The sequence below is a fragment of the Cervus elaphus genome, chromosome X (genome assembly GCF_910594005.1).
Source record: "Cervus elaphus chromosome X, mCerEla1.1, whole genome shotgun sequence".
In the NCBI taxonomy this organism is placed as follows: domain Eukaryota; kingdom Metazoa; phylum Chordata; class Mammalia; order Artiodactyla; family Cervidae; genus Cervus; species Cervus elaphus.
This window is the reverse complement of record NC_057848.1, coordinates 25286941-25352787: the sequence shown is the minus strand read 5'-3', so window position 1 is coordinate 25352787 and position 65847 is coordinate 25286941. Positions and strand designations below refer to the sequence as shown.

The window sequence follows — 65847 nt, the reverse complement described above, 5'->3', positions numbered from 1 at the left end:
CTGGATATGTCAAGGTTGAGGAATTTGTGGATGTGTTTAGTAGGCAAGTTGGTTGTACTGGTATAATGCACACAAGAGTGGACTGGAATCCTTCAGTTGGGAGTCATCAATACAAAGGCAGTAACTAAAATCATAAAAGATTGGGCCTCCAACAGAACTAAGAACATCAACTTACTGAGAGGCTTGGTGTCAGCAGAAATCACTTCACCAGCACTATACTGGCAAATGTTGTGCATGCCTTCCTGCTCCCTGAAATTCTAGGAATATCTTTTCAGACTTGTCTTTTTGAATCCACTGCTGCATGGGGATACTATTGTTTACTCCTTCCTGTGAAACTGTGCTCTCAAGGTTTCCCATTCTCTCCTATGTTCCATTACTTTGCCAACAATGTCTGTCTAGTCAAGGCTATGGTTTTTCCAGTAGTCATGTATGGATGTGAGAGTTGGACTATAAAGAAAGCTGAGCAACGAAGAATTGATGCTTTTGAACTGTGGTGTTGGAGAAGACTCTTGAGAGTCCCTGGGACTGCAAGGAGATCCACCCAATCCATCCTAAAGGAGATCAGTCCTGGGTGTCCATTGGAAGGACTGATGTTGAAGCTGAAACTCCAATACTTTGGCCACCTGATGTGAAGGGCTGACTCATTGGAAAAGACCCTGATGCTGGGAAAGATTGAAGGCCAGAGGAGAAGGGGACGACAGAGGATGAGATGTTTGGACTGTATCACTGACTCAATTGACATGGGTTTGGGTGGACTCCGTGAGTAGGTGGTGGACAGGGAGGCCTGGGGTGCTGCAGTCCATGGGGTCACAAAGAGTTGGACACAACTGAGTGACTGAACTAAACTGAAGTTCCCTTTCCCTAAACCTTGTTGTTTCCCAGGGCAGACTAAGGAGTTAGACTACGTTGCACTGTCAGGAACAACTTCTCAAGCCACATCTTCTCTAGAATCAGGAAGCTGCTTGCAGATTTCAGCAGCTGTTGGTTTCAGAACTTGATGGAGGTCAGGGAGAAATCCATGCAGACATCTCAAGGTAGAGAATCCAAGATTGAGTGAAGGGCAAGTACAAACACCCTGAGGTGTGAATCTACCAGGGGTGTTTGATGAACAAGGCCACACAGGTGATGCAAAGCGGTTGAACTTCATTTTTAAAAGTTTTTCTGAAGGCCACTGGAAATATTTTGGGTTTTCAGCTGACTAAAATGGATAACCACTGGGGCATTATGAGCAGCTGATTGCTGATAATAAATGTTTTATCGGGCTCCCTCTGGCTGCTGTGTGGAGAATAGACTCTGGAAGCAGGGAGATCAGCGATCACAACTTTGGCAACAAATGACAGTGTGACATGTTACACTTCTGACCCTAATAGACATTCAAATGGAGACGTTGGCTACACAGTTGGTTCTAAATGTGTAAACTTCATGGGAGAAAGAGATGAGCTGGAGATAGAAATTCAGGACTCATTGGCTGACAGATGATATTTACAGTCATGTAACTGAATGATATTGCATTTTTGGTCTTTCCCTCCCTCCTTTCTCCCTGCCCTCCCTACCTCCCTCATTCACTCATGATTATAAAAGTGATAAAGCTTATGCCCAGACTCTGAATCAAACATTTTCCCTTTTTTCACATGTGTGTTCAGTTGCTCATTTGTATACTACTCTTTGTGACGCCATGGACTGTAGCCTGCCAGGCTCCTCTGTCCATGGGATTCTCCAAGCAAGAACACTGGAGTGGGTTGCCATTCCCTTCTCCAGGGTATCTTCCCAACCCAGAGATAGAACCTGTGTCTCCTGCATTGTAGGTGGCGTCTTTACTGCTGAGCTATTGGGAAGGGCTTCCCTTTTTTTTTTTCACTCTGCCACCAAATATGTGCTATAAACCCTAGGCAGTGTATGGAACTCTTGTGGTGTGACCTGGGCTCCATACTGCAAGTGATCCTGACACAAACTGCACACCTTAGTAGTACTTGAAAAGACGAAAGCAATGTAGCCTTGAGAAAAGAAGACTTTCTAAGGAAAACAATTGTAATAGGCTACATGGCATCTATCTGAAGCAAATAAAACCTCTAATTTCAAAAGATACACGCACCCCAGTGTTCACAGCAGCACTATGTACAATACCCAAACCATGGAAGCAAGATGTGAGATATATATATATATATATATATGATATGTTATATATATATTTATGATATATGATATGATATTTATATATAGTGGAATATTACACAGCCATAAAAAGGAACAAAATTGTGCCATTTGCAGAAACATGGATGGATCTAGAGATTATCATATTAAAGTGAAGTAAGTCAGACAGAGAAAGACAAATATATCACCTGCATGTGGAATCTAAAAAATACAATAAACTGCTGAATATAACAAAACAGAAGCAGACTCATGGATATAGAAAACAAATCAGTAGTTCCTAGCAGGGAGAAAGAAGAGGCATGATGGGGTAGAGGATTAAGAGGGACAAACTACTATGTATAAAATAAATAAGCTACACTATTGTACAGCACAGGGGATATAGCCAATATTTTGTAATAACTTTAAATGGAGTATAGTTTATAAAAATACTGAATCACTATTATATACATCTGAAATGAGTATAATATTGTGAATCAACTATACTTTAATTAAAAAACAACCTCCCAATTTTTAGGAGCTATTTAATAAAAATAGTTAAAATTTAAACAAAAAACCCTTGACTAAAAATTGCAATGATTCATATTTAGGCTTCACAGAACAAATGTTTGCAAAGGTCATATGGCATTTCCAGGCATTAGTGAGGTCTCTGTGACTTTCAAGCTGATTATCCTGTAACTTTCTGGCTTTAAGATATTGGTGAATACTGTTGTGCATATGTCCCACCTACCTGATGTTCTTGGTAGCAGTTGCTACACTGTAGGGACAGACTCCTCTGGAAATAGCTACAACACACACTTGGAATCTCACAGTCACATAATCAACCATTTTACTAAATACAAGCATATTTTCATTCACATACAGCTAAAGTTTTTCACATTTCATTACAGTGCACAACAAAGTGAGGAAAAGTACACAGTACATTTTATTCTGGAATATGAGGCAATCTAATCCAACATGCAGTTGTGGTCTTTGTTACAAGTTAGTTTATCTTGTCTTCACCTATGTAGTAAAATAGCTTCTAGAGCTTTACCCTTAATATTGTACTAACACCGGACTTTTTCACACATTTTCCAAAACCCACTTATTGCAGTGACAACAGCACTGAATTCTACTAAAATGAGTTTTAAAGTTCTAGAGCTTGTTTAAGCAGTTAAGCCCAGCCACTTCTGCTGAATCTATGATGAGTATTTTTAAACCTGCCTAAAAATGCAAAGAATGAGAAAAATATACATATGATGTATTTAAGTCAAGAAAACGATAGAGAGTTTTGTTTCTATCCTTTTTTTCTTGAACTGACAGAATCCAGTCAACTCTCATCTATCCACTGGATAATCTTGCTTTCAGAATCTTCTAAACATAATTAAGTATAGTAGTTGATGAAATTTTGTGTTAGCCCAATTTACTATCTTTTATTTGTCTTCTACAACCACAAATCTGGCAACTTAGTTACTCCACCCAAGCTAGGTCATGCTAAACCAAGGAAGAGATGATGATTGGGTCACTTGTAGTAGATGCTGCAGGTAGGTCCAAGGTGGTTTGTTTCCATAATTTTCATGATTTTGCTGCTTTATTCTGGCTGAAGTAAATCCTTCAAATTTCAGATTCAGTTACATCCATTCTGAAATTCAACACCATATTTCAAAGCAATTTACCATCCTCAGGCGTTCCTATCACAATGGAAATGAGAAACCTGACTCTAATCAGAATTATTATTATTTTTTTTTTACTACTAAAAGTATGGCTTTTGCCTAGCTGAACTGGCTACAATCAAAAAATCATTTAAAGCATCACCTCTCTTCAAGAAGATAATGGAACCACAAGGCAACCATTTCAAGTTTCTGATGCAACTAGTTAGCTGTCTGTTCACCTGAGAATTAAGAGTTAACTTTGTAGGGTAGATAGAAACCCAGTGTAGGCATATGGCAAACAAGGAGCCAAGGTCATTGTGAAGTGAGTATTTACCCCCATCCCACTCCTCGTTGCTGTATTTAGTTCCTTTCAATAATATATCCACTGCATTTCAGTGATAAGAACACTTATAACCCAAACAGTTCTAATGTGTGTTCACTGTGCAATTATTCACTTGTGTAAAATCCTCTTTTCGATAATACCTGAATGGGCTTTACCTTTGACTTATGCCCAGGTTTCCTCAGGGTTAGAGCTGAGTTATAATCAATAAGGAAACATATCCTAACATGTAGAGAATATTTATTTGCAGTCATATCTTTTCCAAAGTAAACAGTAACAGTTTATTCATTGGACAGCAGGATGATGCAGTGAAGTAAGAACCAGGAGTCAGAAGACCTTCACTTTGGCCTAGTGACTCTCCTCTGCCTCTCAGGTAATTTTTTTGTAAACTGGGGAAGAAAACCTCATGGCCTCTTACAATGATCAAACAGGTCATTCAGTGAACCATAATGTGTCTGTAAGTGTGACAGCCCCTCCTAAGCAGGTGTTTACGTTCAGATCATTGTCGCCAAAGCAGTGAAACCCCAGGTGTGGTCAGAGGTGAAAGGGGGATGGCATTGGCGTTAACAGTATTTCTCTCTTCTAATTCCATGATAATTTGCATGGGAAAATTTCTTAAACACGCTGGTTATTCTTGCACAGGACTGTACATTTTTTTGAATGTGATAATAACAGTGTATAAATTGACTCCCTCTTGACATTCACACCATTTTTTTTTACCAGAACACCAGGCCTTGAATGGGTCTTATGAAAAGACTGGCCCATACCCCTCATTTTACAGATGAGCTGTAGAGAGCTAATTGGTACCTTTTAACCAAACCCCACACATACATTTAGTGCAGGATATTCTCATTGGTTGGGTCGATATCACTCATTTTTGTAGGCTTGATCATTGTTCCCGATGTGATACTTTACTCCTTTTGACATATTTTATTATGATCATGACCTATGCAACACCAAGAAATAGTTGTCCTAACTGTGGGTGTACTTTCCTTGGGGGCCTGGTTCCCTGGACCTCAGCTTCTTGACATACGGTCTACAAAGGGCATACAGAGCAGCCAGTGTGCAGCTTGGGCCACAAAACAGGGCCAGTTCCAGCCCCCAGGTTCCACCACCCACCCACTCATCACCTGTCCGAGGGCCCCTTGGGGAGGAGGCTCACTTGGTATCCAATATAGAGGTTTAAGTTCTCTTGAGTCACACGATGATTCTATCATTTTGATCAGCTGGAAGTCCAGGTGGGACAGCAGGTTTTGGAGACACAAGGGCTGACTAGCACAAACATCTTCTCTCTGATTTGACTACCTCTTCTGAAGAGTGAACCACGTTGGGGACAAATCCACTCTTCACCCCTTCCCAGCCCTCCTGGATAGTAATATCCCCCCTTTTCACCAGCTCATATATGTCTCTCGTCAGGTCTGTGAAGGCCTTCTCCACGTTAATGGCGTCTCGGGCTGACGTTTCAATGTACTTCATGCCATATGCAGCAGCCAGTTTCTCAGCCTCGTGGCGAGTCACTTGCCTCTGTGTATCCAGGTCACACTTGTGACCCACAAGAACGAATACAATTTGGTAGGGCTGGACGTGTACTTTGGTCTCTTCTAACCACTCGTGGACATTCTGGAAAGACCTGCGGTTGGTAATGTCAAATAAGAGAAGACCACCTACTGAGTTCCTGTAGTAGGCACGAGTGATGGATCTAGAACACAAGAGAGAAGTCAAGATTGAATGCCAAGCCCAAACTGCTGTACTTCAGTGAACTCAAACAGTGGTCTCTAGTTAGCGACAGAGTCCTTCGGTGAAAATGCTTTTCTCTTTGTAACAAAGAAATACAAACGCCATTCCATCATAATAACGATACATGAATTTGCAACTGAGCTAAACTTTTCAATTGAGCTAAACTTTGAGATGGTATCTTCTAGAAATGAAAGCTTGTGGGCATATAGGCACTTTCCCTCAACTTAGGTCGAACCACAGTTAACCTGTCCATTCTCGCCACTGAAGAGCTGAATGAGACTTCCTCTTCTGCTAAGTGGGATATCTAAGTAAAAACTTATCATGAGGCAAATGAAATAATGGATTAAGTATTCTGTCACCTGGAGAGCTCATTACAAATGATCGTAGTTGGCATAGGATTTTCTAAAAAAGAAAAATGAATTTATGATAGTTGACAGGAAAAACAAGTATATATCACAAAAGTGCTCTATTTATCATTACCATATTTCTCTGTTACCTTTTTATTTTCATCAAACAGAGGTCTTCAATCTCTTCTGTGAGGAGGAACACGATTTTGTTTTTTTTTTTTACTTTTCAGGCCATGTGGGAATAGGAAAAAGAGGGATTGTCTGCAAAGACCTTGAGCCAAGTGTCTGTCTGCCCCACTTCAGAGAGGCTGACTCAGGAGCCACCAGGTGGGAAAAACTACCTAAATAGACAAAGATTCCCCTTAAAATGATATGATTTATTTAAAGCATTGTAATCAGAATGTTTCTAAAACCTATTATACATTTTCTTTACTTTTGAAACAGAAGAAACCACATATATTTTTGCTTCTTGATTTGAGGAGCTTCATTTTCAATGTGCATTATGGTACTTTCCTCAGGGTGTCTTAGACATTATAGAACTATTTGCTTATCCAGTCACTTCCCTTAGACTACCATGCTTTTTGACCTATGTCTATTTTTAGTTTTTCTTTCTCCTTGGATGAAGAACATAAACAATGAGGGACTCAATAGCTTAAGCCTTAGGACAAATGGCCCAGTAATAACAGAACAAACATTGTCCAGGGAATGAAGTCCTAGCTAGATGATGGTAAGAACAAAACAGCAAAAAATATTCTTAATGTAAACAAAGTTAAAAGACAAATGAAAAACTGGAAAAACACTTTACAACATCCATGACAGAAAGGGATTAATATTCTTAATATATAAAGAACCCTTAGAAGTCACTATCATCCAATAAATAATAATCTGTGGATATGAAAAGGCTGTTCACACAGAAAGAAATTGAGACAAACACAAAATATACCTTTTTTCGCTTATAATATGAAACATGAAATCACAAGTTCAAAGTGAACCTGGACAAGGATATTTGTTTGCAGAAGTGGGGAAGTGGAAACAAGTCTAAATTTTCTCTTCTCCCCACCCCTCTTCAACCAGCTAACAAATATCTTCTATGCTTGATTCATGTTCACTAGATAAATAATGATTATTGAGGCATCTTGATTGAGTTTCAGCTGCTCTGCATGACTGTAGCTCAAAGTTTTCTGTATGCTGCTCTGACTTTTGTCATTATATATGCAGTTTCCTCACACTCATCAGGTGTCATTGTCTCCAGTAAGCCTTCCCTCATCTGTGTCCATACATGTAATTACGAGTGATACATACTACAAGTGAAGCAAAGGGTTGGAAGAGAAAATTCCACCTGTTTATTGATCACTCAGTAAGTGCTAAGTGTTATCGTAGGCAGTGAGCCTACAAATATGAACAAGGCACTCTTTTGTGTAATTACTGACCTAGGCCCCCCTCCACTATGCTAGCAGAGACATGGTAGGAGGGCAATGCCTGTGTCTATTTTGTTTACATGGCATCCCCTTGCAGGAGTTTCCTCCAGCTGTTTCCCCAGCCATATGTGCAGTGTCTGGCAGAGTGAATGATCATTGCATGCGTGCTAGTTGCAAAAAAGATCCAATCATCACATACATCTCTATTTCTATCTAGTATTTATATTCCTGCCTATATCTTTATCTCTGCATCACCTATCTAGATCTGTCATCCTACATTAGGATGACCTGGGAACATTTTTTGAAATGTAGCATAGGGACTGAAATTGATGAATGACAGTGATCAACTCCAGCGAGTTGATTAACCACCAAGGGGGCAAGTTGGTGGAGTTGTGGTACGAGCAATATGTATTATTGACTGCCAGGATGCATCTTTCCCTGTACTGAATTCCCAGCTAGTTGAAGGTGGGCTTAAGCAGAAACTCTCAGAGCCTCGCTACCTTCGCTAAGGGCGGCGACCGGGACCAGGAAGTCCTCTTCCCCCGGGGATAGGGAAAACCCAGAAGACCCTCCCACTGCTCACGGGCCGAGTCTGCGCTCCCACCTGAACCTCTCTTGACCCGCGGTATCCCAGATCTGGAGCTTGATGCGTTTTCCGGGTTCGATCTCCACCAGACGGGAGAAGAAATCCACCCCCACCGTCGGGTCCGAAACCTGGGCAAAGCGGCCCTCGGTGAAGCGGCGGATCAGACACGACTTGCCCACCGTGGAATCCCCGATGACAATCAGCCGGAACTGATACAGCCAGATGGCCTCCATGGCCGAGGCTCGGCAGGTCTCCTTGGCCCGGGCCGCGGGCGGCGAGATGGGGGGGGCCAGGCCAGGGCCTCAGAGAGCTCGGCTTGGTCCTGATCTAGATCGGCCACGACGGCATCGTTGGCCTGGGAGCCTGAGGCCAGGTAGGCCCAGGCGCGGGGAGGACCGAGGGATGGATGCTGCGCTCGCGGAGGTGATGAAATGGCAGCAGCATCAGCACCACGCACTCTGACTCATCACTGACAACAGGCTTACTGTAATCCTCCAGGTAGAGGCGACGCCCAGCACCGCATTGTCTGTAAGAGCAGCGCACACGGAAATGGCCGGGGGTCGGGGGTGGGGGAAGCTAGTTCCCTGGCTTTCTGGCTTAAAAGTCAGCATTCAAAAATCTAAGAGCACGGCATCCGGTCTCATCACTTCCTGGCAAACGGATGGGGGGAAAATGGAAACAGTGACAGACTCTTTTCTTGGGCTCTAAAATCAAAGGCAATGGTGACTGCAGCCAGGAAATTATAAGACGCTTGGTCCTTGGAAGAAGACACTGTTACTCACTCAGTCGTGTCAGACTTTTTGCGACCCCATGGGTGGTAATCCCCCAGGCTCCTCTGTCCATGGAATTCTCCAGGCAAGAATACTGGAGTGGATTGCCATTCCTTTCTCCAGGGGGTCTTCCCGAACCATGGTTCTCCTGCATTGGCAGGCGGATTCTTTACCGTCTGAGCCACTAGGGAAGCCTTAGAAGAAAAGCTATGACAAATCTAGACAGCCTGTTAAAAAGCAGAGACATCACTTTGCGAACAAAGGTACCTATAGTCAAAGCTATGGTTTTTCCAGTAGTCACCTATGAATGTGAGAGTTGTACCCTAAAGAAGGCTGAGCACCGAAGAATTGACGCTTTTGAACTGTGGTGTTGGAGAAGACTCTTGAGAGTCCCTTGGACTGGAAATAGATCAAACCAGTCAATCCTAAAGGAAATCAACCCTGAATATACATTGGAAGGACTAATGCAGAGGTTGAAGCTCCAATACTTTGGCCACCTGATGCGAAGAACCGACTTATTGGAAAAGACCCTGACGCTGGGAAAGATTGAAGGCAGGAGGAGAAGGGGATGGCAGAGGATGAGATGGTTGGATGGCATCACCGACTCAACGGTTTGAGCAAACTCCAGGAAATAGTGAAGGACAATGAAGCCTGGTGTGCTGCAGCCCATGGGGTCACAAAGAGTTGAACACGATTTAGCCACTGAACAACAGCTTCCTTTCTTCCACCCACCTCCTTTTCTTAATTAAAATTTTTCTCTGTCTTTCAGATAGTGAAAGTAACACCTCTTCATTAAAACTAATGAAACAATACAAAAATACAGAAAAGAAATATGAAGTTTGCTATATATTCTTCCACACGAATTTCTATAAAATATATCCATATACACATTTATTACTGTTTGATTTTACACAAATTTGATCAAACTGGACCATTACTCTGACATTTGCTTTTTTCAATTAATAAAGAATCATAGACATCTCTTTATTTCCAACTCAGTTTCCTTTCGCCATAACAATGCTGCAAAACAACCCAAATGTCCATCAACAGATAAATGAATAAACAACATATACGCTATTTCTATGAAATAGGGTTTTAAAAAGAAGGACCTGAAAGTCAAAGAGTATGAATATTTTAAATGTTATAGATATAGGCATTATACTTTGCAAACATACTTAGCAATTTAACTTCTAGTTGGCAAAGTTTGAAAAGATCATTTCGTTTTTCTTTCTTTTTTTTAGGAAAACTCTCAGAATTTACTTTAATAAAAATAAATCCTGCCGCAGTGGGATGGGTACAGTGGGGTGTCTGGCTCTCCCAAGACTATAAATTGCAGAGTGAACATCTTGTAGTCTTTGAATATGATGTACTAAAATCATTAACTTTACTCCTGACAAAACCAGTACAAAGTTTGAAACTGTGTTCAGGCCTCTATGGCCTTGTCTTTTGAAGTAAAATGCTGATTTGAGTCAATGATTGGAAAACGTGAAGCTTTAGAAACAAAGAATAGCTGTTGGGCTAAGGAACTGGACTATAATTCTGCCACATAACGGAGTCAACCAAACTCCCAGTTCCCTGAAGGATATAAATAAAGGCCTGATACATATTCCTAAGTTGTTCTTAGAGGAAGCAGACACCCCCCTCCCCCCACCGCATCAGTTGAAAACTGCTGACCACAAGAACACAGACCCTAGGCTGGCTGAAACCAGAAGGTTGATAATGCTTGAAATGTCACCTTGATGCCAACCAATCCAAGAACTGTCCACAAGCTGATCATACCCTGCTCCTTGAACACTATAGAACTCCTTACTACCCCCTCCAGGCTGGTCACAGGGTCTTCAGGGCATTAGCCCATTGTGGCACCCTTTGCCTGGCAAGGCAATAAAAAAACTATTCTTTTCTACTTCACCCAAAACTCTGTCTCCCTGTTCCTATTTGGTACTGGTGAACAGAGGCCAAGTTTCAGCGACAAGTTTATAGCAGTTAAAAGCCCTAACAGTGAGGCTTGAAAAGACCATTTCTTTGGCATTACTTCAAGCATCATATGTGATATTCTTTATGAATTCTTTCCAATCTGATGTAATTACAAATAAATGGAATCATACAATATATGGACTTCTGTAACTGACTTCTTTCACTTATAATGTTTTTGAGTTCATCCACATTGTAACATGTATCAAGACTTTGTTCCTTTTTATAACTGAATAATATTCCATTGTATAACATACCATATTTTGTTGTTTGTCCATTCATCTGTTGATGGAAATTTGGGTTGTTTCCTCCTTTTGACTATTATGGATAATGCTGCTATGAACACTCATGTACAAGTTTTTGTTAAAACACATGCTTTGAACTCTTTTGGATTTAAACCTAGAAGCAGAATTCCTGTGATCTGTAGTAACTCTATGCTAAATCCTCTGAAGAAATGCTAGAATGCTTTCCACAGCAGCTGCACCATTTTACATTCCTACCAGCAATGCATGAGGATTCTGATTTCTCTATATCTTCCAATACTTTATTTTCCAACTTTTTGATTCTAGACATCCTAGTGAGTATGAAGTGGTATTTCATTGTGGCTTTCATTTACATTTCCCTGATAACTGATGACGATGTGCATATTTTCACATTCTTATTGGCCATGTGCATATCTGGCTTGGAGAAATGTAGACTCAGATCCTTTGCCTTTTCTTTCTTTTTCTTTTCTTTTCTTTGGCCATGCCAAGTGGCGAGCGAGTAGCTTGTGGTGTCTTATTTCCCCACCAGGGATTGAACCTGGGACCATGGCAGTGAGAGTGTGTTGTCCTAACCACTGGACTGCCAGGGAATTCCATTTACCCATTTTAAAACTGAATTATTTGTCTTTTTATTATTGAGTTATAAGAGCTCTTTACATATTGTAGGTACAAGTCCCTTATCAGATATGTGATTTGTAAATATCTTCTCCCATTTTGTGTGTCCTTTTTTGAATTTTCTTAAGGGTGCCCTTTGAAGTGCAGTTTTAAATTTTGATGAAGATCGTCTATTTTTCTTTTGTTGCTTGTGCTTCTGATGTCATGTCCAAGAATGCTTTGCCAAATTCAAGGACATGAAGATTTACTCCTATGCATTCTTCGAAGAGTTTTGTAGTTTTAGCTCATACATTTAGGTCTATGTTTCATTTTATGCTAATTTTTATATATGCTATAAGGTAAGGGTCCAGCTGCATTGTATGTGGATATCTAGTTGTTCAAGCACCATTTGTTGGAGAGACTATTCTTTCCCCACTGAATGATTTTGACACCCTTGTTGAAAGTCAATTGACCATAGACTGGTTTCTTTCTGGACTCTCAATTTTATTCCATGGCTCTATGTCTAGTGTCTAGTCTTCTGCCAGTACTGCATTGTCTTGATTGTTGTAGCTTTCTAGTCAGTTCAGAAATTGGGAAGCAAAAGCCTCCTACTGTGTTCCTTTTTTCCCAAGATTGTTTTTGGCTATTTTGGGGCCCCTTTCAATTTCATATGAATTTTAACATCTGCATGTCAGTTTCTGCATATAAGGCAGCTGTGATATTGATTGAGGTTTCATTAAATCTATAGATCAATTTGGGGAATACTGCCATCATAATGAAATTAAGTCTTCCAATGCTTGAACATAGAATATCTTTCTATATATTTAGGTATTTTTAATTTTCTTTCAACAAAGATTTGTAGTTTTCAGTTTACAAGTCTTGAACTTCTTCAGCTAAGTTATCTGCTTTCTTAATTTTTCATTTTTGGATTCTTCATTGCATTTTTCAATCTTTATATTTTGACTGCACTGCGTGGCTTGCAGGATCTTAGATCGCCAACCAGGCACAGAACCTGGAGCCTGGCGGCAGTGAAAGCACTGAGTTCTAACCACTGGAGAGCCAGGGAATTCCCAATTTTTTTTTTAGTGCATTCCTTATGATTTGGTCAAATGCTTTTTCTGCATCTTTGAGGTGATCATGTGCTTTTATTCTATTGATATATTACATTAATTGACTTCTGAATGTTGAGTTAACCTTGCATTCCTGATATAAATACTACTTGATCATGGTACATAATTTTTAAAATATGTTTTTCAATTTGATTATCTAGTATTTTTGAGGATATTTGCATTCTTATGCATGATATTTATTGGTCTATAGTTTTCTTTTATTGTAATGTCCTCTTCTGGCTTTAGCATCAGGGTAATATTGGCCTCCTAAAATGAGTTGAGAAGTATTCCTTCCTCTTCTGCTTTTTGGAAGAGCTTGTGAAGAACTAGTATTTATTCTTTTTTATATATCTGCTAGAATTTAGCAGTGAAGCCATCTGGGTGTGGGCTTTTCTTTGTGGGTAGTGTTTTGATTACTAATTCAATTTCTTCACTTCTTATAACTCTGTTCAGATTGTCTGTGTCTTCTTGAGTAAGTTTCAGTAGTTTGTGTATTGGTAGAAATAGCTCCATTTCATCTAAGTTATCCAATTTGTCAGCATCCAATTGTTCATTGTATTACTTTATGGGATATTAAATTTTGTAAGGTCAGTGGTAATGTCCCTTCTTTCATTTATGATTCTAGTGATTTAAGAATCTTCTTTTTCTTCTTGATCAATCTAGCTAAAGATAGTGTCAATTCGTTTTCAAAGAACCAGTTTCTGATTTTGTTGATTCTATTTTTTTTTGCTCTCCATTTCATTTATCTCTGCTCTAATCTTATTTCATTCTTTTTGTGTGATTTACTTTTAGTTTATTCATCTTCTTGCAGTTCCTTAAGGTGTAGGGTTAGGCTATTGATTTCAGATCTTCCTTTTCTCTGTGCTGTGTGTGCTTAGTCGCTCAGTTGTGTCTGACTCTTTGTGACTCCATGGACTGCAGCCTGCCAGGCTCCTCTGTCCATGGGGATTCTCCAGGCAAGAATACTGGAGTGGGTGTCATGTACTTCTCCAGGGCATCTTCCCAACCCAGAAATCGAACCGGGGTCTCCTGCACTGCAGGTGGATTCTTTAGCAGCTGAGCTACCAGAGAAGCACTCCTTTTCTCTAAATATAGGCATTTACAGTGATATATTTCATCCTGAGCAGTTCTTTATCTGCATCCCATTAATTTTCATATTAGTATTTTCATTGATTTCAAATTATTTTATGATTTCTCTTTTGATTTCTTCTTTGACACATTTGTTATTTAGGAGGGTTTTGTTTAATTGCTATATATTTGTGAGTTTTCTACATTTTCCCCCACTTGTAATTTTACTTCATGTGGTCAGAGAACATTCTTTGTATCATTTGTACTTTTTAAAATTGAAAATTTGTTTCATGGTATAGTGAATGGGCTATTTTGGAAAATGCTCCATGTATATGTAAGAAAAATTTATATTCTACTTTTGAGTGGACTGTTGTATATGTGAATTAGGTCTTATTTGTTTTTTTTTTTCATTTATTTTTATTAGTTGGAGGCTAATTACTTTACAATATTGTAGTGGTTTTTGCCATACATTGACATGAATCAGCCATGGATTTACATGTGTTCCCCATCCTGATCCCCCCTCCTGCCTCCCTCTCCATCCCATCCCTCTGGGTCTTCCCAGTGCACCAGCCCTGAGCACTGGTCTCATGCATCCATCCTGGGCTGGTGATCTATTTCACCCTTGATAGTATACTTGTTTCAATGCTATTCTCTCAGAACATCCCACCCTCGCCTTCTCCCACAGAGTCCAAAGGTCTGTTCTGTACATCTGTGTCTCTTTTTCTGTTTTGAATATAGGGTTATCGTTACCATCTTTTAAAATTCCATATATATATGTTAGTATACTGTATTGGTCTTTATCTTTCTGGCTTACTTCACTCTGTATAATGGGCTCCAGTTTCATCCATCTCATTAGAACTGATTCAAATGAATTCTTTTTAACGGCTGAGTAATATTCCATGGTGTATATGTACCACAGCTTCCTTATCCATTCGTCTGCTGATGGGCATCTAGGTTGCTTCCATGTCCTAGCTATTATAAACAGTGCTGCGATGAATACTGGGGTGCATGTGTCTCTTTCAGATCTGGTTTCCTCAGTGTGTATGCCCAGAAGTGGTATTGCTGGGTCATATGGCAGGTCTATTTCCAGTTTTTTAAGGAATCTCCACACTGTTCTCCATAGTGGCTGTACTAGTTTGGATTCCCACCAACAGTGTAAGAGGGTTCCCTTTTCTCCACACCCTCTCCAGCATTTATTGCTTGTAGACTTTTGGATAGCAGCCATTCTGACTGGCTTCTAATGGTAGTTGTGGTTTTGATGTGCATTTCTCTGATAATGAGTGATGTTGAGCATCTTTTCATGTGTTTGTTAGCCATCTGGATGTCTTCTTTGAAGACATGTCTGTCTAGTTCTTTGGCCCATTTTTTGATTGGGTCATTTATTTTTCTGGAATTGAGCTGCAGGAGTTGCTTGTATATTTTTGAGATTAATCCTTTGTCTGTTTCTTCATTTGCTATTATTTTCTCCCAATCTGAGGGCTGTCTTTTCACCTTACTTATAGTTTCCTTTGTTGTGCAAAAGCTTTTAAGTTTCATTAGGCCCCATTTGTTTAGTTTTGCTTTTATTTCCAATATTCTGGGAGGTGGGTCATAGAGGATCCTGCTGTGATTTATGTCGGAGAGTGTTTTGCCTATGTTCTCCTCTAGGAGTTTTATAGTTTCTGGTCTTACATTTAGATCTTTAATCCATTTTGAGTTTATTTTTGTGTATGGTGTTAGAAAGTGTTCTAGTTTCATTCTTTTACAAGTGGTTGACCAGTTTTCCCAGCACCACTTGTTAAAGAGTTTGTCTTTTTTCCATTGTATATCCTTGCCTCCTTTGTCGAAGATAAGGTGTCCATAGGTTCGTAGATTTATCTCTGGGCTTTCTATTCTGTTCCATTGATCTATATTTCTGTCTTTGTGCCAGTACCATACTGTCTTGATGACTGTGGCTTTGTAGTAGAGCCTGAAGTCAGGCAGGTTGATTCCTCCAGTTCCATTCTTCTTTCTCAAGATTACTTTGGCTATTCGAGGTTTTTTGCATTTCCATACAAACTGAAATTATTTGTTCTAGTTCTGTGAAAAATACCGTTGGTAGCTTGATAGGGATTGCATTGAATCTATAGATTGCTGTGGGTAGAATAGCCATTTTGACAATATTGATTCTTCCAATCCATGAACACAGTATGTTTCTCCATGTTTGTGTCCTCTTTGATTTCTTTCATCAGTGTTTTATAGTTTTCTATGTATAGGTCTTTTGTTTCTTTAGGTAGATATACTCCTAAGTATTTTATTCTTTTTGTTGCAATGGTGAATGGTATCATTTCCTTAATTTCTCTTTCTGTTTTCTCATTGTTAGTGTATAGGAATGCAAGGGATTTCAGTGTGTTAATTTTATATCCTGCAACTTTACTATATTCATTGATTAGCTCTAGTAATTTTCTCGTAGAGTCTTAAGGGTTTTCTATGTAGAGGATCATGTCATCTGCAAACAGTGAGAGTTTCACTTCTTCTTTTCCAATCTGGATTCCTTTTACTTCTTTTTCTGCTCTGATTGCTGTTGCCAAAACTTCCAAAACTATGTTGAATAGTAGTGGTGAGAGTGGTCACCCTTGTCTTGTTCCTGACTTTAGGGGAAATGCTTTCAAATTTTCACCATTGAGGATAATGTTTGCTGAAGGTTTGTCATATATAGCTTTTATTATGTTGAGGTATGTTCCTTCTATGCCTGCTTTCTGGAGGGTTTTTTTTTTTATCATAAAAGGATGTTGAATTTTGTCAAAGACTTTCTCTGCATCTATTGAGATAATCATATGATTTTTATTTTTCAATTTGTTAATGTAGTGTATTACATTGATTGATTTGTGGGTATTGAAGAATCCTTGCATTCCTCAGATAAAACCCATTTGGTCATGATGTAAGATCTTTTCAATATGTTGTTGGATTCTGTTTGAATTTTCTGTTAGAAAATTCAATTTTGAATTTTGTTTGTTTGAATTTTCTGTTAGAAAATTCTGTTAGAATTTTGTTAAGGATTTTTGCATCTATGTTCATCAGTGATATTGGCCTGTAGTTTTCTTTTTTTGTGGCATCTTTGTCAGGTTTTGGTATTAGGGTGTTGGTGGCCTCATAGAATGAGTTTGGAAGTTTACCTTCCTCTGCAATTTTCTCAAAGAGTTTGAGTAGAATAGGTGTTAGTTCTTTGAATTTTTGGTAGAATTCAGCTGTGAAGCCGTCTGTTCCTGGGCTTTTGTTTTTTGGAAGATTTCTGATTATAGTTTCAATTTCTGTGCTTGTGATGGATCTGTTAAGATTTTCTATTTCTTCCTGATTCAATTTTGGAAAGTTGTACTTTTCTAAGAATTCATCCATTTCTTCCAAGTTGTCCATTTTATTGGCATATTGCCTGGTTGTAGTCTCTTATGATCCTTTGTATTTCTTTGTTGTCTGTTGTGATTTCTCCATTTTCATTTTTAATTTTGTTGATTTGATTCTTCTCCCTTTGCTTCTTGATGAGTCTGGCTAATGGTTTGTCAATTTTATTTATCTTCTCAAAGAACCAGCTGTTGGCTTTTTTGATTTTTGCTATGGTCTCTTTTGTTTCTTTTGCATTTATTTCTGCTCTAATTTTAAAGATTTCTTTCCTTCTACTAACCCTAGGGTTCATAATTTCTTCCTTTTCAAGTTGCTTTAGGTGTAGAATTAGGTTATTTATTTGATTTTTTCTTGTTTCTTGAGGTAACCCTGTATTGCTATGAACCTCCCCCTTAGCATTGCTTTTACAGTGTCCCATAGGTTTTGGGTTGTGTTTTCATTTTCATTCATTTCTCTGCAGATTTTGATTTCTTCTGTGATTTGTTGGTTATTCATCTGCGTGTTGTTCAGCCTCCATATGTTGGAATTTTTAATAGTTTTTCTCCTGTAATTGACATCTAAATCTTATTGCATTGTGGTCAGAAAAGATGACTGGAATGATTTCAATTTTTTTGAATTTACCAAGGCTAGATTTATGGCCCAGGATGTCATCTATCCTAGTGAAGGTTCTGTTTGCACTTGAGAAAAAGGTGAAATTCATTGTTTGGGGTGAACTGTCCTATAGATATCAATTAGGTCAAACTGGTCTATTATATCATTTAAAGTTTGTGTTTCCTTGTTAATTTTCTGATTAGTTGATCTATCCATAGGTGTGAGTGGGGTATTAAAGTCTCCCACTATTATTGTGTTATTGTTAATTTCCCCTTTCATACTTGTTAGCATTTGCCTTACATATTGCAGTGCTCCTATGTTGGGTGCATATATATTTATGATGGTTATGTCTTCTGGTTGGATTGATCATTTCATCATTATGTAGTGCCCATCTTTGTCTCTTTTCACTGCCTTTGTTTTAAAGTCTATTTTATCTGATATGAGTATTGCTACTCCTGCTTTCTTTTGGTCTCTATTTGTATGGAATACCTTTTTCCAGCCCTTCACGTTCAGGCTGTATGTGTCCCTCATTTCAAGGTGGGTCTCTTGTAGACAATATATATAGGGGTCTTGGTTTTGTATCCATTCAGCCAGTTGTTGTCTTTTGGTTGGGGCATTCAACCTATTTACATTTAAGGTAATTATTGATAAGTATGATCCCGTATGTAAGGCATTTACTTTATTGTTTTGGGTTCGAGTTTATACACCCTTTCTGTGTTTCCTGTCTAGAGAAGATCCTTTAGCATTTGTTGAAGAGCTAGTTTGGTGGTGCTGAATTCTCTCAGCTTTTGCTTGTCTGTAAAGCTTTTGATTTCTCCTTCATATTTGAATAAGATCCTTGCTGGGTACGGGAATCTGGGTTGTAGGTTATTTTCTTACATCACTTTAAGTATGTCCTGCCATTGCCTTCTGGCCTGAAGAGTTTCTATTGAAAGATCAGCTGTTCCCTTAACCAGGAAACCTTGACAAGCCACCTGTCAAACCCCACCCACAGCGAGGAACCTCCACAATAAAGAGGAACCACAAACTGCCAGAATACAGAAAGGCCACCCCAAACACAGCAATATAAACAAGATGAAAAGGCAGAGATATACCTAGCAGGTAAAGGAACAGGATAAATGCCCATCAAACCAAACAAAAGAGGACGAGATAGGGAATCTACCTGATAAAGAAGTCCGAATAATGATAGGGAAAATGATCCAAAATCTTGAAAAAAAAAAAAAAAAAGGATTTACAGATAAATAGCCCAGAGACAAGGATCGAGAAGATGCAAGAAAGGTTTAACAAGGACCTAGAAGAAATAAAAAAGAGTCAATATATAATGAATAATGCAATAAATGAGATCAAAAACACTGTGGAGGGAACCAACAGTAGAATAACAGAGGCAGAAAATAGGATAAGTGAGGTAGAGGATAGAATGGTAGAAATAAATGAAACAGAGAGAAAAAAAGAAAAAAGAATTAAAAGAAATGAGGACAACCTCAGAGACCTCTGGGACACTGTTAAATGCCCCAACATTCGAATCATAGGAGTCCCAGAAGAAGAAGAGAAAAAGAAAGACTATGAGAAAATACTTGAGGAGATAATAGTTGAAAACTTCCCTAAAATGGGGAAGGAAATAATCACCCAAGTCCAAGAAACCCAGAGAGTCCCAAACAGGATAAACCCAAGGCAAAACACCTCAAGACATATATTAATCAAATTAACAAAGATCAAACACAAGGAGCATATATTAAAAGCAGCAAGGGAAAAACAACGAATAACAAATATCCCATAAGGATAGCAGCTAATCTTTATTACCTTTTTTGAATTAAGTGAATATTTTATAATATAACATTGTAAGTTTGTAAATGATTTTTTAAAATGTATTTTTGAGTTTTTTTTTTTTTTTTAGTGGTTGCTCTAGGGTTTGCCAAATACATCTTAGTTTACCAGAATCACCTTCAGATCTATACTACCTTATTCCACATATATACATATTTATATTTTATATAATATATAGAAACATTATTCCTATTTAGCTCTATTCCATTTTCTCTTTAATGATACTACTATTATACCTATTATGTCTATTAATATTACAAATTCAACAATGCGTTGTAATAATTATTGCTTTGCCTACTGTAGTCATTTCTGTAACTCAGTATAGCTTGACTCCCACCCACTTCTTTTGCATTACTTTTGGGAAATATATTACATTTTATGTTACAGACCCAACAGTGCACCATATACATACTATTGTATGTATTTTACATGTTATTATATGTATTATACATATTATTTTATACATTTAAAAAAATAAGTTAACAGAAAAGAACAAAAGTTTACAATTATGCTGTCTTTTATAATTACATAAACACCTTTCTGGTGCTGTTTTGTGTGTGTATGTGTGTTTGAATTGCCATCTGCAGTCACTTGCTTTCAGCGTGAAGAACTTTCATCAGTATTTCTTGTAAGGCAGGTCTGCTAGCAACAAATTCACTCAGTGCTTGTTTGTTTACTTTGTAAATGTCTTTATTTGCTTTCCTTTTTTGAAAGATAGATTTGCGGAATATGGGATTGCTGGTTTACATTTTTTACTTTATCACATTGAATATGCTATCCCAACGCATTTTTTTCCTCCAGAAGTTGACTGTTAATCTTATTGGAGTTCCCTTTTAAGAGATGAATCATTTTTTTCTTGTTATATTCAAGATTTTCTCTATGACTTTTATTATTTATTTGACTTTCAGAACTTTTACTATGATGCATCTGTTTGGGAATCTCACTATCTTTATCCTACTAGAAGTTCATTGAGTTTCTTGGATGTGTAGGTTATTGGTTTTCAATAAATTTAGGGAGTGTTCTGATATTATTTCTTTGGACATTTTTTCTACTCTTTTCTCTCTCTCTTCTCATTACTCCTATGTTGGTACACTTAATGGTGTCCCACATTTCTCAGACACTCTGTTCAATTTTCTCCGTTCTTTATCTGTACTATTTTCTGCTTGCATAATCTCTATTGAACTGTCTTCAAGTCTGCTAGCTCTTTCTTCTTCTAGTTGAAATCTGCTGAGCCCTTCTAGTGAATTACTTATTTCAGTTATTGTACTTTTCAACTTGAGAATTTCCTTTTGGTTCTTCTTCCTATCTCGTATGGATATTCTATATTTGATATGACATTGCCACCATATCTACTTTTACTTTTCAAAGAATGCTTTCCTTTAGTTTTGTGAACATATTTGTAAGGACGACTTTGAAGTCTTTCTATTAAATCTGACATCTACTTGCTATTTCAGGCAGTTTGCATTGCCTACTTTTTCCTCCCAGTGTACGAACCATATTTTCTTCTTTGTACGTCTCATAATTTTTTGTTGGAGGCTAGCCATTTTAGACAATATATTGTAGTAACTCTTGAGTATTGGTCCATTACCCACCCCAGGGTTGGTTATTGTTTATTATTATTTAGTGGCTAGGTGGATTATACCAGTAAAGTCTATCCCCAAGCTCCCCCACCCTTGCCCCACACATTGTTAAGTCTCTGACCTATTACCCTAGAGTGACAGTGATATTGGCAGGATTCTCTTTGCTTGACCACATCCAGCTGTTAAAAGTCCATGAATTGCCACCTGATTACTTACTCTTCGTTTTCATCAAAGCCTTGGCAGTATAAATTGTTCTTCAAAGGAATTCAACCAAATTGTGGCTTCTTTGAAGAATAGTTTCTGAGTTCATGCTTGATATTTGTTCTGACCCCAGGAAGGCTCCTAACTGGCTGATAAGTCTGCATTTTCATTAAATCCACAAGTTTCACTGTCTTTCACTACAACCTCCATTGTTCTTGAGACTGTCCTTAGGTTTGAATTTCTCCATGGTCTGTTGTAAATATAATCAGTTCCTCTGGGAAGAGATTAAGAGCTATCTGTTTTTTTTTTTTTTTTTTTGGTCTGTATCTCCTTTTGGGTAAAATCTGTGAGCCAGGGCTCTGGAACTGGGGTTGGGGACAATGGAAAACTTCTGAGTGACACTCGTGCTCTAGGACTTGAACATTTGGAAGGGGGCATCTGCCTGAAGTGGAACCACCGACTCATGAGCCAGAGAAAGAACAAGATGATCAGGACCGCAGTCTTCTCAAACCATTGCACCCAAGGTGCACCCTCAGTCTGCTAAGTGGGAACTGAGTGGAAGAAGGGAACTTTCACTTCTCAACCACACTCGCCTGGGATTCAGCCTCATCAGCACACAGCTGGGGTCAGGATGAGACAGAATGACATACTGCTCCTTCCGGGAAGAAAGCCCTCTGACTACAAGTCAAGGGAAGAGAAAGTGATTGCAATCTGAAGCGGAGTGCTGAGTCTGGGTAGGGGGCAGGTGGGAAGGGAGGGAGTGTCCTTGGTTCAAATATGACAGATTTTTGCTTTTTTATAAAATTTTTTTATGGATTTTGATATGTATTTTTCCATTTGCTGTTTGCAGGAGACATTCATTTCACATATTCTAAAAGCTTAAAATCTCACTAAGAAATTTTAACATATTACTCTTTTGAAAAATATATTGTGACTTGTTTACAGACTTTCACTTCTTTCCATTGGCAACTACTGGGCCCAGTCTCAAATATGCTCATCAGTAGTTTTTTTTCTTCAGAGTTAAAAAAAAAAACCTAAAAAAGCAAGTCTGCTAAGAATAGTTCAAGATATTATTGATATATTCTGACTTCTTTTTAGGTTGAGAATATTTAGCCAAAGAACTGTATTAAAACATACTGGCATTAAGTTTTTTCTTTTTCCTTGAATACATTTGTTAATTATTTGTAGTTGAACTCAACTGTTAATTTTCATTTAGTTTTAGAATTATTGTCCTATCATTGTTGGTTTTATATTTTAATATAAAACCATTAACATGATTACAAAAGTCAACATTATTAAAAATAAAAAAACTTCCCCCTTTCACCCCTTATAGCCAACCAATTTTGTTTCTGGCTTACCTTTCTGTTTCTTCAATAGAAACAAACATATATATATATATATATATATATATATATATATATATATAAAAAATATTTAAAATTGAGGGACAAAGGATCAAAATCCCAATGGAAAAAACATGTAAAATAATAAAGTGAATCTATTTTAGAAATATTAGCTATTACTCTGCATTATATGTGGTAAATATTTTCTCCCAGTTTGCTGTCTTTTTACTTTATGGTGTTTTTTAACCATGTAAAAGTTTTTGATTTTAAAAAATTTTAATGGAGTCAAATTTACCAATTTTTAATTTTATTACATCTGGTTTTAAATTGTAGTTAGAAAGTGTTTCTCTTCACTAAGGCTACAGAAGAATTTTCTAATATTTTCTCCTGATGCTTGTATAGTTTTATTTTTTAATATTTAGACCCCTATATATTTGGAGTTTATTTTTGTGTATGGAGTGAGATATGCATCTACTTAATTTTTTTTTAATAAATAGCTTTTCAGTTGTCCCAGAACCATTTATTAAAATGTCCATCATTTATCTAGAGATTTGAGATGTTATCTTTATCTTAAACTCTTTATGTGTATCTGGGTCTACTTTTTGACATGCTATTCACTCCACAGGTGTGTTTGTCTATTGCTACACCACTACCCCACTGTTTTACCTAAAGATGCCTTATTGTATATTTTATTTTTTATAATTAAAGTTGGATTTGTGAAGCATTTTTTTTTAAATTTACTGTCTTGGGTCTTAGTTGCAGCATGCTGAATCTTTCATTGTGGCAGGTGGGCTTAGCTGCCCCTCGGTGTGTGGGATCTTAGTTTCCCAACCAGGGTTTTTACCCACGTCCCCTACATTGTGGGGCAGATTCTAAACCAATGGGCCACCAGGGAAGACCTGATTGTATATTTTAATATCTTATCAAACTATTTTTCCCTTATAGTTTTTCCTTTTTAGTGATTTCCTGGCTATTCTTTTAAAAAATATTTATATTTATTTGCTTGGCTATACCAGGTGTTAGTTGCAGTACATGGGATCTTAGATCTTCACTGAGGCATGGTGTGGTATGTGGGACCTAATTCTCTGACCAAGGATCACATCTGGGTCCCCTACACTGGGAACTCAGTGTCTTAGCCACTGGACCACCAGGGAAGTCCCTGGGTATGCTTTCTTGTTTTTTAACAGATTGATTCTGTTGTTTTCCTTTCTCTGGAGAAGTCGAATATTGCTTGTATACCCAATGCCAGCATCTTTGGGAATCCCTTCCCCCACCCACTCTAAGCAAGCCTCTAAGGAGGTTTTCCCTTGTGCCCAAATCCAAATGCTCTCACCAGGCACACTCCATAATTCATTCATAAGCATTCTTGTCCTAAGGACGATAAGAGAGGCAGCCAGGGCTGAGTGTTCTAGAAAAAGCAAACACACAAGGGAGCATGCACTCTCACCACCTGGGCAATAAGTTGGACTGGGCTTTCAGGGCTTGGAAGGCCCCTGCCTGGCAGCCACATGAGAGCACAGGAGGGGTGCCTGCATCTGTCTCCAATGGGCTCCCCATACTTGCTTAGCCACTGCTTCCACACTGCTGAAATAGAGGTACAAAAAATACCGTAAAGTCCGACCCATTTGGGGTCACTTATCTCATACAACACTCCACATATTCCCCCTCCCCACCAAATATGCAAAAGCAAGACAGATTCCCAAACTGAGTGCTTAAATCTCACCCCAAAAGATTACTGCTGTCTACAACCTCAGCCTAAAGGATGCATTTTCCCAAACTGAATGGCTGAGAATGAGAATATATTCTGAAGAGCTCTTATCATCACACTCAACACTAAAGAAAATTTGAGGAAACAGCTAAGTCAGTTTGCATGTATCATTTGGACCAGAAATCTAGTGTTTACAAATGGAACGCCATCCTGCTTTTGGGGACCAAGGGCACAGTCTGGCATATACGTGATCACGCTAGACCAAAGAAGGATGCTGATTTTATATATCTGAGTTAAAGGAAGATTTGTAGAAGGGTCCATACTACAAGTAAAACTTGCCCATGTGGATTACCCGGACCTCTCGGAACAACCGCAACTGAAAACTCCAGTGCACATCTGACACTTTCGCGCTGGAGCTCACCCCACCCTCACCCCTACTCCCAGGTCCACCCCTTTTGCATTGAAAACAAATACATTGCAGCTAAGGACCACATCACAAATGATCTCTGTAGATTCATAGGCACAGTGTCCATTTCAAGTGAACGAGTCCACCTCGGATCTAAAAGGGAACTGTTTGTGCTTCTGCCTTCTGACAGGTAGATAAGCTATTCCCATTTTACAGAGGAAATCAATCTAAACCACAAGTCAGGAGTGTCAGAAAGGCTTTATCATAGATTGAGGGCTGTACAGACAACCGCGGAAGACTGAATACACCGATTCCAACGTATGAGGCGCATGAAACAAAGGAGGAACTGGGCGATCACGAAGGCAAACATCTGAATATGCTAAGGAATCAGATTCACCATGAAAAAATCATGCAGCTAGAGTTCCAAGCCAGAGATACGCAAATAAATCCTGTGTGAAACAAGGATGTGGGGAAAGGCGAGCCTTCTTGGGTAGGGGGGAAGCGGGGTGAGGGGACAATTGGGTGAAAGGGACCCAAGGGATTCTCAAGTTTATGCTGAAATTCCTGGTGAGGTGAGCTGTGTCTTCCGATTCTATTATATGTTTTTTTTTCCTGCAACTGTTATGTTAACAAGGTGACTTTAGTCAACTACATTCCTCCGGTGGCAAGACAAGTAAGATACACTGCAGAGGCAGAACCGCTGGGATCAAGGTCTATCATGCTCCCGCAAACGCGCAGGCCAGTGCGTGAGTTTCGGGAACAGGCACAGCGTGGCGGGGTTCCCGTCAGGGATTCATCAGATCCCCTGGCCAGACGGCGAGACGGTTTCCTGCAGAACGAGGTGCAGGAGGTGGTTCTGCTCGGCGCTCAGCAGGGGCCACATCTCCACCTGCAGCGACTTGACGGCCTCCGTGTCCTTCTCGTGCGTGGCCATGACCAAGGACTGCAGCAGCAGGAAGAGCTCCTCGGGCAGCGGGCCGCTGCTGTCCTGCCCGTGGCTGTCGAAGGCCTCCCAGGCGTACTTCTCCAGGGTGTGCGCGTGCTCCGGCAGGAGCTTGGCGGGCGGTGGCTGCAGGAGCAGCAGCAGCAGCACGCGGGACACCTCGCAGCGGACCAGCACGTCGGCGAAGGCACCCAGCGCTGCCGGGGCGGCGGTAGCCGGCGGCCCACCGCCAGGCGGGAGCGGCGGGGCGAGGGCCGCGGGGGTGGCGGGCTGCGGCCCGGACGGCGGCGGCGTCGGCTGTGGCGGGGGGCCGCCGAGCTCCCGCGCCAGGCGCTGCATGCGCGTGAAGAGCGCCAGCGCGCCGCTGTAGTCCCGCGCCAGCAGCTGGCAGGACGCGGCGTGGCCAAGCGCCTGCAAGGCGGCCAGGGGCAGCTGGGGCAGCTGCAGCTGCGCGGCGCGCTGGAAGTGGCCGGCAGCAGCGGCCGGCTGGCCCAGGTCGCGCAGGGCGGCCGCCAGCTCGAGGCAGAGCGCGGCGGCCGCGGCCGGCTGCCCGAGCTCCAGGTGCAGGCGCACGGCGGCGCCCAGCGCGGCGGCGGCGGCCTGCAGGGCCTCCCCAGCAGCGGCGGGGCAGGCCAGGCGTTGGCGCGCGTCGCGCTCCTGCCGCAGAAAGAGGCGCGCGGCCTCGGTCAGCGCCAGCGCCTCGCCGGGCCCGTGGAAGAGCGCCTGTTGGCAGCGCGCCACCGCCAGCTGGCACCAGGCCGCGTACGGCAGGCACTCCTGGGCGCGCAGCTCGCGGCCGAGCTGTGCGAACTGTTCGCCGGCCTCCGCCACGTTCGGCTTCCGCAGGAACCGCTTCTTGAGTTTGTTGGATACCTGGCGGTAGCGCGCCAGGAAATCCCCCGGCTCAGGCCCTGGGCCCGCGCCGCCGCCGCCCAGGCCGGCCGCAGAAGCCGCCATCTTCGCCGCCCCGGTGCTTCCAGGCGCGCTGACGCAACCGGGCGGCGACCGGCGACGTGCCCTGCGTCCGGCTCAGGGCCACAGCGGGACGGCGCCGGCGCTGCCGCCCCGACTCTCCCGTCGCCGGGGTGATATGCAAAAGAGCGGGCGCGGAGTTTGGGCCCTGATTGGCTGCCGGCGCCGTATGCAAATAGAGGGTCACCCGCTGTTGCTAGGTGACAGCCTGCTCCCGCAGGTTGCCAAGCAGAGCATCTCCTGGAATCTCCAAAGGCACACGACCAAAAAGTCACCTGGTGACCCCGCGTGACCCTGATTCCGACTTTGCATACGTGCGAGTTGTGTCCCGCCTCCCCCAGTCCCCATCCCGCCGCAGTCTTGCGGTCTAGGCCCCTGCCCCCATGCACATCTAGGCCCTACCCCCATGGGAACCCCTGTCAAGCACACTGTCCACTATTCCTGCATCCCATGCCTCGGGGCGGTCGGTCACCTTGGCACCTTCACCCTACCACGATGCCGCCCTCTCGGTCTTGAGTGTCACCACCAGGACCCCAGCCCCTCTGGGGACTTAGCCTGGCTCCTACTTGCTCAGAGCCAACAGGGGAACCTTCTTTCCCTGGCCTCCCCCCAGACCCCACTCCACTGCAACCCCAGCACAGCCAGCCTCTCCCACCAGGGCCACCGCATGCGCTGTCACAGTGGGCGACCGCTCCCTCTGCCTGCCATCCCCGACTCCATCTGTACCCACAACACTCCCCCTCCACTTCAGCCAGACCCCCGACCCCCACCTCTCCAAGGAGGGGTATCCCACCACCACCTCCCAGGCCAAGTGACTGAAGCACGCACACGGATGTTTTGAAACACTTTGATTGATTCAACATCACTGGGCCCGAGGCACCGGGCTGTGCAGTCGGTCAGTGAGCAGGCCTGGCGCCCGACAGCCGGGGGGAGGCCCGTCCAGGGGCCGGACATTCGGGACTCAAGACCCTGGTGTGGTTGAGCAGCTGGTGCCGGGCTGGGGCCACCAGGGAGATGGTTGTCATCCCAAAAGAGCTGCTGAGCAGAGCGTTGTGTTGGACCGCCATGCCCACCAGCTCTGGGGTGATGCGCCTCTAACTGCTGTTCTGGGCCTCATTGCCTGCCAGCTCCAGGACCTTGGCAATTAGGTGCTGCGTGATGGCTGCTAGGAAGATGGGTGCGGAAGAGCTCAGGCGCTGGGAATAGTGGCCTCCCGCAGGAGGCGCTTCATGTAGCTCACGGAGAAAGACAGCAAGACAAGGGCAGTGTGGGAGCGGCCAGACGACCTTCAATGGCCCCTTTTCCTTGGCATGCTGACTGTTGAGCCCGCTGTCTCCGAGGCCTTGCTTTGCGGTGCAGTGGGATGAGGTGCGGTGGGATGAGATGCACCAGGATGTGATGCGGTGGGATGAGATGCAGTGGGGTGAGATGCAGCGGGATGAGTCAGCTGGTCCCATCCTCTCAAGGCAACTGGTACTCTCAGACCGCGACTCCGTATCCTAGCAACCACGGGCCAGCCCCTCATTGGTTGGGGCGCACAGTCTGTGACAGGCAGACTCCCTGAGGTCACCGATTTCCCATGCCCCCCCCACCCCACCCCCGCAGGCCTGGGCCTGCAAAGACATGGCGCTGGCAGGATGCTGCTCACCCTGCCCATTGGACCCTGTCTTTGTCAGAATACTCCCTTCCCATGGGAGGAGACCTTTGTACAGAGAAGGCAGCAGACCACCCAGTGGCACCAAGTGTACACTGGCGGTGCTGGGCCACCATCACCACCGTGTCTGGAATGTTGGCACCACCACAAAGAGAAACCCCTGTACCGGCCAGGCACTCACTCCCCACTGCCCCCTCCTGCAGTTTCCCCCACCGCACCCCTGTAGTCCTCAGGCAAGCACTCATCAGGTTCCTGTCACGGCCCTTGGCCTGTTCTGTCGACTTCCTAGAGGTGGAGGCATACAATAGATAGGTGGCCTTCTGTGTCTGGCTGCTGTCACTGAGCATAGGGCCCATGCCCGTGGTGGCACAAATCAGCACTTCTTTCCTTTTCCTGGCTGAATAGTATTTCACTGTTTGGCTAGACCACACATGTTTTGTATCCACTCAGCAGTGGATGGACATTTGGGTGACTTCTCCCTTGTGCCTACTGTGGTGGACATTCCTCTATGGGGTTCTGTGTGAATGCCTGTTTTCAGCTCTTTGGGATGTATGTCCATGAATACATTTATGGGTTTATTTCCAGACTCTTAATTGTATTCCACTGATCTATGTGTCTATCCCTATGCTAGTACTACACAGTTCTGATAGCTGTAGTTTTGGAGTAAGTTTTGAAATACGGAAGTAGGTGTCCATCATGCCTTGGTACACTGTCCCAAATATATATTGTTAGTCTGTTTCCCGGCCTTCCTGAAAGGGACCTAGAAGTTTTTAGTGAGTGTGATTTTGAACTAGGAGAATACCTTTTGGGGCCTATTGGACACTGGCTCTGATCTCACACTAATTCCAAGATGCCCCAAGTGTCATTATGGTCCATCAGTCATAGTAGGAGCTTATTTTAGGTCAAGGGATCAATGAAATTTTATCTTAGGCCCATCTCCATTGGGTCAAGTGTGAACCCAAACCAACCCCATGCTTATCTATACAGTTCTGGAATGCAAAATAGGATAGATATATTCAGCAGCTGGCAGAGTCCACAACTCATCTGTTCCCTGACCTGCAGAGTGAGGGCTATTTTGGCATGGATGGCAAAATGGAAGCAATTAGAATTGCCTCTATCTAGAAATATAGTAAACCAAATTGTTGCACATACCTGAGTAGATTTCAGTGATTTGCAGTACCATCAAGGGCTACAAACATGCAGGAGTGATGATTTCCTCCACATCCCCATTAAAGTAGCCTATTTGGCCCGTGCAGAAAACAGATGGTCTTGGAGAATGAGAGTGGGTTTTCATTAGCTTGACCAGGTGGTAATTTCAATTTCAGGTGATGTACCTATGTAGTTTCATTGCTTGAGCAAATTGACATCTCCAGTGCCATGCTACCTGCCCCCTTCATGGATCACAGCCTTGTCATGGTGAAGGCACTTGCATAACTCAATGAAGCTATGATACACGCCATGCAGGCCCACTGAAGACGGATCAGTCATATTGGAGAGTTCTGCATATTGTGGTCCACCAGTAAAGGAAATGACAACCCACTCCAGTATTCTTGCCTCAAGAACTCCATGGACTATAGGAAAAGGTAAAAAGATATGACACCAGAAGACGAGCTCCCCAGGTTGGAAGGTGTCCAATATGCTACTGGTGAAGAGTGGAGGGCAATTACTAATAGTTCCAGAAAGAATGAAGTGGCTGGGCCAAAGCAGAAACAACACTCAGTTGTGGATATGTCTGGTGCTGAAAGTTAAGTCTGATGCTGTAAAGAACAATATGGCTAGGAACAATATTGCATAGGAAGGTTAGGTCCATGAATCAATTTACATTGCATGTGGTCAAGCAGGAGATGGCAAGAGAAAACATGGACATCTTAGGAATCAATGAACAAAATGAACAATTGGAATGGATGAATTTAATTCAGATGACCATTATATTTACTACTGTGGGCAAGAACCCCTTAGAAGAAATGGAGTAGCCCTCATAGTCAACAAAAGAGTCTGAAATGCAGTACTTGGGTGCAATCTCAAAAATGACAGAATGATCTCAGTTCATTTCCAAGTAAACCATTCAACATCACAGTAATCCTAGTCTATACCCCAACCACTGATGCCAAATAAGTTGAAACTGACTAGTTCTATGAAGACCTACAACACCTTCTAGAACTAACACCAAAAAAAGATGTTCTTTTCATCACAGGGGATTGGAATGCAAAAGTAGAAACTCAAAAGACACCTAGAATAACAGGCAAATTTGGCCTTAGTGTACAAGATGAAGCACGGCAAAAGCAAAGAGAATTTTGTCAAGAGAACACACTTGTCATAGAAACCACCCTCTTCCAACAACACATGAGATGACTCTACACATTGACATCATCAGATGGTCAATACTGAAATTAAATTCATTATATTTTTTGCAGCTAAAGATGCAGAAACTCTGTATAGTCAGCAAAAACAAGACATGGAGCTGACTGTGGCTCAGATCATGAGCTTCTTATTGCAAAATTAGGCATAATTTGAACAATGTAGGGAAAACCAATAGGCCATTCAGATATGAAAAAAGTGAAAGTGAAGTGGCTGAGTCGTGTCCGGCACTTTGCGACTCCATGGATTGTAGCCCAAGGAATTTTCCAGGCAAGAGTACTGCATTGGGTTGCTATTTCCTTCTCCAGGGGATTTTCCTGACCCAGGGATCAAACCTGGGTCTCCGACATTGCAGGCAGTGGTTTTACCTCGGAGCCACCTGGTAAGCCCCTAACCTAAATCAAATCCCTTATGATTATACAGTGGAGGTGATGAATAGATTCAAGGGATTAGATGTGGTAGACAGAGTGCCTGCAGGACTATGGATGGAGGATAATAACATTGTACAGTAGGCAGTGACCAAAACTCTCCCCCCAAAAAAGGAATGCAAAAAGGTGAAGTGGTTGTCTGAGGAGGTTTTACAAACATCTGAGAAAAGAAGACAAGCAAAAGGCAAAGGAGAAAGGGAAAGATATGCCCAACTGAATGCAGAGTCCAGATAATAGCAAGAAGAGATAAGGAAAACTTATTAAATGAACAATGCAAATAGAGGAAAACCACAGACTGTGTGGATCACAGCAAACTGTGGTTAAAGTGATGGGAATACCAGACCACCTTACCTGCCTCCTGAGAAACCTGTATGCAGGTCAAGAAGCAACAGTTAGAACCAGACATGGAACAACAGACTGACTCAGAATTAGGAAAGGAGTGTGACAAGGATGTATATTGGCATTCTGCTTATTTAACTTATACACAGTGTATATCATGTGAAATGCCAGGCTTGATGAATCACAAGCTGGAATCAAAATTGCTGGGAGAAATGTCAACAACCTCAGATATGCAAATGATACCACTCTAATGGCAGAAAGCGATGAGGAACTAAAGAGCCTCTTGATGACAGTGAAAGAAGAGAGTGAAAAAGTTGGCTTAAAACTTAATATTAAAAAAACTGAGTTCATAGTGTCTGCTCCCATAATTTCATGGCAAATAGAAGGTGAAAATGTGTATGTAGTGACAGTTTCCCTCTTCTTGGGCTCCAAAATCACTGTGGATGGTGAGTGCGACCATGAAATTAAGAGATGCTTTTCTCCACACCCTCTCCAGCATTTATTGCTTGTAGACTTTTGGATAGCAGCCATCCTGACTGGCGTGTAATGGTACCTCATTGTGGTTTTGATTTGCATTTCTCTGATAATGAGTGATGTTGAGCATCTTTTCATGTGTTTGTTAGCCATCTGTATGTCTTCTTTGGAGAAATGTCTGTTTAGTTCTTTGGCCCATTTTTTGATTGGGTCATTTATTTTTCTGGAATTGAGCTTCAGGAGTTGCTTGTATATTTTTGAGATTAATCCTTTGTCTGTTTCTTCATTTGCTATTATTTTCTCCCAATCTGAGGGCTGTCTTTTCACCTTACTTATAGTTTCCTTTGTAGTGCAAAAGCTTTTAAGTTTCATTAGGTCCCATTTGTTTAGTTTTGCTTTTATTTCCAATATTCTGGGAGGTGGGTCATAGAGGATCCTGCTGTGATTTATGTCGGAGAGTGTTTTGCCTATGTTCTCCTCTAGGAGTTTTATAGTTTCTGGTCTTACATTTAGATCTTTAATCCATTTTGAGTTTATTTTTGTGTATGGTGTTAGAAAGTGTTCTAGTTTCATTCTTTTACAAGTGGTTGACCAGTTTTCCCAGCACCACTTGTTAAAGAGTTTGTCTTTTTTCCATTGTATATCCTTGCCTCCTTTGTCAAAGATAAGGTGTCCATAAGTTCGTGGATTCATCTCTGGGCTTTCTATTCTGTTCCACTGATCTATATTTCTGTCTTTGTGCCAGTACCATACTGTCTTGATGACTGTGGCTTTGTAGTAGAGTCTGAAGTCAGGCAGGTTTTGGTGGGAATGCAAACTAGTACAGCCGCTATGGAAAACAGTGTGGAGATTTCTTAAAAAACTGGAAATAGAACTGCCATATGACCCAGCAATCCCACTTCTGGGCATACACACTGAGGAAACCAGATCTGAAAGAGACACGTGCACCCCAATGTTCATTGCAGCACTGTTTATAATAGCCAGGACATGGAAGCAACCTAGATGCCCATCAGCAGATGAATGGATAAGGAAGCTGTGGTACATATACACCATGGAATATTACTCAGCCGTTAAAAAGAATTCATTTGAACCAGTCCTAATGAGATGGATGAAACTGGAGCCCCTTATACAGAGTGAAGTAAGCCAGAAAGATAAAGAACATTACAGCATACTAACACATATATATGGAATTTAGAAAGATGGTAACGATAACCCTATATGCAAAACAGAAAAAGAGACACAGAAATACAAAACAGACTTTTGAACTCTGTGGGAGAATGTGAGGGTGGGATATTTCAAAAGAACAGCATGTATATTATCTATGGTGAAACAGATCACCAGCCCAGGTGGGATGCATGAGACAAGTGCTTGGGCCTGGTGCACTGGGAAGACCCAGAGGAATCGGGTGGAGAGGGAGGTGGGAGGGGGGATCGGGATGGGGAATACGTGTAAATCTATGGCTGATTCATACCAATGTATGACAAAACCCACTGAAATGTTGTGAAGTAATTAGCCTCCAACTAATAAAAAAAAATAAATAAATAAAAAAGAAAAAAAAAGAAAAAAAAAAGAAAAGAAAAAAGAAATTGATAATTTTTAAAGAAAAGCAAAAAAAAAAAAAAAAAAAAAAAAAGAGATGCTTGCCCCTTGAAAGAAAAGTCATGATAAACCTAGTTCAGTTCAGTTCAGTTCAGTCACTTAGTCATGTCCGACTCTTTGCTACCCCATGAACCACAGCATGCCAGGCCTCCCTATCCATCACCAACTGCCAGAGTCTACCCAAACCCATGTCCACTGAGTCAGTGATGACATCCAACCATCTCATCCTCTGTCGTTCCCTTCTCCTCCTGCCCTCAGTCTTTCTCAGCATCAGGGTCTTTTCAAATGAGTCAGCTCTTCACACCAGGTGGCCAAAGTATTGGAGTTTCAGCTCAGCATCAGTCCTTCCAATGAAAACCCAGGACTGATCTTTAGGATGGACTGGTTGGATATCCATGCAGTCCAAGGGACTCTCAAGAGTCTTCTCCAACACCACAGTTCAAAAGCATCAATTCTTTGGAGCTCAGCTTTCTTTATAGTCCAACTCTCACATCGATACATGACTACTGGAAATACCATAGGCCTTGACTAGATGGACCTTTGTTGAGAAATTAATGTCTCTGTTTTTAATATGCTGTCTAGGTTGGTCATAACTTTCCTTCCAAGGAGTAAGCATCTTTTAGTTTCATGTCTGCAATCATCATCTGCGGTGATTTTGGAGCCCAGAAAAATAAAGTCAGCCACTGTTTCCCCATCTATTTGCCAGGAACTGATGGGACCAGATACCGTGATCTTAGTTTTCTGAATGTTGAGCTTTAAGCCAACTTTTTCACTCTCCTATAGAAAAGGCAGAGGAACCAGAAATCAAATTGCCAACATCTGCTGGATCATCAAAAAAGCAAGAGAGTTCCAGAAAAACATCTACCTCTGCTTTATTGACTATGCCAAAGCCTTTGACTGTGTGGATCACAATAAACTGTGGAAAATTCTTCAAGAGATGGGAATACCAGACCACCTGACCTGCCTCTTGAGAAACCTATATGCAGGTCAGGAAGCAACAGTTAGAACCAGACATGAAACAACAGACTGGTTCCAAATAGGAAAAGGAGTACGTCAAGGCTGTATATTGTCACCCTGCTTATTTAACTTATATGCAGAGTGCATCATGAGAAACACTGGGCTGGAAGAAGCACAAGCTGGAATCAAGATTGCTGGGAGAAATATCAATAACCTCAGATATGCAGATGACGCCACCCTTATGACAGAAAGTGAAGAGGAACTAAAGAGCCTCTTGATGAAAGTGAAAGAGGAGAGTGAAAAAGTTGACTTAAAGCTCAACATTCAAAAAACTAAGATCATGGCATCTGGTCCCATCACTTCATGGGAAATAGATGGGGAAACAGTGGCTGACTTTATTTTTTTTTTGGGCTCTCCAAAATCACTGCAGATGGTGATTGCAGCCATGAAATTAAAAGGTGCTTACTCCTTGGAAGGAAAGTTATGACCAACCTAGATAGCATATTAAAAAGCAGAGACGTTACTTTGCCAACAAAGGTCTGTCAGTCAAGGCTATGGTTTTTCCAGTGGTCATGTATGGATGGGAGAGTTGGACTGTGAAGAGAACTGAGTGCCGAAGAATTGATGCTTTTGAAGTGTGGTGTTGGAGAAGACTCTTGAGAGTCCCTTGGACTGCACGGATATCCAACCAGTCCATCCTAAAGGAGATCAGTCCTGGGTGTTCATTGGAAGGACTGATGCTGAAGCTGAAACTCCAATACTTTGGCCACCTGATGTGAAGAGCTGACTCACTGGAAAAGACCCTGATGCTGGGAGGGATTGGGGGCAGGAGGAGACGGGGACGACAGAGGATGAGATGGCTGGATGGCGTCACCGACTCAATGGACCTGAGTTTGAGTGAACTCCGGGAGTTGGTGATGGATAGGGAGGCCTGGCGTGCTGCGATTCATGAGGTTGCAAAGAGTCGGACATGATTGAGCGACTGAACTGAACTGAACTGATTTCACTTTCATCAAGAGGCTTTTTAGTTCCTCTTCACTTTCCGCCAAAGGGTGGTGGCATCTGCATATCTGAGAGGTTACTGATATTTCTCCCGGCAATCTTGATTCCACCTTGTGCTTCCTCCACCCAGCGTTTCTCAGGATGTACTCTGCATGTTAGTTAAATAAGCAGGGTGACAATATACAGCCTTGATGCACTCCTTTTCCTACTTGCAACCAGTCTGTTGTTCCATGTCCAGTTCTGACTGTTGCTTCCTGACCTGCATACAGGTTTCTCAAGAGGCAGGTCAGGTGGTCTGGTATTATTCCCATCTCTTGAAGAATTTTCCACAGTTTAATGTGATCCACACAGTCAAAGGCTTTGGCATAGTCAATAAAGCAGAAATAGATGTTTTTCTGAAACTCTTGCTTTTTCGATGATCCAGCAGATGTTGGCAATTTGATTTCTGGTTCTTCTGCCTTTTCTAAAACCAGCTTGAACATCTGAGAGCTCACGGTTCACGTATTGCTGAGACAATGTATTAAAAAGCAGAGACATCTCTTTGACGACTAAGGTGGGTATAGTTAAAGCTATGGTTTTTCCAGTGGTCATGTATGGATGTGAGAGTTGGACCCTAAGGAAGGCTGAGTGCTGAAGAATTGATGCTTTCAAAATTTTGTTGCTGGAGAAGACTCTTGAGAGTGTTTTGGACTACACAGAGATCAGACAATTGAATTCTATAGGAAATAAACCCTGAATATTCACTAGACTGCCGCCATGAAATTAAAAGACACTTGCTCCTTGGAAGAAAAGCTATGACCAACCTAGACAGCATATTAAAAAGCAGAGACATTACTTTGCCAAGAAAAGTCCTTCTAGTCAAAGCTATGGTTTTTCCAGTAGTCATATATGGATGTGAGAGTTGGACTATAAAGAAAGCTGAGCTCCAAAGAATTGATGCTTTTGAAGTGTGGTGTTGGAGAAGACTCTTGAGAGTTCTTTGGACTGCAAGAATATCAAACCAGTCCATCCTAAAGGAGATCAGTCCTGAGTGTTCATTGGAAAGACTGATGCTGAAGCTGAAACTCCAATACTTTGGTCACCTGATGTGAAGAGCTGACTCACTGGAAAAGACCCTGATGCTGGGAGGGATTGGGGGCAGGAGGAGAAGGGGATGACAGAGGATGAGATGGTTGGATGCAATTAACGACTCAATGGACATGAGTTTGAGTAAACTTTGGGAGTTGATGATGGACAGGGAGGCCTGGTGTGCTGCAGTCCATGGGGTTGCAAAGAGTCAGACATGATTGATTGACTGAACTGAACTGAACTGATTCATTAGAACGACTGATGCTGAAGCTGAAACTCCAATGTTTTGGCCACCTGATGGGAAGAGCAAACTCACTAGAAGAGACCCTGGTGCTGGGAAAGGCTGAGGGCAGGAGAAGAGGGTGGCAGAGGATGAGATGGTTAGGTAGCATCACAGACTCAATGCACATGAGTTTGAACAAACTTCTGTAGATAGTAGAGGACAGGGAAGCCTGGCGTGTTACAGCCTAAGGGGTCACAAACAGTCAGACACAACTTAGTGACTAAACAACAGCAACAACTACAGTGCTACCTGAATGGAGCTAGTTAGCTAACAAATGCCTTTTTCTCCATATCTGTCCCTAAGTCCCACCACATGCAGTTTGTTTTCAGCTTGCAAGAACTGCAGTATACCTCCCTTAGGGATATATTATCTCTCCATCCCTACGTAATCATTTAGTTAGCAGCAATGTTGACCACCTTCTCCTTCCCCGACGTATCACACTGGTTCATTATAATACATTGATGCCGTTATGCTAATTGGACCTAGTGAGCAAGAAGTAGCATCTTCTCTGAACGTGAAAGTGTTAGTTGCTCAGTTGTGCCTAACTCTTTTCGACCCCATAGACTGCAGCTCACCAGGCTCCTCTGTCCATGGGATTTTCCAGGCAAGGATACTGGAGTGGGTTGCCATTTCCTTCTCCAACTTTTCTCGACTTACTGATAAGATATCTACAATGCATGAGGTGGGAATTAATACAACTAAAATTCAGGGCTCTTCTCTCTTGGTGGAATAACTATGGGTCCAGTGTAGGACATGTGGCGATATCCCTTTTAAGGTGAGGGATAAGTTGTTGCATCTGGCCACTACTACAACCAAAAGAGAGGCACAACACCTAGTGGGCCATGTTGGATTTTGGAGGTAACATTCCTCATTTGGTTGGTTATTCTAGGCATTTCTGAGTAACTCAGAAACTGCTAATTTTGAGTAGCACTCAGAACCAGAGAAGGCTTGGCAAGAGGTCCTTGCACCATATGATTAAGCAGACCTAGTACTGCTTGAAAGTGTCAGTGGCACATGGGGCTGGTGTTTGGAGACTTTGATAGGACAATACTGGGTTTTGGAATAAGGCCTTGCCATCTTTTCTAGATGACTACTCTTCTTTTGAGAAACAGCTTTTGGCCAGATACCAGACCTTTGTAGAGGCTGAATGCTTAGCAATGGGCCACCAGGTTACCATGTAACTTGAGCTGCCCATCATAAACTGGGTGACGTCTGACCCACCAAGCCAAAATTTGGGGGTACACAGCATTACTCCATCATACAAAGGAAGTGGTCCAAATTCTCACAGTCCCTACTTCTGTTACACTACCTTCCTTACCCCAGCTTGCACCTGTGGCTTTGTACAGTGTTCTCTATGATCAGTTGTCAGAGCAAGAAAACACTTGGGCCTGGTTTATAGATGGTTCTGCATGATATACAGGCACCACCCACATGTGAACAGCTGCAGCACAAGAGCCTCTCTCTGGAGCCTTTCTGAAGGAGATAGTGAAAGGAAATCCTCCCAGAACTTAAAGGAGTGCACCTGGCTGTTTGCTTGGGAGGAGAATTGGCTAGATGTGTGGTTATATACCAGACCATGGGCTCTGGCCAATGGTTTAGCTGGACGATCAGGGACTTGGGAGGAATATGATTGGAAAATTGGCAACAAAATAATTTGGGGAAGAAGTATGTGGATAGACCTCTCTGAATGGGCAAAAATGTGAAGATTTGTGTGTCCCATGTGACCATTCACCAAAGAGTAACTTCGGAGGAGGAGGATGTTAATAATCAAGTAGATATGATGATCCAGTTCTGTGGATTCCAATTGGCCTCTTTCCCCAGTCACAAAGTGTCCTGTTTGCCACAGGAAGTGTTCATGGTAGCAGGTTTGGAGGTGATACGTGCTTGGGTACCCACTCATCAAGTTAAACCCAGCTATGGTCACTGCTGAGTGCCCAGTCTGCCAGCAACAGAGACCAGTACTGACTCCCAGCATGATACCAATCCCCTGATTGATCATCCAGCTCCCTGGTGGCAGGTTAGCATTAGGACCCCTTCCCTTGTGGAAAAGGCAGTGAAGAGTTTTGTCCTTACTGCAATGGACACTCAGTGTGGCCACAGATTTGCCTCCTCTGCACACAAGGCTTCTGCCCAAACTGCCCTCCGTGGCCTCACAGAACACCTCGTCTGGCTTTACGGCCTTCCAGGCGGCACTATTCTGAGGAAGGAAGTCACTTCACAGCACAGGAAGTGCAGCAATGGGCCCCAGCCCATGGAATTGACTGGTGTTACCCTCCAGCATGAAGAAGCTGGCTTGGTGGGTAGAAGGGTAGCAGGCCCTCTTTCAGGCTCAGTTGTCGTGTCAGCTGGGTGGTGACACCTCTGAAGCAGGGCCAGGGTCTCTCTCTAGAAGGCTATGTACACAAGGTTGTGCACACAAGGCTGTATATGCTCTGACCTAGTATTCGGTGTACGGAGCTGTTTCTATAGCAGCCATGATTCGCTGGTGTGGGCATCAGGGGCTGGAAATGGGGGCAGCACCAGTCTCCATTACTGCCAGTGTCCCACGAGAAAAAGCTCTGCTTCCTGTCTCTGCAGCATTCTGCTCCACTGGCCTCGAGGTCTTAGTTCCCAGGGGAGGGTGCTTCCATGAGGAAACACCACAATGATTCCATTGAACCGGAAGTTAAAATTATCACTCAACCTCTTTGGGCTTCTCATGCCTCTGAATCAACAAGCAAGGAACAGAGTTCCTGCGCTGGCTGGGGTGATAGCTCCTGACCACCAACAGGAAATTGAACTGCTGCTCCACCCTGAAGGTAAGGAAGACCACGTCTGGATTATGGGACATCCCTTAGGGTGTATCTGAGTATCACTTACCATGCCCTATAATTAAAGTCAAAGGAAAGCTATAATAACCCAATTCAGGCAGGATTACCAATGGCCCATATCCTAGAGGAATGAAGTCATCCTACCAGCTAGAGAACCACAATCAGTTGAGGTGCTTGATGAGGGCAAATGGAATCTGGAAGAGATAATGAAAGAAAGTAAACATGAATACCAGCAATGAATATGTGACCAGTTACAGAAGCCAGGATTATAATTGTCACAAGTATTTCCTCCTCATTTTATTATGAATATGTTTGCGTGTATATATGCATATATTAAGAAAATATCTCTATTTTTATTACTCTTCTATTGCTTTATTATGTAATCTGTATCATATAGAGGTTATTGAGTTTATATTATAGTATTTTAGTATTGTTAACTTTCCATCATATTATTCAAGTTAAGGATGCCAGGGGAAGAGTTAACATTACCTGAAGGCTTTACATCCTCTTCTAGGGAAGAGTGTGTTTTAGTTTGCACTGTAGAATACTTATATCATGTTATTAATAGATGGAATTAAGATCTGTTGTTGTCTTTACTTGGAGATTAAGTATGATATAAAGTAATGTGTGTAAGTGCCAAGTAGAAAAGGGGTGGAATTGTGATGGATAATTTTATGTGTCAAGTTGACGGGGATAAGGGATGCCAAAAACGTGGTAAAACATTATTTCTGCGTGTCACTATGAAAATGTTTTGGTTGTATTTTAATGGTAAACTGAGTAAAGATTCGCCCTCACCAACATGGTGGGCATCATTCAACCCTTTGAGTGCCCAAATAGAATAAAAAGTCAAAAGAAGGGCTAATTTCCTTTCTTCTTGAGCAGGGACACCTATTTTTGCCTGCCTTTGTGTGTTGGAGGTCATGGTTCCAGGGCCTTCAGCCTCTGACGGTTTTACCTGTCAGGACCTCCTACTTCAGTGAAGTGAAGTGAAAGTCGCTCAGTCATGTCCAACTCTTTGAGACCCCATGGACTATACAGTCCATGGAATTCTCCAGGCCAGACCACTGGAGTGGGTAGCCTTTCCCATCTCCAGGGGATCTTCCCAACCCTGGGATCAAACCCAGGTCTCTCAGATTGCAGGAGGATTCTTTACGAGCTGAGCCACAGGGGAATTGTACCGTCAGCTTTGCTGGTTCTCCAGCTTGCAGATGGTAGTTTGTAGAATTTCTCAGCTTCATTGAACTGTGCGAGCATACATCTGTATTTATCTAATTGTGTCTGTTTTTTTTTTTTTTTTTCCTGGAGAACCCTGAAAAATACAATTGTTTTGAGGTAGTGTTTGTTAAGCTTCTCCACTGTAAAGTTACTCCCCCCCACCCCCACTTTCATACTCTTTGGAAGCAAGTCACTCTAGGACTGGGGAGTTAAGCTCCACTTCCTTGAGAGGGGACTAGCTCATAAAATATTTGGAATTCTTCTGTATGGGAGATCTGCCTCTTCTCTATGTATTTATTTATTTGTATTCATATGGAATCATGTATATTTATTTTATACTTTGGGCTATAATTCAATACAATAGCGTTTGTTTTTGTTGCTCAAATTGTTCCAACTTTGGGAGTTCTTTCACATTGACTCCTCTGTCCATTTGCCATGCACTCATATTTTGTTTTTTCGAGCACTTCATCACTTTCTGATTCTACAGAATGCTCCAGGCTCATTTTGTATTTGTCCCTGCCCCAACACTTCTCCAATAAATCCTGGTTCTTTTCTTTGGAGAAGAATGTGAAACTAGTATCTTGCTACTGGGTGTATTTGTTGCTACTGGGGTACCATTGCTCCTGGACAGAGCTAGGAGTTACTTGTGTGTATACACCTATCTAATTTTTGTATTTATTCATCTCTCTATATATAAATCTAAATATAAGTACATACTGATGTCTCTGAATCTAATCCAGTGCCACATGATACATTGTAACCTCCCCCCTTTTTTATTTGTAACTTTTCTCAGACAATGAGAAACTTGGTTTCTTTCATCCAGCATCCATTTCCTTATTTTTCAGTCCTAGTATACATATATGGCTGTTTCAATATTGTTTAACCATATTCCCTTGAGAAACAAATTTGCCAACTAGATACAGTGTTCACATAGTTTCTTTTGTCTTTAGTTTTATATTTTCCAGTGAAAGCAAGATTTCCCAGAGTTACTGTTGCCAATTCCTTTCTTCCTTCACCCTGTTTGGCCAAGGCCACTCACTAGTTTGTTTTGATTTTGGCCTTTTTCTAATTTTGTGATGAAATTATGTTGTTATATTTCAATTTAAATGTAAGTTTTCTGACTGTTGCTTTCCCACGAGTTAAGAATATTGTGACAAGTGCTTAGTCTGATGATGTCAGTGTATGGTGGACTCTTTTAGCGAAGCTATAGTCTCAGGAGATCAGAAACACACTACTTTGCCATCTATTTTGTGCTTTGTAGTGTGCTGTGCTGCAATGCAAAGCAATAAGAGCATCAAATCTGGTCTCTGCTACAGCCACTCAGCTCTGTTATTGTAGCATGAAAGCACCTATAGTCAAAATGTAAACATATCAGTGTGCTTATGTTCCAATAAAACTTTATTTATGGGTACTGAAATTTTAATTTTGTATAGTTTTCACATTTCACAAAATATTCTTTTATTTTTTCCAACTATTAAAAGATGCAAAAGTAGGCAGTGGGTGAATTTGGCTTGTGGGCCCAGTTTTCTGACCCCTGCTCTACAATTTTAAAGGTATACTCTCATATCATATGTAAACAGAGGTCATTTTACTTCTTTTCTAGTTCTTATGCCTCTTATTTCTCCTGAATAATTTCTACCATGAAGTTTAATAGTAGTAGTAGTAGGTAGAAAATATTGATGCCTGTTGCTCATTTTAGTGAAAAGATTTATAGTCATTCCCCATTAAGTAAGATGCTTGTTTTATGACTGAAGTACAGTTGATCCTTGAACAACACAGGTTTGCACTGCATGGGTCCACTTTTTTGGAGATTTGCAACAACTTGTAAAAATGTATAGACAAACCACACAGCCTAGAAATATTGGAAAAATTAAGAAAAAGTTAGGTATATCCTGAATTCATAAACTATTTGTGGAAACTAGTCAATTTTGGCATTTACTACCATGTAACCTACATGCAAAAGTAAGTGTTAGTTGCTCAGTCATGTCCAACTCTTTGTGACAACATGGACTGTAGCCCACCAGGCTCCTCTGTCCATGAAATTCTCCAGGCAAGAATACTGGAGTGGGTTGCCATTCCCTTATCCAGGGGATCTTCCCGACCCAAGGACTGAACCCGTGTCTCCTGAATTGCAGGTGGGTTCTTTACCACTGAGCCACCAGGGAATCCATAAAATGCATTCATAATATCTATGTAGATACTAGTCTATTTTGTCATTTACCACCATATAACATACATGAATCTACTACAAAATGTTAAAATTCATCAAAACTTATACATACAGACACTAAGAGAACATATGTGGTACCATTCACAGTCCTGAGAAATGTAAACAAGTGTAGATATGCAATATTAAGTTCATAAATGCATAAATTAACTGTATCACATACTGTGATGTTCTAATAATTTCATAGCAACCTCCTGTTGCTCTTACAGTGAGCTCTAGTGTTGTGAGTATCCACTTAAAACACTGTGCAACACTGATCATCTCCACGTTAACAGTTCATCTCTATGGTAGCTTTCATATCACAGTAAAAAGTGATAGCTCTGGTTTTCAGGTTTCTTTCATGTTTAGTGCAACATGATAAACCCTGAATAACACCATGAGGCTCATACAGAGTGCCACTGGTGATGCTGGAAGTGCTCCCAAGAAGCAAAGAAAAGCCATACTGTTACAAGGAAAAGTTGAATTACTTGATATGTACTGTAGATTGAGGTCTGCTGCTGTAGTAGCCTGCCATTTCAAGATAAATGAATCCAGCATAAGGATTATTGTAAAAAAAAGAAAAGGAAATTTGTGAAGCTATCACTGCAGCTATGCCAGCAGGTATGAAAACCTTGCACTTTTTGCAAAATAATCTGTCATCTTTTTTGAAAATGCAGCTTTTTAAGTGGGTGTTGGATTGCTATAAGAAAAGCATACCCATAGACTGTAATATGATTCAAGAAAAAGCAACGTCATTATATGACAATTTAAAGCAAATGGAAGGTGCAGACTTTAATGCCAGAAAAGGATGGTTTGATAATTTTAGAAAGATTTATTAATAAAAAGGTTATGATAACAGGAGAAGCAATTTCTACCAAGATAAACTAACTCTACTGTTTGGAGCAAGTGCAGTTGGCTTTATGACCAGGACTGCCCTTATACATAAAGATGCTAACTGCTGAGCCTAGAAAAAAGATAAGCATCAGCTGCCAGTATTTTGGTTGCACAGCAAGGAGGCCTGGACAATAACATTTTTTCTGGAAAAATTCCATTGATGCTTTGTCCCTGAAGTCAGGAAGTACTTTACCATTAGAGGACTGCCTTGTAAAGTTCTCTTGCTATTTGACAATGTCTTTGACCACCCAGAAACCCATGAGTTCAATACTGAAGGTGTCAAAGTGGTCTGCTTGGCCCCAGACACAATGTCTCTAATTCATCCTTTAGATGAGGGAATTATAAGAACCTTTAAGGCCCATTATACATTGTACTCTATAGACAGAATTGTCAATACTATGGAAGAGAACTCTGAAAGAGAGACCATCGTGAAAGTCCAGAAGGATTACACCATTGTAGATGCCACTATCACTATAGAAAAAGCTGTGAAAGTCATCAAGCCTGGAAGAGCAAATTCCTGCGGGAGAAAACTGACCAGATGTTGTGCAAGACATCACAGGATTTACAACAGAGCCAGTCAAGGAAATCATGATAGTTTGTGGATGTGGCAAAAACAAAACAAAACAGAAGAACAAATAACACTGGGGAGTGAAGGCTTTTAAGATATGGATCTTGGAGAGATTAGAAAACTAATTGATACCACCCCAGAGGAATTAACAAGAGGAATTCATGGAGATGAGTACCTCTGAACCAGTGACAGACAGTGAAGAAGAAGATGAAATAAAATGGTGCCAGAAAACAAATTGACATCAGACAGTCTTGCAAAGGGTTCCAATTATGCAGCATTGCTTTTGACTGTTTTTACAGCATGAATCCTTCTATGATACGGGCCCTGAAACTAATCAGTGAAACAATGATGGTATACAAATATTCAAGAAATGAGAAGACAAGAATATCAGGACCTATAATGTATTTCCATAAATTTACACCAAGTATGCCTGCCTCTCACCAGTAATTCCTTTGGTGTGGTGTCAATTAGCTTTTGAATCTCTCCAAGATCCGTCCTTTCCACCTTCTGTGCCACCCAAGATGGCAAGAGCAAGGGCCTCCTCCTCTGCCCCAGTGTGGAGACGTGAGAATGAAGATCAATTTGTACTTAATGAATAATAAATAATCACTATGCCATACACTTAATAAGCTTATCTGGTGGGGGCAGGTGTCTTCATATGAAAATCTAATTACTGTATGACAAGAACTGTGTAGACTTTTTTCTGTCATCATCACCCAGTGGTTCATTTTGTAGAACATCATATGCAAGACTTGTACTGAAGTGGGCAGTGCATCCTGACATAAATGTGAAGTGACTGATATTTAATATAAAATTAAGGTGCTAGTTGGCTTACTGTTTTATAACTCTGCTTTCAAAGAATTACATTACTGTCTAGTATAGCTTTCTTGCAATTGGAGAAAGTTGTGTATCAGCCTATGATCATAGGGAAGTGATCTTTAAAAAATGTAGCAGTGTTTCTAATACTGTACTATGAATATGACTGTAATCTTTTATGCCATAGAATTTTTATAATGATTCATTCCTTAGTGTATAGATAGGCTAAGTTACCATAAAGCAACCATATTACTGCTTCTACATTATCAAAACATGAATTGTTATAGCTATAAATAAATGTGTATTTTTCTTTAACATTGTATTTCTTTTTAAAATAATTTTCATTGGAGTATAGTTGCTTTATGAGGTTGTGTTAGTTTTTTTTTGCTGTACAGCAAAGTGAATCAGTGATGCTGCTGCTGCTGCTTAATCACTTCAATCGTGTCCGACTCTGTGCGACCCTGTGGACTGCAGCCCACCAGGCTCCTCTGTGCATGGGATTCTCCAGGCAAGAATACTGGAGTGGGTTGCCATGCCCTCCTCCAGGGGATCTTCCTGACCCAGGGATCGGACCTGGGTCTCCTGCATTGCAGGCAGATTCTATACTGCTGAGCCATCAGGGAAGCCTGAATCAGTGAGATATATATCTCCACTCTTTTTTGGATATCCTTCCCATTTAGATCACCACAGAAGATTGAGTAGAGTTTCCTGTGCTCTACAGTAGGTTCTCATTAGTTATCTACTTTATACATAGTATCAATAGTGTATATATGTCAACCCCAGCCTCCCAATTCATCCCGCCCCTCCTTTTGTCTCCTTGGTAACTGTAAGCTTGTTTTCTACAGTCTATGTTTCTATTTCTGCTTTGCAAATAAGTTCATCTCTACCATTACATACATCATCTTTCATTTTTGATGTCTAGTGTTAGTAATACAAATAATATTTATAGTGTTATATCAGATAAGGCAATATTGGTGTTAAGTACTGACATACAGATGATTCATCTTATAAACAGATGTACACTGATGGTACTGATAAATGCAGTACAGTACTGTAAATGTATTTCCCCTTCATTATGGCTTTCTTAACAACATTTTGTTTTCTCTAACTTATTTTATTCTAAGAGCACTTTATGTATGAGTATGTAATACACATAACATACAAAATATGTGTTGATCAGCTGTTTATGTTATTGGTAAGGATTCCAGGCAAAAGTATTGCTGTTTGGGGAAGTCAAAAGTTATACATGGATTATTAACTCCATGGGAAGTTGGATGCCTTAACCCCCATAATGCTATATGTTAATATACTATATATATATATATAACATAGCATTAGAGGATGAACTAAAGAGCCTCTTGATAAAAGTGAAAGAGGAGATTGAAAAAGTTGGCTTAAAACTCAACATTCAGAAAACTAAGATCATGGCATCTAGTTCCATCACTTCATGCCAAATAGATGGGGAAACAATGAAAACAGAGACTTTATTTTCTTGGGCTCCAAAATCACTGCAGATGGTGACCACAGCCATGAAATTAAAAGACACTTTCTCCTTGGAAGAAAAGCTATGACCGACATAGACAGCATATTAAAAAGCAGAGACATTACTTTGCCAACAAAGGTCTGTCTAGTCAAGGCTATGGTTTCTCCAGTAGTCATGTATGGATGTGAGAGTTGGATTGTAAACAAAGCTGAGCTCCAAAGAATTGATGCTTTTGAACTGTGGTGTTGGAGAAGACTCTTTTTTTTTTTTTTTTTCTGAATCAACTTCTTTTAATTAAAAAGGACAAACATTTAATAAGTTAAATTACAGTTTTCTACCCCATGGTCATCTGGAAGGGAGGCTCCTTCTGAGCACAAAATTGGGGGCCAGGAATCCTGGTGTGAGAGCAGTTCTCTTTTCTGACACTGGGCCTTCCACAAGGACTGAGGAAACTGGCTTAGCCTTGGTGCTTTTGGTTTCAAGTTTAGATTTACTTACCTACCTCACAATGATGCTGGAAGATCAGGTAATTTCTGCAAGGCACTCTGCGGGGCAGAGATATCGAGTAGGGCTAAGTATTATCACTACGCTTCATGTGGCTCCTCAGAGTTCTACAGACATTCCAGGGAAGAGCCAAGCACCCACAGGCCAGGCTAGAAGAGCTTGCTTACACAGAGCTGGGCTGATGGTTACACAACAGATAATCAGAAAAATCTTCTTGTAAGGCACACTGTAACTAGCAGAGAGATGTGTGTGCTCTATGCTATGTACTCTAAAGCTTTCTCAGAGGTGAAGCCACATTCTGTTAAGGTTTTAAAAATCCATTAAATAGGGATAGAAAAACAAGCTATTTTAATAATCATCTGTTTATTTCAGTCTCAGACAAATCATTTTAAATAATCCTGTTGTTTCTGCTTATGTTTATTAATGATGTTAAGAACAAGCATCCCTCAGTAGGTTTATGTTCTCCTCCCCTCTCATTTTTTCTGAAACTGACATAATCATCTACTTTACCCCTAGTGTCATTTAACTGTACATATGACAAAACCACCAACCATACCAAAGGGGACTAGTGAGGCGAGCACACCCTGCAGTGAGTTGGGGTATCATGGTCCTTGTTATCAGCAAAGCCTGAGCACTTCTTAAGGAAAACTTTCCTCTGAGGTGACACCCCCCTATTCCACCCCTCAACCAAAATTCAGCATCATCTGCTGGTGTGTCAGAAAAGAGCAGTAAGAAGACGGATGGGGTGCTGTGACTCGGTTGTCAAAATGGAGAAATGCATTTGAGACTAAAGATAGAGGTCTGCCTGCATGCCACATGTGGTCAAATCATCTCAGGTGGCCCCCTGAGTCAAAGAGCAGCACTCCCTTGATAAGCATGATGTAACCTTGGCACTGCTCCATACTCCTTATCAGGGATTCCCAAAACTGGCTGATGATCAAAATCATTTATCTAGGGAGCACTTATTTGCGGGGGGGGGGGGAATTGCTCCCCAAGAAGTTCAATCTTGAGATTTAGACGGAACCTGGGAAATCTGTACATCTAAGAAGCTCCTGAAATGATGATCTGATTGTCATCCACGTTTGGCAACTTAATTACCTTGTTTAAACCCAATATTTAAAAGTGACGTGCTGATTCAAGTTCAGGTTTTCAGATCAGGAGTCTCTTCTCCCCAAAATGTGACATTTACTAACATGAACACAGAAGTTTCTAACATCAGTTAGAAACATCAGTTTCTAACATCTAACATCAGTGAATCTCCAAAGAGATTCACATTACAAGTGGGACTATAATACCATTTTGTTTCATGGAGATCAGAAGATGAGCTAAACAACTGAGTCTTATTGTGCAAGCACACTGAAATACAATACCAAACAGAAGAGTGCAGGAAAAAAAGAATGAGGGAGAAAACCAACTCATTTTTGAGGTGATGGTAGCACTGCTAAAAACATTCTCCTCCTATTGTAACCCAGTGAATTTTCACTCCCCCATCCACCATCTCCCTACCTCCCCTACCATATTTTCTTTTTAATCTAGCCCTGTCCTTTTCTGTAACAACCACTCTTACTTCTTCTCTGGGTAAAATCTCCTTCATAATACGCTTTCAACCCACTATACAATTATCATGGCATATACACATATATACATTTTTCTCCCCTATCCGCCATTCTCCACTCCTTCTATCACAAAACATTTTATCAAAATGACAATATTCATTTGGAAGATAGGAGTAACCAGCACCAAGTGGAAAGCCTCTCTGAACTGCTCCCTTCTTTTCCTCCAATGCCAGTGTGTGCACGCTAAGTCGCTTCAGTCGTGTCTGACTCTTTACGACCCCATGGACTGTAGCCTGCCAGGCTCCTCTGTCCATGGGATTCTCCAGGCAAGAATGTCCTCCTCAGGGGATATTCCTGACCCAGGGATTGAACCTGTGAGGAGAAGACTCTTGAGAGTCTCCTGGACTGCAAGGAGATCCAGCTAGTCCATCCTAAATGAAATCAGTCCTTAATATTCATTGGAAGGATTGATGCTGAAGCTGAAGTTCCAATACTTTGGCCACCTGATGCGAAGAACCGACTCATTGGAAAAGACCCTGATGCTGGGAAAGATTGAAGGCAGGAGGAGAAGGGGACGACAGAGGATGAGATAGTTGGATGGCATCACTGACTGAGTGGACATGAGTTTGGATAAACTCTGGGAGTTAGTTATGGACAGGGAAGCTTGGTGTGCTGCAGTCCATGGGGCAGCAAAGAGTCAGACACGATTGAGTGACTGAACTGATATATAATTTATTATGATAAGAATATAACCATTGACTTCTTCTTCCTTAATTGTTTTTTACCAAGTATTGTATGTGTCTAAGGCTTTTCAGGATTTGTGATGATAATCATATATGTATTAATATTATATACCATATTAATAAGTAATATATGTATATGTTTACTATTATAACTATTACTATTATTATCTGTTATGTATTATTATCACTAATATTAAAACAACCTTTTATTCTTGGAATAAATTCTACTTTGTGACTGGATGCTGATAATATTTTATTTAGTACTTTTATATCAACACTCAAAGGTAATATTGGTCTCTCTTTCTTCTGTGAGACAGTCTTTAAATTTTTTTTTATCTCTTATGGAGTTATTTTTGGTAATCTTTGCTTTCCTAGGAAATTATCCCTATCATCTAGGTTTTGAAATTTATTTGCATGAGATCTGCAAAGTAGTCTGTTTTTTAATAATTATTTTTTATTGGAGTACATTTAATATACAATGATTTGTTAGTTTCAGGTGTACAGCAAAGTGAATCAGTTATACATATATCCACTCTTTTTTTGGATTCTTTCCCCGTATAGGTCATTACTGAGTGTTAACTGGAGTTTCCTGTACAGTAGGTCTTTATAGTTATTTTATATATAGTAGCATGCATGTGTCAAGGCCATCCCATGTGGCACTACTGGTAAAGAACCCACCTGCCAATGCACGAATCATAAAAGAGTCATGTTCGATTCCTGGGTTGGGAAGATCCCCTGGAGGAGGGCATGACAACCCACTCCAGTATTCTTGCCTGGAGAATCCCGTGGAGAGAGAAGCCTGGCAGGCTACAGTCCATAGGGTCGCAAAGGGTCGGACATGACTGAAGCAACTTAGCACACCATGCGCGCACGCACACACACACACACACACACACACACACACACACATATCATATCTTTTTTATCCATTCATCTGTTGATGGACATTTAGGTTGTTTCAGTTTCTTGGCTATTGTAAGTAGTGCTGCTATGAACATATGGGTGCATGTATCTTTTAAAATTATAGTTCTAAATATATGCCTGGAAATGGGATTGCAGGGTCATATGGTAGCTCCATTTTTAGTTTTTTGAGGAACCTCCATACTGTTCCCTGTAGTGGCTACACAAGTTTACATTCCCACCAGCAGTGTAGGAGGGTTCCCTTTTCTCCACACCCTACCCAGCATTTGTTATTTGTAGACCTTTTAATGTTGGTCATTCTGACCAGTGTGGGCTGATACCTCATTGCAGTTTTGATTTGTATTTCTCTAATAATTGGTGATAATGAGCATCCTTTCATGTGCCTGTTTCACGTACCTGTTAACTCTTTACTCATTGCCTTACTTTTCTTTGAACCTATTAAAACACTACTTCATTGAGATTTTATCTAGGGAATTCCCTAGTGGTGAAGACTCAGCGCTTCCACTGTAAGGGGCATGGTTTCTGTCCCTGGTAGGGGAACTGAACTGAGATCCCACATGCCCTGGGGTTGGCCAAAAATAAATAAATTTTATCTAACTCCCACCAAGACATGTAATAACACCTGTATTTCTTTTTTGAGGCTGAACTTTGCTTCTTCTCTGAAGGACCATGTGTAAAGTTCAGTTTTTGTTTTCAGATTTGAGCGATTTGATTGCATTTTAAGATGGACATCTGAGTACATATAATAATGGAACAGTTTAAAATTCTGTAGAAAGATTTATGATTATTCTCTAAGAATGGTTTACTTTACCCTTTAATGAATAGCAACAAGACCTTTTGATCAGTCAGATGTTTTGTAAAATTGTTTTAATGATTTAGGTGGAAATGTCTCTAAGGGACAGTTTGAAACCATGACTATATGTCATTTGTAACTTTAGCTATCGGTTGAGCTTGCACACATGATACCTTCTAGGATTTCAATCAAATGGTAAAAGATATTGACACTTTTCATATCATTTAAAATTGCAGTGGTTGTGCTATGGGAATTAAAATATGAAATATGAAGACCTGTAAAATACACAGTAAGCAGATAGTTTGGATTAACTAGGTACAGAAAATACAGTATTCTTTTTCATAAGAAAGTTGAATAGAGAAAACAGCATTTTCCATATTCTTATTTCTAAAAGACTTTCTAATATAATAGCAAGTGAAAAGAGAGATTTTTCTACTGAAAGGGCTGTCCTAACTCTTCTGTTTAGCCACACTTGCATAGGTATTTTCAATTTCTTTGTCTTCTGGACACGTGTGGGTAAATTCTTCACGGGCGTAGGCATTGTGGAGATAGCGCCAGACTCCTGAGAATTCTACTGGAATGTCAAAGTCACGGTATTTCTTTGCAGCAACCTAGGGTTTTGGGAAAAAAAAAAGAGGAAAAGCAGTTGATAGTGAGGGGCATCAGTAACATGCTGACTTGTAAAAATATATCTCAAAGGTCCAGATCATTGAGGACATGTTATCTACACAAAAAGTACAAAATAAATGTAAAGAATCTTGGTTTTACTATTTTAATGTTTTTTCTACATATGTAAACAAAACTTTATGCTTGTAATTATTTTTGTATTTATGCTATATTTAATTATAAATATATTTAGAAGAAGGAAGCACAGATAAAGAGCTTCTATCTCTTCACTGGACTATGAGTTTGTTTAGGGTTCCAACAGTGTCTTACTCCTCAACAATTCTGTGCAATGGGTACCCTTGTTTTATAGACAAGACAGTGGAAAACACCTTCTGATTTAAGAAGAAAGAAGCAAGAAGTGTTTATGCTTCCCAGTGGAGATCATTATGGATTTTTCCTCTGAGGAGAAAAGGAGACATACACTACGCATATCAATGATGACAAATCAATAATAAAAACCTCACACTGAATGGTCACTGTGCTTCTTGCTGGCGACTCCCCAGACCCTTCTCAATCATTCAGCCTACCCTGTAAAGACTTACTTTAATAATGTGCAGTTTGGGTAACAAACTGCAGTCAGCCAGGGTCAGTTGATCACCATCCAAGAACAATCTTCTGGAGACTGTGAGTTCTTCAGCACTGTCTGGATCAATTTCATCCAGAAGTGGGGTGTTCAAGTAGTCATCCAGACGCTTAAATTCTTTAAGCAGAGATTTTTCAAAGGCTGAGGCAATGAAATCATAGGGTTACGTATACATTTGTTATCTTCATGACTGAATACATTCTCAATATGCTTTTCTCACATTAAGATATCTCTGTCCTTTCACATTGCTTACAATGACTCTTCAAAATCTATATATTTAACTAGAATGCTCAACTACACACTGATAAGACAGAGGCAGATGTTTAATTAAATGGTGAGTGGAAATATTTTTGGACTTTTCTTGAGGAAGTACATTGGGAGGAGAGTCAAAGAAAGAAAGGTGATGCATATTATTACTAGAGGAGAGTCAGAAAGTGGGAAAAGAGACTCATAGCTCTCCTGATTCAGAGAATAGTAAACCTGTTCAAGAGTGTTTGTGGGAAATGGTAGCTGCTATGGTTTAAGAAACCTTAAAGGTACACAGAGCTGGGAGAGTTGGAGGGTTAAGAAATACAATCCTGCAGTTAGTTCACATTTGGCATGCCAATGTTCTAGTTGAGCTAAGTTTGTGATTACTATATTGAATATTAGGTTATAAATCCAATAAAACTTCATTCAAGGGAATTTCAGAAGAGAGGAAAGAGAACGAGATGAAGAGTATTTCTCAATATATATTATATATTCAGGAAAATCCTATTTTAGCTGAGTCAGAATGTGATTGTGAGCATGTGAGAGAAACAAAAAAATTTAAATAAAGGTGTCTTACTCTTATTTGCCTCCTTTTGTGTATTCTTAATGTATGCAGAAAACTTGGCAAAGAGATTACAGCCCACATCAAAGGACTCCTTGTTCCTGGGACTCAAGTGAGGATACCTTAAAAAGAAACATCACTGCACATAACATTCACATATAACAAGGCATACACCAGGTGTCCTAGCTTGCACTCTACTGAGAATAGAAATTTTGGAAAATCGTGCTGGAAACTGAAGGTCCTGAGAAACCTTTCATTGAAAATATGTCTTTTTCCCAGCCTGAGAATACTTTAGTGTTTAAAATTCACTGGGAAATCAGCTTTTTGGAATTCAAAGTTCCTTTATCTGTGAAAACAATGTTTCAAGTGACTGTCGGGTCCCCATGGTAGTGGTTTAGTCACTAAGTCATGTCCAACTCTTGTGACCCCACGGACTGTAGCCCACCAGGCTCCTCTGTCCATGGGATTTTTTCCAGGCAGGAACACTGGAGTGGATTTCCATTTCCTTCTCCAAGGGATCTTCCTGACCCAGGAATCGAACCCAGGTCTCCTGCATTGCAGGCAAATTCTTTACCACCTGAGCTATGAGGGAAACCCTCCATACTTGATCCTAAAAACCTGTTTGACAGAAGATAAGTAGTACAAAAAAACATGGCTTCAAATAACAAAACACATAAAAGTGTAAAGAGGAGAAAGTGGGGAAAGAAGCAAAGATGTCTTCCTCTTAGTAATACAAAGTTAATTTAGCATAATACAATAAAATAATGTAATAATGTAATTCACCACATTAACAAATGAACGAAAGCTGTATGATCATGAACAGATGCCTGAAAAGTGTCCAGTGAAAATAAATAAATCAACTCCTATTCATAAAACCCTGCACTAGCAACTAGAAACGGTTGGGTCCAATATTTAACCATCTTCCTTGATTCTTCTTTTTCTCCATCCCTGCATTTGATCCATTAGCAAGTCCAGCCAGCCTACCTTTCAAAATGTATCTATAATCTGTCCACAACTTGCCACATCCACTGCTTCCTGCCTGCTCCCAAGCCTATATTACTGCAACTGTTTTTGATTACAGTAATTCCCCAACGTATGAACCTTCAAGTTTCAAACATCGGGTGGAGAGGGAGGTGGGAGGGGGGATCAGGATGGGGAATACATGTAAATCCATGGCTGATTCATGTCAATGTATGACAAAAACCACTACAATATTGTAAAGTAATTAGCCTCCAACTAATAAAAATAAATGAAAAAAAAACTTTCAAAGATATGAGCTAGATCTGCAGGAGGATGACTTCATTGAACTCCTTGCTGTGCAACACAAGGAGCTCACTAATGAAGACCTGATGGAATTGGAGGGTCAGAGAAAGGACAGAGAGGCCAGAGGAATAAGTAAGTGAAGAACGGATGAGGTTTATGACACAGCAAATGGCAAGGGGATTTTCTTTATTTGAGGAGGGACTGTTAGCTTTTGAAACCCAGGACCTGAACCTAGAATGGTACATGAATGTTGCAGCAGGTGTTCAGAATGCAATCCACTGCTACTGTGTCATCTATGGAGAAAAATAGAGTAACTACCTGACATCACCATACTGTTTCTTCAAGAAGGTGGATAGAATTGAGTCCAGCAAGGAGCCAGACACTGTGGCATCAATGCAGGTGTGAGTGACATTGTAGCTCGCCCTCTGTCTCCTACTGCTCTTGACCTTTCAGCTCTACTATCTCCCATCTCGTCCCCTTCCTCTAGTCAGTAACCCTTCTTGCCTGTTCATTGGATGCCAGCTCCTGGATGCCAGATGTTGTACTGCACTACTGCACTTTTCAAGGTGCTGTGCTGTAGATTAAAAATGTTCCCTTTATTTTTTCATGCTTGTTTATGTTTTATGTATTATTTGTGTGATAAGTATTAAAAACATATTACAATACAGTACTATATAGCTGATTGTGTTATTGGTGGGGGGGCTGTGCTCAGTGGTGTCTGACTCTTTGCAACCCATGGACTGTAGCTCACCAGGCTCCTCTGACCATGGGATTTTCTAGGTTATTGGGTACATAGCTCAGTCGGTAAAGAATCTGCCTGCAATGCAGGAGACCTGGGTTGGGTTCCTGGGTGAGGAAGATCCTCTGCAGAAGGAAATGGTAACCCACTCCAGTATTCTCACCTGGAGAACCCCATAGACAGAGGAGCCTGGCAGGCTACAGTCCATGGGATCACAAGAGTCGGACATGACTTAGCGACTAAACCACCACCACCAGGCTAACTTCACTGGACTTACAAACAAATTGGACTTATGAACATGCTCTCAGAACAGAACTCGTTTGTATGTAGGAAACTTCCTGAATCCTCCCTGTCCCATGCTTGTCCCTCACACTCTCAGAATATTCTGCACCTGCTACCAGAGCCCAAGTCTTCACAGTGGTGTGATCTGATCCCACCTTACCTCTCTGCTCTCATCTCTTTCCACTCTCTGCCTTATTCCCATTGACCACCTTGCTTTTCTTCTAATAGGCCTGACAAGGTCCCACCACAGGTCCTTTTCACTTGATCTGCTTTTACATAAAGAGCTTTCCCTTGTATATGCACATGGCCTGCTTCCCTCTTCTTTCATGTCTTTTAATCTGATATCTCCTCCTAAGTGAGGCCTTTCACTGGCCACCTTATCTGACATTGCAACCTCTCCCTTGTCCCATACACCCACTATTTCCCTCCCTTGCTTTACTTTTTTCTTCATATTTATCATCATCTAAAATAGTTAATAGTTTGCTTTTTCTCTTGCTTATTTGCTGTCTTCCCTAACTAAAATGTAAGTTCTGCTAAGGCAGAGATTTGCCCATTTTATTCACTGATGTGTCCCAAATGCCCAGAGTAGTACCTGACACATAATAAGTATTCAGTAAATATTTGTTAAATGATTACATGAATCAATTAATTTCTTTAACTTGGTCAAATGTATCCATCAATAACTTTCAGCAAGTATCATTTTAAATGGTGAAATGTTACAACTATTCCCTTTAAAATCAGTAAAGGATGAGGATAATCATGATAACTATGGCTCTTCAATATTGTGCTGAATGTACTAACTTGTGAGACAAGGAAAAACACCATTCTGTGGATGACTACATTTTGTACATAAAGTTTAGGCAACAAGACAGAAATGCCTATGATTGCTATTATAGTTGACATTTTCTGAGGTTTTAGCAAGTGGAGAAAAACAAAAACATAAAGCAATCAGTATAATTATTGGAAGAAAAGTAACAATATAACTGTATACCTATAAAAAGCAAGAAAAGATTGCCTTTTCTAGCCAAAATAATTGCTAGAATTAATGAGATATTTTGATAAGGTGGCTAAATACAAATCAGACATTAAAGAAGTAGCCATAACAAAATGGATATTAGTAACATATTCCACTTACAAAAGTGACAAATATATAAAATATTTAGAAATAATTTAATATGAAAGGTATAGAACCAAAATAAAAACAGAACTCTACAAAATATCATCAAATGACACAAGACACTTAGGACAACCTGAGTGTCCATCAGTGGATGAATGAAGAAATGTGGTTCTATTCTCTCTCTCACCCACCCACACACAAACACAATGGATATTAGCCATGAAAAAGGAGGAAATCCTGCCATTTGTGCCCACATGAATGGATCTTGTGAACATTATGGTAAGTTGGACAGAGAAAGACAAATACTATATGATATCACTTACATATGGCATCTTAAAAAGCCAAACTCATAAAAATAGAGAGTAGAATGGAGGTCACAAGAGAGAGGATGGGGGATGAAAGAATTGGTAAGATGTTATTTAAAAGTAAAAACTTGCAACTAGTATATAAATAAGTTTAGGAAATTGAATCCACTGCCTAGTGATTATAGTCAATAATATTGTATTATAAACTTCAAAGTTGCTAATACAGTAGATCTTAACCATTATTACCACTAAAAATAAATGATAATTATGTGATGGAATAGAGGTATTAGCTAGTGCTAGGTGGGTAAACATATGGCAATATGTAAATGTATTGAATCAACATGTTGTATACCTTAAACTTACACAATGTTATATGACAACTATACTTCAATATTTTTCAGACACATTTTTTAATGACTGTATGGTATTCCATTGTATGGAGACATGAAAATTCATTGCTAATTCTGAAGTTTTGAAGTTTAACAAAAGATACAGAGAATAGCATACAAAAAAGAAATGCCCATGTACCCACCATCCATATTTACTAAAAAGCCAACATTTTGCCTTTAAAAAAGACTTGAAGGAGCCTTCTACTGGGCATGTGGGCAGTGGCTCCTGAGGGATCTTTCAGAGAGAGTTGAGATCTGCTGGAAAGACATCAGTGGGGACCCAAGCTATTATACATTGGGAACCAGAAATTTACTTGAGATCACAAGTTAGCAGAAATGCAAACTAAAGTATCAGTGAGCTATCACTAAACCCATCTGAGTGTCACAGATGTTAAAAGAATGATAATGTATAGTATTAAAGATATGTAGAAAAAGTGTACCCTTATATTCTAATGGATAAAGCTGTAAATCTTTTTTAAAAGATACATACCACTTGAATTTTGTTCCTGTGAATCTATTCCACAGGGATAAAAACACCAGTACATAAGGACACATGAACAAGGATGTTATTTATAGCAGTTTGTACTGATAAAAAAACTGGAAGGAAAGGGAATGTCCATCAGTAGAGGAATCGTTTGGCAATTTGCAGCACAATTATAGTAAGCATAAATCTACACTAGTGGAGTTGATGAATATTAAAAACTTTTTCTGAAGTCAGATAAGCAAGATGCAAGTAAGCATAATTATGCTTACTATTATTGTGTTTATATGAGCATAAAAAGGGTATGGAAACATATACCACAGATTATTTTTCATTAGTTCCCTTTGGGAGCAAGAAAAGGTTTGGGAGCAGGTGGTTTGAAGGGATTCAGTAGTAGAGGAAGATGGATGAGGAGAAAATAACAAAATTAGACTCAATACTTATAGGACAAACTTGGAACAAGTGCTTAAAATACAGGAAGCCATCACTAATGGATGAAAGAGACAAAGCATAGGAACACAGAAAAGAATCTGAAATAGTATTCCTAGTTTCTTAGGTAGGAAGAATTTTATACTGATAGACTCTTTTATTTATAATGTATACATTAACATTAAAAGACTTTATTTTTTTAGAGCAGTTTTAAGCTTACAGCCAGACTTCTGACTGATGAAAACTGTGAGATAATAAATGAGTGATATTTTAAGACACTGGGTTTGTTGAAAAACAATAAAAAATGAATACAGTAGTCTTATTATTTTCAGACACTATCCTGGGTGGGCAGAGACATAGAGCTGTCATTCAAGTGTAGACAGTGCAGTTATGGCCTCTGGTTAATTGAGAGATATCTGTTTCCTGGTTTTCTCGTGTTAGGTATGGTCTCCCTTCATGTCATCAGTGATATAATGAGCTAGTCTTCATCAATCCTCATGGACTTTACAGTGCTATTATCCCATACCCTCACTCCCAACCCTCCAAGTGTTTCTTCTCTATTTCTAGACTACAGAGAATTTACTTTTTTTAATTTAAGTGAGTTATGCATTTTAAAAATAATTTAAAATATTATATTGATGGTCTTTGTGTCTTTGAGGTCAAAGGGGGAAGTTTATGCATGATAGACATAATATTTCTCCCCTGCAGAACTAAGAGATCAGACTGAATTAAAGCCTATTTCAAAATTCTAGATCTTCTGAGGGCTCTACAATAAAATAAGTCTGATTTCTACCAGTATAAGTGTCCCCAAACCTCATTATGGATCAGACAATGTGGCTAAAATTAAATTTCATTTCTAACACACTACTTGCATCTCATAAAGCTTTAATATATGTAAAAGTTTTCCAATCATATATGGAGTGATCAGGGTGGATCTTTGCAAACTTTTATAGAAAGAGCAAAATAGAGCTCTGAAATAGGCTATTCAGGTATGACCTAAGTCAAATCCCTTATGATTATACAGTAGAGGTGATGAATAGATTCAAGGAATTAGATCTGATAGAGTGCCTATAGAACTATGGATGGAAGTCCGTAACTTTTTACAGGATGTGGTGACCAAAACCATTGCAAAGAAAAAGAAATGCAAGAAGGTAAAGTGGTTGGGTGAGGAACATTTACAAATAGCTGAGAAAATAAGAGAGGCAAAAAGCAAGGGAGAAAGGGAAAAATATAACCAACTGAATGCAGAGTTCCAGACAATAGCAACGAGAGGTAAGAAGGCCTTAAATGAACAATGTAAATAGAGAAAAACAACAGAAAGGGAAAGACTAGAGATCTCTTCAAGAAAGTTAGAGATACCAAGGGAACATTTCATGCAAAGATGGGCATGATAAAGGACAGAAACTGTATGGACTTAACAGAAGCAGAACAGATTAAGAAAAGGTGGGAAGAATACACAGAGGAACTATGCAAAAACGATCTTCATGACCCAGATAACCACGATGGTGTGGTCACTCACCTAGAGCCAGATATCCTGGAGTGTGAAGTCAAGTGGGCCTTAGGAAGCATTACTACAAACAAAGCTAGTGGATGTGATGGAATTCCAGTTGAGCTATTTCAAACCCTAAAAGATGATGCTGTGAAAGTGCTGCACTCAATATGCCAGCAAATATGGAAAACTCAGCAGTGGCCACAGGACTGGAAAAGGTCAGTTTTCATTCCAATCCAAAAGAAGGACAATACCAAAGAATGCTCAAACTACCATATAATTGCGCTCATCTCACATGCTAGTAAAGTAATGCTCAAAATTCTCCAAGCCAGGCTTCAACAGTATGTGAACCATGAACTTTCAGATATTCAAGCTGGTTTTAGAAAAGGCAGAGAACCAAAGATCAAATTGCCAACATCCAGTGGAGCATCAGAAAACCAGGAGAATTCCAGAAAAACATGTACTTCTGCTTCATTGACTATACTAAAGCCTTTGACTCTGTGAGTCACAACAAACTGGAAAATTCTTCAAGAGGTGGGAATACCATACCACCTTACCTGCCTCCTGAGAAACCTGTATGTGAGTCAAGAAGCAATGGTTAGAACTGAACATGGAACAACTGACTGGTTTACAACTGAGCAAAAAGTATGACAAGTCTGTATATTTTCACCCTGCTTATTTAACTTATAGGCAGAGTACATCATGTGAAATGCTGGGCTGGAATCAAAATTGCCAGGAAAAGTATAAACAACTCACTGGAAAAGACCCCGATTCTGGGAAAGACTTACGGCAAAATTGGAGAAAAGCGTGGCAAAGGATGAGGTGGTTAAATAACATCACTGACTCACTGGACATAAATCTGAGCAAACTCTGGGAGACAGTGAAGGACAGGGGAGCCTGGAGTGCTGCAGTCCATCAGGTTGCAAAGTGTCAGGCACGACTTAGCAACTGAGTAACAACAACAAAACACAAGTTTTCTAATCATATATGGAGTGATCAGGGGTATCTTTGCAAACTTTTCTAGAAAGAGCAAAACTGAAAAAAAAGATGTTTAGAAAAATACTCAATCTGCAATAAATAAGTCAATAAAATAGATCATCTCAAGAACAATAATATCCTGTAAAAATGCTGTACCTTGGAGGAGCCAGTGTCTGCTCTAGAAACTCCTCAATTTTAATGAAATCTGTTTTCAACTCCTTGTTATATACCAGGAAGGGAGGATTGGTGCCTGGGGCTAAGTCCTTCAGCTCTTCAGGCTTTCTATAATTAATGAAAATAAGCAGAGTTATTCTTCTAGATAAAGTACATATTATGCAAACACCAAGATTGTATCGGTGTCTACTGATTTTAACCCCCTGATTTCTCTTACCTGGTCATGTCAACAGTAGTCACATTGAATTTAACTCCTTTAAGCCAGAGGATCATAAAAAGGCGTTGACTAAAGGGACAATTTCCAATACTCTCCCCATCACTTCCAGCCTATTAAGACAAAGAGAGGCTTCATTCATTCATTTGCTCAACAAGTATTTATTGACTGCTTACTGTGAAATGAGCTAGTTGCTAGAGACAGAGTTGGAAGTCCTTAATCTCAAGGATTCTACAATCTTTGGGCAGAGTGCTAATGAAGCAAATAATTTTATTGTATGTAAAAATTACAAGTGTGATGAGTATTAATAATGATAAATTTTATGCATTACCAAAATTTATATGACCATTTCAGATATTCCAAAATTTTGTTACTCTAAATACTTCAGTAACAAATGTTTCCAAGCATACAACTTGTTCCATTTTTAAGATTATATATTTAGAATTCACCTTTAAAACCAGAATGCTAACTAAACATTATTTGCATTTTCCATTTTGATAGATCCTGCCAAATTTTTCTTGAAAGATGTGTTCCATATTTTCATTGGATATTTGATTTCCTTATTCTGTGAATTGTTTGTTCATGACAATTTTATATTTTTTATTAAGATTATGACTTTTTCATTATTAGTTTGGAAAAATTATTTGTCTACTAAAGCCACTAACTCTTTTTTTTTTCACTAACTCTTTTTGATACATGTTACACGTACTTTTTTGAAGTCTCATGTAAAACTAAAATTTTAAATAAAATCTTATACTGTTTTCCTTTGTAAAATCTGGTTTTTCTGATATGCTTATACAGCTGTTATATACATCAAAATTGCAAAGAAAATATTTTCTTATTTTGTTTTACTATAAAGATGTCCTCTCGTGTTTTTTCTAGTACCTTTATGGTTTCCTTTTTACATTTGTTTCATCTATTAATATTTAGAATTTATTTTCACATAAGGAGCATATTGGGACTCCAACTTTATTATTTTTATTATTTTACAAATAGATACATGTGCCTGTATGTTCATTGCAGCCTTATTTATGATTGCCAAGATATGGAGTCAACTTAAATGTACATTGACAGATGAATGGATTAAGAAGATGTGGTGTGTATATACAACGGAATACTACTCAATCACAAAAAGAAGGAAACAACACCATTTGTAGCAACAAGGATAAACCTAGAGATTATCATCCTAAGTGAAGTAAGCCAGACAAAGACAAACATAGATATCACTTATATGTGGAAACTAAAATATGACATAAATGAACTTACCTGTAAAACAGAAACAGGCTTACAGATGTAGAGAACAGACTGGTCGCCAAGGGGGGTGGTGAGGGAGGGATGGAGTGGGAGTTTGGGGTTAGCAGATGCAAATTATTATTAGATGAGGTCATTAAGTTTGAACCCTTATGATGGGATTAATGGCCTTGTAAGAAGGGATCAGAGAGCTCCCTCCCTTGCATTGCTCTTTCTTCACTTTCCCCTACAACCATGCGTGCAAGTTTGCAGCAGAGAAGGCACACATCTATTATAAACCAGGAAGAGTGTTCTCACCAGAAACTGACCATTCTGCCACCTTGATTTTGAACGTAATTCTTATATTTTGGTAAGTTTTCTTTTTCTTGGCAGTGACTGCAACAGAGGAAATAGTGTTCATTGTTGCTCTTTTTGGCATCTGAGAGTGAAGAGATATGGGAAGAAACAACCAGTCTTGGCAGTCTGAACTTCTTTTGTAACAGAAGTCAGACTAAAGATCCAATCATAACTGGGGTTAGTGAATGGAATCTTGATTATGGGTGGGAGGCAGGAAGAACAATAAAGTCTGATAATAGTTACAGCAGGAAGGGTGGGTTGCTTTTAGTAAAAGGAAAGGCAGAACACTGAGGTGTGGGGGAAATGCAGTACAATTTTACAGGAAAACTGAAACTTTTTCTGTTGTTTATAATAATGCTGATTTAAAGTGCCATTACACAAAATGTATGAATATACAATAGAGAAAAAGACAGTCTCTTTTCAATAAGTGGTACTGTGAAAACTGGACAGCTACATGTAAAATAATGAAATTAAAATATTCTCTAAAACCATAAACAAAAATAAACTCAAAATGGATTAAAGGTCTGAATGTAAGACCAGATACTATAAATCTCTTAGATGAAACTTAAGCAAAACACTTTATGACATAAATAGGGGCAAGATCTTTTTGGATCCACCTCCTAGAGTAATGAAAATAAAAGCAAAAATAAACAAATGGGATATAATTAAATATAAAAACTTTTGCACAGCAGAGGAAACCTTAAACCAGAGAAAAACACAACCCATAGAATGGGAGGAAATACTTGCAAATGAAGCAACTGACAAGGGATTAATCTCCAAAATATACAAACAGCACAAGCAGCTCAGTATAAAAAACCAAACAGCCCAATCAAAAAGTGGGCATAAGATCTAAATAGACATTTCTCCAAAGAAAGCATACAGGTGGCTTATAATCACATGAAAAGATGTTCAACGTCTCTCATTATTAGAGAAATGCAAATCAAAACTACAACAAGTATTACCTCACACTGGCCAGAAGGGCCATCACCAAACAATCTACAAACAATAAATGCTGGAGAGGATGTGAAGAAAAGGGAACCCTCCTATACTGTTGGTGGGAATGTAAGTTGGTGCATTCACTATGGAGAACAGTATGGAAGTTCCTGGAAAAACTAAAAATAGAACTACCGTCTGACCAGCAATCCCAGCCCTTAGCATATATTCAGAGAAGACTATAATCTGAAAAGGTACATGCACATCAATGTTCATTGCAGCACTATTTACAATAGCCAGTACATGGAAGCAAACTAAATGTCCATTGACAGATGGATGGATAAAGAAGATGTGGTATATATATATATACATATATATATGTATATACAACGGAACATTACTCAGCCATTAAAAGGAATGAAGTAATGCCATTTGCAACAACACATATGGACCTAGAGATTGTCATACTGAGTGAAGTAAGCCCAATATTATATGATATTGCTTATATGTGGAATCTAAATATGTTGGAAATGAACTTATTTACCAAACATAAACAGAGTCACAGACTTAGAGAAGAAACTTATGGTTACCAAGAGGGAAGGTGGGAGGAGGGATAAACTGGGAAATTGGGATGGACATTGACACACTGCTATATTTCAAATGGATAAACCAACTTTAAATGATACAATCAACCAGCTAGACCTAATTGATATCTATAGGACATTTCACCCCAAAACAATGAATTTCACCTTTTTCTCAAGTGCACATGGAACATTCTCCAGTATAGGTCACATCCTGGGCCATAAATCTAGCCTTGGTAAATTCAAAAGAATTGAAATCATTTCAAGCATCTTTTCGGATTGCAATGGTAAGATTAGATGTCAACTACAGGAAAAAAAACTATTCAAAATGCATACATATGGAGGCTAAACAACACACTTCTGAATAACCAACAAATCACGGAAGAAATAAAAAACAAAATCAAAATATGCATAGAAACAAATGAAAATGAAAACACAACAACACAAAACCTATTGGATTCAGCAAAAGCAGTGCTAAGGGGAAGGTTTATAACAATACAAGCTTACCTCAAGAAACAAGAGAAAAATCAAGTAAATAACCTAACTTTACACCTAAAGCAACTAGGAAAAGAAGATATGAGAACCCTAGGGCTAGTAGAACAAAAGAAATCATAAAAATTAGGGCAGAAATAAGTGAAAAAGGAACAAAGAGACTATAGCAAAAATCAACAAAACTAAAAGCTGGTTCTTCAAGAAGATAAATAACATAGACAAAGCATTAGCCAGACCCATCAAGAAAAAAAGGCAGAAGAATCAAATCAACAAAATTAAAAATGAAAATGCAGAAATCAAAACAGACAGCACAGAAATACAAAGGATCATAAGAGACTACTATCAGCAGCTATATGAAAATAAGATGGACAACTTGGAAGAAATGGACGAATTCTTAGAATAGTATAACCTTCCAAAACTGAACCAGGAAGAAATAGAAAATCTTAACAGACCCATTATAAGCACAGAAATTGAAACTGTAATCAAAAATCTTCCAAAAAACAAAAGCCTAGGACCAAATGGCTTCACAGCTGAATTCTACCAAAAATTTAGAGAAGAGCTAATACCTATCCTACTCAAACTCTTTGAGAAAATTGCAGAGGAAGGTAAACTCCCAAACTCATTCTATGAGGCCACCATCACCCTAATACCAAAACCAGATGAAGATGCCACAAAAAAAGAAAACTACAGGCCAATATCACTGGTGAACATAGATGCAAAAATCTTCAACAAAATTCTGGCAAACAGAATCCAACA

The 65847-nt window shown here is 40.2% G+C and overlaps 3 protein-coding genes across 3 annotated transcripts in view; all 3 read right to left on the bottom strand.

Moving 5' to 3' along the window:
• Positions 1–2956: 2956 nt before the first annotated feature.
• Positions 2957–8788, bottom strand: RAB39B (RAB39B, member RAS oncogene family). The gene is made up of 2 exons (XM_043897758.1): positions 8226–8788; positions 2957–5818 (listed from the first exon to the last, which is right to left on the bottom strand). The coding sequence occupies exons 1-2, from the start codon at positions 8438–8440 to the stop codon at positions 5392–5394; spliced, it is 642 nt and encodes a 213-aa protein (XP_043753693.1). The 5' UTR covers positions 8441–8788; the 3' UTR covers positions 2957–5391.
• A 16443-nt stretch (positions 8789–25231) lies between these two features.
• Positions 25232–26963, bottom strand: LOC122690237 (40-kDa huntingtin-associated protein). Its single transcript, XM_043897293.1, has one exon. It carries the CDS (start codon positions 26890–26892, stop codon positions 25789–25791), a length of 1104 nt encoding a protein of 367 aa, XP_043753228.1. The 5' UTR covers positions 26893–26963; the 3' UTR covers positions 25232–25788.
• A 24675-nt stretch (positions 26964–51638) lies between these two features.
• Positions 51639–65847, bottom strand: part of CLIC2 (chloride intracellular channel 2) — a 23342-nt gene continuing 9133 nt past the window's right edge. The window contains exons 2-6 of the mRNA XM_043896988.1: positions 61502–61611; positions 61267–61392; positions 53654–53760; positions 52787–52968; positions 51639–52189 (exon numbers count right to left, since the gene is read on the bottom strand). Coding sequence (XP_043752923.1) covers positions 52028–52189; positions 52787–52968; positions 53654–53760; positions 61267–61392; positions 61502–61611 — 687 coding nt within the window. The 3' untranslated portion in view covers positions 51639–52027. The remainder of the gene's footprint in view (positions 52190–52786; positions 52969–53653; positions 53761–61266; positions 61393–61501; positions 61612–65847) is intronic.

Bases quoted from the DNA above. Each gene is read 5' to 3' on its own strand.
- RAB39B (XM_043897758.1), bottom strand. From the start codon at position 8,440: ATGGAGGCCATCTGGCTGTATCAGTTCCGGCTGATTGTCATCGGGGAT. The intron at 5,819-8,225 runs GTGGGAGCGCAG...CTTGTGTTCTAG, and splicing joins GCGGGTCAAGAGAGGTTCAG to ATCCATCACTCGTGCCTACT.
- LOC122690237 (XM_043897293.1), bottom strand. From the start codon at position 26,892: ATGGCGGCTTCTGCGGCCGGCCTGGGCGGCGGCGGCGCGGGCCCAGGG.